We start from the raw sequence: 72,089 nt of genomic DNA, 5'->3' as shown, positions 1-72,089 counted from the left end.
AAATTGAATTCGGTTCATCTTCCTTGGCCAGATCGTAGCCCAGATTTGAACCATATCGAGCATATTTGGGACACTATTGGGCGGAAAGTGCACAAAAAGACACACCAGTTCAAACACATCATGAAATAAACAATGCCCTTCATCAGAAATAGTTGCTGCTACCTTAACAACGTATTAGCCGATTTATGGCAGGAATCAGAATACGGTGAAATGCGGTAATCCGTTTGATTGGAGGCTGCGCACAAAGTACTAATTCTTTGGCGTATAACGACCAACCATGATGCGAACAGTCATCTGAAGATTAATTTTGAAATACCTGACATTGTAAAGTTCGACTACAGTACAAGTTGAAAAATGATTTTTTTTTTACAAAAAACCCTACATTTTGTTATTAAAATTGTGGTTGCCAATGTTATCATAAACTATATTTCAATAATATCATACACATATGTTATTATATTTCATCCAAAAAAAGAGGCTGATTTTTCAAGTTTTAAAAAATCAAGGTGTTGCAATACTTTTTTCTATGTGTATATATAATACAGCCGTGCGTAAGATGGGATACTTAGGGTTGTTAACTAAGCGTCTTTTTGAAATAAGTCACTCGCCTATTGCAAATAAGCAGTCGATGCTCAACATAAGAATACAACGACTCGCAACTATGTGAGTTAAAGAACGTGGGTTGTTAACTATGCACTATATAACCGACTTCATCTAGTCAGCCGTTTAACAAACCTCATCTTCACAAAAGTACAAATCGGTCTAGGTGTCTCTATATAAAAGTTTGTTAAACGGATAAAATATTTCGACTTAAATTCGAGAAACGATGCTTGATCGTTGTTCGTTTGAGTGAAACTTGGATTACAGTTCTGTTTCAACAGAATAAAGAATTCACGTCTATTCTTCGCATTATTTATGTTTTACTTGCCAATATGACTAAGCGCCGCCCAAGACCAAGAAGTTGTGATGATCCAGGTTGCTTTTCATACCATATTCAAGTCAAGTATTTTCATAAAACTATGGACGGAAAAGATTACCGAATTCAACAACAAAGAGATCAAAGTACTATGTATAAAACACTGCGTTGATGTTTACTCTATCGATCCCGCAAGATTTGAGGAAACTCGAATTTTTCTCGACCACTGAGATCATACCATGATGGGGAAGATGAAAAAATACTTTAAAGCCACAAATATTCGCACTTGCGTGATTGGTACTTTAGATGATCTCATTAACCAACAAAAGCACCACCAAACAGCAATCGACTTAGGACATGTGACCGCAACTTATAAGAAATATGAAAGATAATAAGTTGAAGTGTAACTTGTATGCAGACACACTAACTATACAGCAGGGTCAGTTCCGCGTGATTACCAATTCCAGAATTTTAACAATGAGGAAAAACAGGGTTCCCGAACTTCTTAATACCTCGTATTGCATCTATAATCGTATAATTGGGGTGATGTAAATGATCTCTTGGAGGAATGGAAAGGTATGCTCAGTCATTCATTTCTTGGTTCAAACAATAAGACATGGAGTCACAACCTCTATTTTCAAACACAAAGGTTCGTGGTTTTATCTCCGTTTCTGGGATACAATTTCAGGGACCAAATTGTCGGCTCTTCCTTCACACCATTTGCGAGTATTGTCTTCTGGAACAACGATAGTCTGTCAGAAGGATACGCGACTGATCACGTGTTAAAAGAGAGCCATACCACTTGCACGTAAAAGACAACAAAAAGCAGGCTAATGGCGATGCAAGGCAGCACTCGCACAATAAAAGTAGAAAGGGGTATGATTAATTTAACTCATAATACACTTAAAATAACTATGCTTAAACTAACATCTCTAGAAGGTCTATATTCTTGTTGATTCTCCAGGACTGTAAAGGTTATGAGAATGTAAAGGTTACTACTAGTAACCAATGATTCAGCGGTTTTCTCTGATAAATCAGAGTAACTACTATGAATATACAGTGGAGATCACTTCTAACCTCTCATTAGAACTGTCAGAATAATCTGTCATAGAACTGTTCTAACCTGTCCTAGAACAGTTCTAGCTAGAACTGTTCTACCCTAGAACTGTTCTAGGTAGAACTGTCAGGATCAGTTCTAGGTAGAACTGACTAAATCAGTTCTAGGTAGAACTGTCAGGATCAGTTCTAGGGTAGAACTGTCCAAATCAGTTCTAGGTAGAACTGTCCAAATCAGTTCTAACCGTAGAACTGTCAGCAGAATTGACTAAATCAGTCAGGACTGTAGAACAGTTCTAAATGACGTCACTACAGTAAGGGCACTAAATTTAGAATTTAGAAGAAATAAATCACTTCCAATTACTTTGCTATTTAATAGCAGATTTTCTATATTTTTTACTAATCAAACGTTACATGTACACATATCGAAGTGAATTGAAGGTTATCCAACTCATCGGAGAAACATTTTTATAAGATTGCATAGAAAACATCATTGTTTACGTTTCTTCGTTCCCCGTCTTTAACAGTCTCTTCATAAAACTCTGCATTTGATTCATGGAAGTTTAATCTTAATTTACCTTGTTTACCTTGGATTTACATTCATGATTCAAAGATTCTGTTTTGACAAATGTTCAAACGAAAATTGTCATGATTGTACAGTGGATGAATTATGGGATATTTTAACGAAAAAAGTGTTGTTAAACGTAAAAAAACTATGTAGGCTACATTTGCATTATCTTGTAAATAATCTGGGAGTGTGGAAGTTGGAACGTCAGAAAAATATACTCAATGTGAACATGAATGAAACATTTGCCACTGGACTTTAGGTTACAACCAAAACCAATCATTTTCTTCCTTCAAATTATTCCAAGAAGAGAACTTCTCATACATGTACTTTTCATTTTAAAATAAAGTATATGAATCAGTCATGTAGTGTTGGATGATGCCGTTATATAGTTTTGTTTAAAAAAAAAACATCATAAACTACACTGACTTAAAAAGTCACTTTTGTGACGATTCATTATTTAATAATTTAATTTTGGATGTAACGGGTCACTGATTGGCTGACGTTATTTTGTTATCAGCCCATAGATAAAAGTTAGTCATGTGACCGTATCGCCATCAACGTTTTTTCATTGTTTGCCAAGGTTTTAATTGGAAGTTAAAATTAAATTATAAGAAATGACTAATATTTTTTTCTGTCTATTTGAAATAACATAAAAAATGTGGTGCATGCACACTGTTAAAAAAACCTGCTACCCGCGTTATTCAGTGTGCACCAAATTTTTTATGTTATTTCTTCATAGACAGAAAAAATATTACAGTCATTTCTTAATAAATAATAATATTATCGATACAGACATGACAGAGAGGAAATAAGGGCTCGCTAAATCGATTTTGAAATTTGGTATTGTCTTTATCATGCAGTATCTATCCTGACATAGAAATATTATTGGTTTACAATGAGGCCATACATGTATTTATTTACATGATGAAGTATATATGTTCAGTTTTGTTTGATGTGGTCAAATAATGTTGTTATTAAAACAAGTCAGTCTGATATATCGAAACTACTGAAATTTGTTAGCAATTTAATATTTTGAATATAAAGAGGACATGCTGTCATTTGAATTATACTATCCATCGTGATCGGTTGTTGTCTGCTCTTTGGTCGGGTTGTTGTCGCTTTGACACCTTTCGCCATTTCCTTTCTCAATTTTATAAGTGATTTACTATGCAGCTATATAATTATCTAATAAAGTGTAAATATGGTCAGTTTTGGTTGCTGCAGACACACAATTTTGTTATACCAGTCTGTCTTCGGTATGAAAACTACTGAAATTTGTTTATGATGCAATATTTTGATTAAAAAGAGGACACGCTGACACTGTTAATTGATGCAAAAGAAATTAGGTGTTCCAATATTTCTATCATTTGTATTATACAATCAATTCTTACATAACAATATACATGTAACAGATTTACTATACAACTAAAAGAGTTAACGGTACATAAAAAAGAGCAAATATCATGAATATGGTCAGTTTTGGCTGATGTAGTCATATATGGTGAGTTTTGGTTGATGCTGTCAAATATGGTCAGGTTTGATTGATGCAGACAAATAATTTCAGATATGAAATCTAACGATGTGTGTTTCTGATGCGATATTTTGAATAAAAGTAGGAAATGCACTCTCAATCAATGAATTTTTTTTTTTGGGGTCTTTAATATCCAATATTGCAGTTGTTTATATACTACAGTCCCTCTTGACCTAAAATTATAACTGAAGTACTGTCATGACTGTGCAGCTATATAGACTTGCATAAAAAAAGCAGATATGGTCAGTTTTAGTTGATGCGGTCAGTAGATTTTATTACACAACTCAGTCTAAAGTATGAAAACTACTGATATTTGTTTACGATTAAATACTTTGAATAAAAAGAGGACATGCTGGCACTATAAATTCATGCGAACAAAGTTTTGAGGTCATCATTGGTCATTGTTTTCCAATATTGCTGTAACTTGTATATTCTAGTCCCTCTTGACCTAAAATTATATCTGAATTACTGTGCAGCTATATAGATTTGCAGAAAAAAAGAGCAAATAAGGTCAGTTTAGATTGATGTGGTCAAAACATTTTATTACATGACTCAGTCTGAAGTATGAAAACTACTGATATTTGTTTACGATTCAACATGTTCAATACTTTGAATAAAAAGAGGACATGCTGGCACTTTAAATTCATGCGAACAAAATTTTTAGGTCATTGTTTTCCAATATTGCTGTAACTTGTATATTACAGTCCCTCTTGACCTAAAATTATAACTGAATTACTGTGCAGCTATATAGCTTTGCAGAAAGAAAGAGCAAATAAGGTCAGTTTATATATAAAAAAGAAGATGTGGTATGATTGCCAATGAGACAACTATCCACAAAAGACCAAAATGACACAAACATTAACAACTATAGGTCACTGTACGGCCTTAAACAATGAGCAGAGCCCATACCGCATAGTCAGCTTAGATTGATGCGGTCAAAAGATTTTATAACCCGACTCAGTCTGAAGTATGAAAACTACTGATATTTGTTAACGATTCAATACTTAGAATAAAAAGAGGACATGCTGGCACTTTAAATTCATGCGAACAAAATTTTGAGGTCATTGTTTTCCAATATTGCTGTAACTTGTACATGTATATTACAGTCCCTCTTGACCTAAAATTATAACTGAATTATATACAATTACTGTGCAGCTATATACAATGATATAGATTTGCAGGAAGAAAAACAAATAAGGTCAGTTTAGATTGATGCGGTCAAAAGATTTTATTTCACGACTCAGTCTGAATTATGAAAACTACTGATAATTGTTTAAGATTCAACACTTTGAATAAAAAGAGGACATGCTGGCACTTTAAATTTATGCGAACAAAAATTTGAAGTCATTATTTTTCTGATATTGCTGTAACTTGTATATTACAGTCCCTCTTGACCTAAAATTATAACTGAATTACTGTGCAGCTTATAGAGCAAATAAGGTCAGTTCAGATTGATGCGGTCAAAAGATTTTTGTATAACAGGTCCATCCGAGGTAAGAAAACTGCTCGTAAACAGATATCACATTTGTTTAAGATTCAATATTTTAAATAAAAAGAGGACATGCTAGTATTATAAATTGATTGCAAATAAAATTTTGAAATCATTAATGTTTGCCAATATAATTGGTATCCTTACCTTAAAATAAACTGGATTCCTGTAATGTGCAGCTAAAAGTATTATAGATTTATATGAAGAAATCAAATATGGTCAGTTTAAGTTTATAGTGGATCGATGGCAGATCCAGAGGGGGTGACCCCTTTTTTGGACGATGAATGCATTTGAATGGGGACATATAGTTGGACCCCCCCTTTTTTTCCTGGGTTGGGACCCCCCCCCAACCCCCACCCCCTTTTAAAACTGCTGGATCCGCCGGAACAACGTATTACATTATAGATGGTAAGATAATTTTGTTATTTAAAACAAGGCATCCTGACTCCCGGAATGACAAATGTAAAACAATTGACTGAATAATAATGCCCCCTCCCCAATATTAACGGCCTAATTTATGTTCAAAAAATGAAAGAAAAACAAATAATTTATGCATACATCAACAAAAGAAAATCACTGAATAACAGGCTCCTGACTTGGAACAGTCACATACATGCAGAATATGGCGGGGTTAAACATGTTCTCTTGCCGACGAAAAATTTGAAATAAAACCGGCAAAATAGCAAAACTCTTTATAATATTAATCGCTATTTTGTCGAAGCCTTTATATTTAGTCAAAGATTTCTTAAAATTAAAAATCAATTCTAGCCGTAGAATTTATAAATCAATTTTAGCAGTAGGATTTATAAATCAATTCTAGCCGTAGAATTTATAAATCAATTCTAGCCGTAGAATTTATAAATCAATTCTAGCCGTAGAATTTGTAATCAATTCTAACGGCAGAACTGTTCTAGAAGTAGAACTGACCAAATATTTGGTCAGTTCTAGGTAGAACTGTCAGGATCAGTTCTAGGGTAGAACTGTCAGGATCAGTTCTAGGTAGAACTGTCCAAATCAGTTCTAGCTAGAACTGACCAAGTCAGTTCTAGCTAGAACAGTTCTAACCTAGAACTGACTAAAAGGTGTCAGGCTGACAGTTCTACGTACTGTTCTAGAACAGTTCTCCTGACAGATTCTGACAGATTTAATGAGAGGTTAGAACTGATCTCCACTGTATGCTGCATTCTATTAAACAAGAGATGTCGACGTGCATCAATTTAATTGGCGTGCCGGTGCTATTGAGAGGAGTGACTTGCGGGTAGACATTGTTTGTAGTTGAAATTATGATATGTATTTGTGTATTAGAGGTAGTAACATGGCTACCTCAAAAAAACGATAGTATTGACGGGTAAGTTATAACTAGATGATTGTGAGGATTGAATAAAAAAAATCTAATTTAACGGATTTCTTAATCTGAACGAACATTTACTGATTTGTTTGCAAAATCTCTTCCACCACCTTTTTATACCAGCAATCTTCTGCAATTTTATCATGATGACCTATATAAATATCACTTTTTTGTGAGTATGAATCTAAAATTCCTCAATTTTTATATCGAAACTATCTAGTTATGTATCCAAAATTCTTCTAAAGTCTTGTAAGTGCTCGTTCATTTCCGGAACAAATGGCTTTAAGCTTTGTATTACTTTTCCTTTCTTAAAATAGAAATAAAGGACTTCTTAACTATGTGAGAGACGTATTATTCATAGAAAGATGTCAAAGAGGGACGTGACATTATATTGAGTGCGGCACATAGTAAACGCCATGTGTGTGGTATTTACGAGAGGTATGAGTATGATGCAACGTATTACCCTAAATTTTTAAGGTTTCGATATCTACTCTAGTTTGTCTCAACACATCTCACTCCGTGAATCTATTCAATTTCTCTTTCTTGTTCTTCTTGTTTTGCTTACCAAACATTCATCACCTGGATCTCAGCTGCCGTTTTATTTTCGTGAAGTTAACAAATCAATGGTTCTGCATGTTTGAATTTGTGGTCAAACTTGTCCAGCTTGTTCATTATTTTTTCTCATGTTCTTTTATTGCTGCATCATATTCTATTGGCATCCATTTTATATCCGTTTCATACGTGCTTTTGAATTAACCAACATTTCATTACAGCATCCGAAATGGCCCTCAGAGCTTTCATGATGGTGATATTGTGGTCATTCATGTTCCAGTATCTGAAGAAACTACATTTGATCGTCCCTTTTTATCAATGACCCTTTCTGTTGTTATTTTCCCTGAAAAGTGTTATTTCAATTTGGATGACCGTTTCCGATGGATTTGGGCTCTTTTTGGTGAGTCGTCCAAGTTCGTCCCAAAAGATGTCCCATTGGCGATAATCTGAAGACATTACTGGCCACGGCAACACTCGAATGCGATTATTCTCCAAAACTCATTAAAATGTGTTTACAACGGGCGTTTTCTGTTAAAAATGTAGTTTAACGATGCCTTCGGAGAAACGGGAGAACTAGTGGAGCCAGAATTTCGTTCCTATACCTTTTTGCATTTAGGTTTCATTCACTAATTGTCAGATCGGGGCGTTCCTGGTAGGTTATCCATTTCATACCATTAATTCGCCACCCTAAAGCCAATTTGTTTCCTGTACGCACGCATCAAAAAGCATGCCTTGCACCTGCGGCAGACCATGTCTCTGCCGTCGATAAATGTCAAGTTGAATTTCGATTCAGCGGTAAAAAGGATTTGTCTCCATGTTAGTCTATGTCATCGAATCCGAACCCCCCTTATTTAACTCGCGACATCCTTCGATTCTGCATAAGGATAGGTCACTTCAACGAACGACGAGCTCTTAGACTGCCTAAAATAAAGTCGGTTACAAACTGTTTGCGCATATAGCCTATTTTTGTTTCTTCCATGAGTTTCTCCAAATCGATTATGGAGATGAATAATGCGGATTTGCCAATCTTCACACAACCTCGTTTCACGTGAGTTGCAACCTCGGGGACGTTAAAATGTTGTACCAGTATCTCTAAGACGAGTCTTTAGCGCCTTTCAAAGTCATTCTAGAGACATTGAATAGTGCTCGATACATTTAATGATCAAAAGGAAAACTCAGTTCCATCTCTATAAAGGTAAATGGTTGAAAAAAATGCGTATTTGTTTGAAATCGGAAAATGGCGTTAAGTTATCTTCGAATTTAAAAGAAAAACTAAATGATCATGAATAAATTATTCAGGTCATTAGTTTTAATCGTGAAAATATTACAAACTAATATATTAAATATATTTTACTTAAAAAGTAATGTTTCTTTTTTTATATATACACATGGAAAAAAGTATTGCAAAATATTGATTTTTTAAAACTTGAATAATCAGCCTTTTTTTTTTGATGGAATAAGATAAAATATTTGTAAAATAATATTGAAACATAGTTTATGAAAATATTGGCATTTTAACGAACAAAAAATGATTGAAAAAAAATATTTATCTAACCACAATTCTAAAAACAAAATGAGGTGTTTTTTTTGTACAAAAAACTGCATTTTACCACTTTTACTGTAGTCGAACTTTACAATGTCAGACATTTCAAAATTAATCTTACTTTGTAAAATATTACTTTGATTCGAACAAAAAAAAATTCTCTGAAACTGACATTATCAAGATGCTTTATTTCTTGATTGCCAATCTATTTGATTCGTTTGGCGGACGTGTTTTCCAACAAACAATCGGCATTCCCATGAAGACCAACTTGTTCTTTTATTCTTATGAGGCTGGTTACATACAAGAACTTCTTAGCTTGAGAGAAGAGAAGTTAGCAGTATCCTTTGCTTTACGTTCTGCTATATAGATGATGTTCTCTCACTTGATAATTCAAAATGTGTCGACTATGTTGAATTCATCTATTCGAATATACCGAACTTGAGATAATGGATACAACAGATACAATGAAGTCTGCCTCATATCTAGACTTACATCTAGAAATTGACAATAAGGGTCGGTTGAAAACAATACTTCAGCTTTACAATTGTGAACTTATGAATACTGTATATGTATATCCCATTTGATACGATATTACCGGGTTTGTGTTTCTAATCATAAATTTCCTTGATAGAGGATGCTGCTCACAAGAAAGCTGTATTAAACTTAGTGTACCAAACGGTAAAATTTAAATCATCCCTCCGTAATTTATTACGGGCGCCATTACGAGTTGGTTGACCGTTATGGAATATCCGTTTCACAGATGATAGCGAATATGTTCCTACTATCGTTACTACAATTCTGTTCATTTTTCACGAATGTCTATGCTGATTAACCGGGTTAGTACTAACACAGCGGGTACCACATGTTGAGCAGGATCTTCTTACCCTCCAAGATTATCCCCAGTTTTTGGTGGGTTTCGTGTTGCTTAGTATTTAGTTTTCTATGTTGTGTTTTGAGAACTTATTGGTTGTCTTTTTCTTTTATAGCCATTGCATTGTCAGTTAAGTTTGATTTATGACTTTGAATGTTCCCTTGGTGTCTTCTAATCTTCTAGTAGTAAAGTACATATTTTCACATGTTTTAAACAGAATGTCATTTTACCTTTTGTGATTATCAGTGATGCATTTTTGAAATAATAACTACACTGATAATACTTAAAACAAATGGAAATCATAACCAATGTGTGCATTTCATAGAAGATTCACGAGGGCTTATGTATCCGCAATAAATTCTCTACATAGTAGATCATAGTTCACTTGAATACATTGAAACATGATGGACAGTCAGTCTGTACGACAATGTATTTTAAAGTATTTAAAGGTAAAGAGGTTTTGGTAGGATGTAGTTTAAAGGCCCCGAAATGACAAGTCTCAAACAACTCGGAAGACAAAACTAACCTTTATGTACTATACAATAAAAGAAAAACAAATATAACATCCAGAAACAATCGAAAGATCCCTGACTTTGGACAGGTATATACAGAAAGTTGCAGATTAAAAAGTTTTTTCTTGGCAACAAACATTTATTCTTACGTATGACATTAGTGTAACAATAGAGATTTCCAATAAAATGACATACGTACCTAACTCGACGTACGCACGTAACGGGACCGGTTGTTGCTAACCAATTAGAGATTTCCAATAAAATGACTTTACTCGACATAACCGACCTAACTCAACGTTTTTCGTCCTACTGCATTGAAGCATGACGGAGGGGAGCATACACTGCATGCATGTTTTGCTCTTTGAACACGCATTGTTGCTGGAATATGCCTTCAGTAAAAAACAACCACAACTATTTTTTTTACTCTTTAAATATTTTGTCATTAAACTTTGAATGATTTTATTAACATAAATACTATAATGGAACAAGTACATTACCAACTTGTAATCAAACACACCCATCATTTCTTGTCATTTCACTTGACCCATATCTTAGTTCTTCTCACATTATGAATTTTAAAAACTACCAAGACGACATTTAGCATACAAATATTAAAATAACGAATTCCGAAGCGAGAAGGTTGCTTTTTGTTGTTTTAAAAAGATTTAACGTTTAAAGTAAATTCCAACACACCCGAATGTAAAAGGTGTACTCGACTTGTAAAACAAAATTGTATTTTTCTATAATTTAATTGAAGATAATTTGATGTGGGCAGAAATTCATATCAATGATATATTTTTCAAAAATACTTTTTCGTCTTTAACTATACCAAATTATGGGGCGAGGTTTTTGTTTAAGTATACCTAAACTTGCATCCGAGGATACAGGGGTAGAGGGCGTACTCTCCCTTTTCGATCGATAAATAAGAAATTAAATATTATAAAACATTAAAAATCGAAAAGAAGAATCTATCTGATAACGATACACAAAATCAATACAAATATCAAATAATAAGTTCATTAAATTTTGCAATTATATCTGAAAATCAAAGTCATTGTCAAAACCACGAAAGACAACTCCAATGAATCGTATGATAGGTAAAGATACATATATATACGTGGTCTCATGACAGTGAAATTTAGGCGGGAATCTCAATAATCACGTGATATATAAAAGTCATGATTTCTTTTGTTTTTCATCATCTTAGAAATATTTGATATTGATAAAAAAAAATTATGAATGGGTTTCATAGTTTAGGAATACTTAGTTAAAACTTGAGTAACGCATTTAACAAAATTAATTGGTTAGCAATAACCGGTCCCGTTACGTGCGTACGTCGAGTTAGGTACGTATGTCATTTTATTGGAAATCTCTATTACAACATAAGAACACATTATGAATATTTATTGAAAGGGGTTTACCCATTTAATCATATCGATACAAAGCTCTATATAAATGCATGCTACTAAAACGGTAACAAACAAGGAAGAGAAACGATTTTGTGAAAATGACATGTAAATGAAAGAAGTCAAATCACAAAAATACTGAATTCCGAGGAAAATTCAAAAAGGAAAAGTCCCTAATCAAATGGCAAAATCTAAAGCTTAAACACATAAAACGAATGGATAACAACTGTCATATTTCTGACTTGGTAAAGACATTTTCTTAAGTAAAAATGGGGGACTGAACCTGGTTTTATAGCTGCCGCTCATTGAGTAATTCAATTATCGAATATTTTTTATCTTGTATAGTTACAGAAAAATAGGACTGGTTTTTTTATATATTTATTGAAAAAAGAACTCCATACATTCACTTTGAACAAAATCGTGTAATTTGGTTTTTTTTCAAAACTAAGAAAAAAAATACTTTGAATGATTCATCTGTCCATTCAGACTAAGAATTATAACTCGGTACTCACTACGACATAATTGTGTTTCAAATATGACTTATTTATAATATTAGTAGTCTACGAATGACTGTTATACCTTCATTTCGGTTGATCATCCAAAACGCCTACAGTTGAACGTTACTAAAATACAAGTATACAAGGCGTGGTGGATATATCGAAAAACTTTACTCATTACTACTTACATATAAAGAATTGCAAGAGATATAAACATTATCAAATACAATATTCATATATACAGATATCAACTTGTTAGTTTTCGCTGTAAATAAAATGATGTTATCAGGTTCCAAAAATCTTATAAATCTCATAGAGCTGCAAAATACACTGAAATCTAAAAAATAAAACAAACGGGAAAACAATATGTCCCATAACACTTAAAACTGAATTCCCGTACGAAGTACCAGTAGTTGATATAAGGTCATGCGATGCAATGAAAGTATCAATAACCCAGTATACCAGTAAAAATCCCACAAGAAAAATACAGTTTATTTCTATTGATGACCAAGTCAGAGGACGTCTTCGTTTTTCGTAATGCTTCATTTGTAGTAAAAAGATTGTCAACTGCAGAGCAGTTAATGACGCTAATATGTTCTGAAATAAAAATACAAGTTTAACATTGGTCCAGCCTTCGCTATAAACGCTGATAAAATTTAGATTTTCGAAAAAAACCATTCCCCATAATCCAAAAATTAGAAGACAGTTTGGAAGAGTGATAATTTTGACGCGGCTAAGCAAAACTTTGCAATCTTTTGAAATTAAGTAGTATCCTTTCGAAATAGCCACAAACAGAATGATTTTGGAAGTAAGTGCGATTACATAAAACGCTAATGTTACTTGGTCACTTGAATGTTCGTCATAAAGACATGTAAAAATCAACAACGGAATATTGATGACAATTCCACACAGAAATGCAAAACTAGATTTTTTAGAAACCGACCGGTATCCTGTTGGCATATTTTCGGGTGATCTTTCTGCTATAAGTTCGGTTTCTTCGGTGATGTCTACCGATAATTGGCTAATCGGGAACGCCTGTAGAATAGTAGTTTCAGGCCACGTTGAAGCCAGTAATAAAACCACCATCAACGTAAATGCTATAACAATAGGTGCAAGAAATGGCTCTGTTGAATCAAACAATTCAATGAGATCGGTGTTGTTCCCACAAACTTCATGGTTGATTACTCCTTCCTTTGAAGGTCCTCGAAGACCCTGGAGCAAGTAATAACTCCAAAAAGAAATATATGTTCCTATTTGGAAAATAAGCAAGTAATGAACAAGAACTGACGGTTTAAGTTTATATTGAACCAACACTACTACAACCACTGTCTGTACGGGATAACATAAAATACAAAGAATGTTACAAATAATTTCTGACTTGAAAAATTGGTTGTAACTTATCATAAATCCTGAAATGTTGCATGCTAGATGTGTCGATATGTGAAATAATCCACCAAAAGCAAAGATACACAGAAAAAAGAGTCTTATTTTAATTGCTGGTTTAACTTCCTGGTTTTCTGAAATGATGATATTGGTTTTGAGTAAGATTGGTAGACAAATACAAGAAAGAAGGCCAAAACTTTGTAATGACACCAACAGTATATAAGTCATATCGAATGATCCTTTTGGTTCTGTTGGTTCATAGATTGTCACCACTATATTGGCTGAGGTAAGAGCGAAAATGACTGTTAGTATAACAACAGCTGATAGGCTTCCATCATGTTGAGATTTTGTACCACGTCGACCAATGACTCTTCCCGCTGTACATGGTAGTAGAACTATGCTCCTGAATGCAGACATGTTGATCTAAAAATGAATATCCAATAAATAAAACATTAGACCATGATTGTTTAAAAATAAATACAGGAATAAAGGAAAAAAGTTTACATGTACAATTAAATGAATGCGTGGCTTAAAATCGACTTGAATTAAGTAGTTTACTTTTAGTATTTATACATTGAGAATGTAAATGGGGAGTATGTCAAAGAGACAACAACCCGACCAAATAGCAGACAACAGCCGAAGGCCAACAATGTCCAAAGTTAGCAGCCTGTAATTCAGTGGTTGTCGCAGTTACATGTAATTGAAGCCGATTGAAAGCTAAATTTCAATTTTTAATGTTAATTTTATCGAACAAGTAGTGACCTGTTAAAATGCAACCATCTTACACTTCAGTTTTTATTACGACAAAATTGTAAAGATATCAATTTTCTATATGCAATTAGATCTATGTGGAAATCCACGAACATGTTATAAATATTTAACAAAAATTGACCAAAATCTGCTAATTTAACACAATAAAACTTATGTATTTCGGTTCAAGATCATAGACACTATGGTTAACAGAGCTCGAGGGATGGAAAAAGTGTAATTTTATCCAAATTCTAATGTAATCCTATATATATGTAACAAAATTAAAGTATGCTGTTATCATGTATCTTAAGATAAGATATGCATTATAAACTTAAATTTGTATATCTGGAATATAAATCATCGGAAACAATCATATTAAATTAGCACTTACTTTTTATTTCGCTGGTTCTTTAAACAGGAAGGAAGGAGAGTATCTGAACCTTGACAAACCTGATGACATTTAATATACTGTACTATTTTTATACTTGAAGTTGATATGAATGCAACCATGCCTTATATTTACCCATTAAACGTGTCAATAAAACCTAAGTGGATATGCCATTTTACCCTGTGTATGTTATACTCATATATTCATTATTGAAGTATGCAGTCTGAATAAACAGTTTAAAAGATTCGTATTTGAATAAAATTGAATCAGTCTTCGTGTTTGTGATAGACTATAATTGATGGAATCAGAGTTATCTCATTGGCAATCTTATCACATCTTAATTTTATACATCATGATTACGTATGGTCAGCATTGAAATGTTCCGACATGACAACTTTTGTTTACGAAAAGGCAGTTCTATTTTAATACGATATCACAACGTAGCCATTAAATCAAGAGTTCCAAGCTGTGAATTTGAAATCAACCGTTTGTATGTTTAACGAACGCAAACGCGATTTGGTAGACGGGTATGGAACATCTGTTTCACCGATGATAGCGGACATGTTTTTAATGTTACTACAATCAATACCCCTTTCCCCCGAATACGACCCATCGAGTTAGACTTATTACAGGGTTAGTACTTACATGAACAACACAGCGGCTGTTATACATGTGGAACTGGCTATTCTCATCGTGCCTTCCAGAGAAACTGATATGACATCCAGTTTTTGGCGGGATTCGTATTGCTCAACCTTTAGTTTTCTATGTTATGTTGTGTGTACTATTGTTTATCTGTTTGTTTGTTTTTGTATTTTTTTTAGTCATGTCAGTTTATTTTCGAGTAATGAGTTTGACTGTCCCTCTGGCACCTCGCTTCTCTATTACAAAAGACGTAAACCATGCGATTCCATGAAACGGTTCCTTGCACGGTCTATTAATTTTGCAAATGTTTCGTCTTCACTTTGAACTCCTTAAGTGCTGCAATCTTTTAATATGTGAAATTTACAAAACGGCTAATGTGGTTTAAACAGATTTCTATCAGTAATGAAATAGAAAAATTGCGTTTAGTGTACCCCAACCAAATGATTTTGTGACTGTCCCAATTAATAACACTTTATAAATTCTGTGGCGTTTGAAGCGGTCTTCTGTTCACCAAGAACGCTCAAACAAATGATTTAATAGATAAGAACAATATATATATATTAGACGTACTCTAACAAAAACAAAATAAGACATAAACAAAAATGCAAAACCAATAGACAATTACACGAACAAAACTATTATATTGTGAATTATAGTAACATTATCATGGTGTGCTTACAAAACTATCATATTATGAATTATAGTAACATTCTCATTGTGTGCTTACAAAATGATCCGAATATCGATTTTTATTTATACAAACACTATACTATCATGACTCTATTGCGAAACCTAAAAAGATTAAACGCAATGTCCGGAAATGTCCACAAAAAGCGAAGCCAGTAAAATTAAGTCACGTATTTTTAAATGCAGGACCAATTTAATTGCATTTGCTTGTAGATTCATACGGCTTACATAACCTCAAGGGCGTACATAACTTTCATTGCGGATGGTTTAAGTCAAAGCCACTCGAGCAAAGCCCTAAAAGTGAAATGTGTGACGGTATGTTATCAAATTATCAATTAAATGGATTTTCCAAAGTGATGTCACTTCAACCTAATTCAAAGACATGTTCCACTGTATTAAACATTCATTTGTTACAATACTGTTAAAACTGAAAAAAGTAAACAATGTCACATTAAAAATCGTCGTTTTTTAGACACACTGTTCAATATTTAAAGGGTATACAGTCTACACGTATGCTTGTTATATGATGCAACATGTAGAAAATACTATAGAATCATTTACAACGATAAAGTTGTCTTTCTTAGAACTTAATACTAAGTATTAAATCTTCTCATTGGAGTCTCTATGTCGAAGGACGTGACTTTTTTCCGCTTTGTATGGGATGTTACATTAACTTTTAATAAGTTTATAATTGCAATGTTACTAGTATTGTACAATTATATGGTCTCTAATTATGGCTCTCCAGTAATTCATTAGTTTACATGTACAGCTGGAGCAAAAATTAAATCTGCATTGGAATTCTTAACTCGACTTATTCTAGGAATTCCACAAGTTCGTATCTTCCTTTTTGCATTTTTGTTTTAAGTAACTGCATGAAATCTGCTTAGAAATGAGGGAACAATACGAATCCCGCCAAAAACCTTCATATTAAAAAGAAGATGCGGTTTGGTTGCCGATGAGACAACATTTCACAAGAGGCATAGTTTACTCAGAAATTAACAACTATAGGTCACCGTATGGCCTTCAACAATAAGTATGACAGTATGTACTTTTTGTTATTTCACAAATTGACATTAAAAGGTAGTGGGTTGAAATCTAGTTTAATCCCATCACTTGATCATGTATCTGGCACATGCACCTTGCTTCCATTGAAAGACATTTCCTATTAATGACAAATCTCGGATAGTGGAATTTATTCAAAATTTTTATAGACTAGGGAATATTTAGAACTTTACTAACCAATTATATAGGCCTGTATTTATGGTAAAGAATGTATCTAAAACACGAAATCAGGCTCATTGGCATAAACCCTCCATCTCAATTTTTGAGAAGCCTCATAATTTCAAAATTACAAAATGAATTAACTTTCATGAAGCAGATGCGGATTTAAGCCCCCCCCCCCCCCCCCCCCCCCCCCCCCCCCCCCCCCCCATTTTGGAAAAATGGTGATCCGCCACTGTGAAGTGCAACATTTAGTTGGAATCGACAATATGACCTCGACACTGAGCAAAAGCCGCTCGTACCAATATAACCTCTTGGCTCGTACTACGTGAATCTCTTGGAACAAAGAAGCTTGTCTACGATTAATGTCAATTATGAATATAATGGTACCCTAGGGAAAAGAGATATGTGCCTTTTTTTAGTTGATTTTACAAGATTTGTCAATCAAATAAGCGATTAATTCTATTGCATTGTATTGTTTATAAAGTAAACATGAAATAATCTATATTTAATTACTTCCTTGTCTATTTATAAATCGCTAAGGGTATATATGACCTTGATTTTTGTTATATAAAGTGTGTCTCTTTTATCTTATACTCGAAAGTGACAATGACACTGAAGTATTATATACATGTAAGAGCGGATGTCATACTTGATTGTTTTGCAGTTTTAACCAGAATTTTAAAAAAAGTATCACAATATATTTTAAAACGTTTTTTTTAATAAAATTGAGAATGGAAATGGGGAATGTGTCAAAGAGACAACAACCCGACCAAATAAAAAAACAACAGCAGAAGGTCACCAACAGGTCTTCAATGTAGCGAGAAATTCCCGCACCCGGAGGCGTCCTTCAGCTGGCCCTTAAACAAATATATACTAGTTCAGTGATAATGAACGCCATACTAATTTCCAAATTGTACACAAGAAACTAAAATTAAAATAATACAAGAATAACAAAGGCCAGAGGCTCCTGACTTGGGACAGGCGCAAAAATGCGGCGGGGTTAAACATGTTTGTGAGATCTCAACCCTGCCCCTATACCTCTAACCAATGTAGAAAAGTAAAAGCATAACAATACGCACATTAAAATTCATTTCAAGAGAAGTTCGAGTCTGATGTCAGAAGATGTAACCAAAGAAAATAAACAAAATGACAATAATACATAAATAACAACAGACTACTAGCAGTTAACTGACATGCCAGCTCCAGACTTCAATTAAACTGACTGAAAGATTATGATTTCATCATATGAACACCAGGCACAATCCTTCCCGTTAGGGGTTTAGTATCATACCATCATAACATATATGAGAAGAACATAACCCGTGTCATGCCAACAACTGTTTTTAGAATAAATGTGTTTAGTTCCGACGCAAAGACCTTATCAGTGACTCAATATTAACGCCAAATTATGCAATCTTTAATGACTTGACAACAGTATCGTAATTATATCCCTTCTTAATAAGTCTATCCAAAGGTTTTGTAAGTTTATGAGGTGAATACTGACACCTTTGTGCTTTATAAAGAATATTTCCATAAAAAATTGGATGTGAAATACCTGAACGTATAAGAAGTCTGCATGTTGAGCTATATTTAAGACCGCAATGAAAGGTATACCAAGGAAAACCATTCTATGAAAGATTTTGGGTTCTTTCAATGAGACAGAAAACAATCATAATAATAGTTTCCATCTCGTTTTCAGTAACCTCTTTCCTTTAACTTTATGGTAACCAGAACACACCCGCGAAATCGCGGGCATTTGAGAGCTCGGTTGAAACTATGTTAATTTATTGTTGTAAGATGAATAAAAGATTTTATGTCTTGAGTATTTTAGAAAAGGTAAATAAAGTCATATGTACTTGGAGACAGGACAATTAATATTCTTAGCCCTCTCCCTTTTTTCCGAAGTCCGTTATTTTTTATTTTTTTCTGTTAAATTCCGTGTAAATTCCATGATTTTTTGCGTTTCTGTATAATACTATAAACATACGTATATTATAAATCAAGTGTATTAATTTTGCTATTAACTATCAATTCCAAGTTTCTTCTCCACGGCGATCACTGCTTTATTAGATATAGAGTCTATATTAAAGTATAGTTATAGTATAAATGCAGAATAACGCGAAAATAATTGTCCTCTCCCCGAGTAATTGTGCAAATTATGTTTAAAACCGGAAGTCTCAGTAGTCTTTGATTTAAAAGTCGGTCTGACGACGGAAACAATATCCGCAATCTTTTTTTCGTTTCTCTCCCAAAATAGCCCAAACTGAATAATTATAAGATTGTATGACAAATGCGACTACATGTATGCATGGTACCTATAGAACACAGAGGCATGATGATTAATTTATAGCGTGTATGTGCCACTTGATATTCCAGGGCTTGTATTTCCTATCACTATTTCCCTGAAAAAAAAGTTGCTGCTCGGCACAAGGCAGCTATTAAACCAAGTGGTGCAGTTAGAATAGCCCCTTTGACGCCATAACGAGTTGGATCACCGTTATGAAACACCCGTCTCGAAGATGAAAACTGCATATCTGCCAACCCTACCGTTTTGAGCGATTCAAATCCAAAACATAACCTTTCGTCAAAATGAAAGGAGTCTACATATATGGACAAAAACGAAAATATTAGTATGATGATTTTAAATGAAAATACAACTCATCTTATAAATTTTTACCAACAAAAATTAAACAGATGAATCGTGATTAATATTCATCATGAATTGGCTTATTCAAAAACTGGTAAGGTTCGAACTATACAAACATGCACTGGTTTTGGTGGACTGGTATATGGCCTTTCTTTTTATTACATATCGATCGATATCACGTTTGAACAGTCTAGAATATTTATGGTAAAAGGGAGATAATTCTAAATCATTAGAAACCGTTAAAATTAAAAGAATTATTTGATGCAACGGTGGCACCTATTTTGTTATATGGTGCAGAAGTATGGGGTTATGAAAATAATGACATTATTGAGTCTTTGCATCTAGAATTTTGCAAGTATATATTAAAGGTTAAAAAATGTACGCCAAATCATATTGTATATGGCGAACTTGGTAGAACACCCATGTCTATATGTATTAAAGCTAGAATGGTTGGTTTTTGGCAGCGAATTTTAAATGGCAAGAAAGAGAAAATATCTCGAACATTGTATGATATGTTGCATAAACTGAATGAAGGTGATGTGTGCCATTCTAAATGGTTATTATATATAAAAGATATTTTAATTGAATGTGGTTATGGAAATTATTGGTATGACCAATCTGTATTAAGAAATATAAACCTGTCTAAAAATGTAAAGCAAGTTCTTCATGAAAAATTTGTGGGAGGTTGGAAATTACAAGTATATGACTCACCGAAGTGTATAAATTACCGTATTTATAAATCTGATTTTAAATTTGAGAATTATAATACTGTACTTCCACCTGATTTAATGTATAATTTTACTAAGTTTAGATGCGGTAGCCATAAATTGCCAATTGAAGCTGGTAGATTTTTTAGTATCAATAGAGCTGAAAGAATTTGTGATCTTTGTAATAAGCAAGAATTGGGTGATGAATTTCATTATATATTTGATTGTAACTTTTTTGCTCAAGAAACTCGGACTCAAGTTTATACCTGATCAAATATATAAAAACAAAATTACTGTAAGCTTGTCAAATTCTATGAGTAGTCAAGATAAATATGTACTTGTTGGGTTGGCAAAATTTTGCAAAATTGTTATGTCTGTATTTAAATGATAATATATGGATATTACTCTTTCATCTGCATACACCTAATTCATGTGTATATATGTTAGTTCATGCATTACTATTGTTTGTTAAATTTATTGTACTATTATGCCTCATGTGAGGCCTTTAGTGAAATAAAAAGTTTCAAAGTTTCAAAAGTTTCAAAGTTTCAAAGAAAGTTTATTATAAGTAAAGGGTAATTAACATATTTCAAAACGATTTGATTGATTGCTGTTTGCATACTACCAAATTGGGTTTGTATTTGCATCTGAGTCCTAAGAATAAATTTTTGTGACATGGCAAAATTCCATACCAAACTGCCAGTTCTATTATCTTTTTCATGTAATTTATTACATTTATTATTTTGTTGATTGTTGCTGTTGTTCCCCCCCCTCTTCCTACCTAGATCAAACAAAGCCAAATAGAACTGTTCATTGTTTTCCTCTTGTCTATCAATATGTAGAGATGGCCAAATATAGTTATATAGTATCATGATCTTTACTTTGAAAGCAGAGTTTTAAGCTTATACAGGACATGACCGATATCAATATGTCCTGACCTATCAAATATAAGACATTAAATTAAATGTAAGAAATGGAACAGAACAGAAACTTTGTGTTGCAAGCCTGTAGGTGAAAGTATATAAGCAACAACCCATTGCATAGTTTCGAATGTTGTTGACATTTTTGTTCGGGAAAATTTATAAACAGATCAATTATTCTAAGGGCAGTCTTACAATTAAAAAACATTTCCAAGTTTCTCTTAATTTCCTGATCTTAATCTTTTGGTATATTGTTTATTCGTTTTTTATCTGAAGATACACAAAATGTTCGGCACTAATCTAAACTAATGTTTGAACAAACTAACCTGGAAACATTGCGATTTGTTAGTTAATTATGCATTGTTGCAGATCGATTGTGTTATCTATCTTGGCAGCTAAATCTAGATTAATCTGGTCGACGATCAACTTGTTTGTCTTATTAATAAAGACTTTTTGTATGTGTCACTCTATATAAAGTGGTTTCTGTGTTCCTTGATTCCACAAGTCATCAAATCATCGACAGGTAATGTCAATTGAATATACAAATGATAACTATAGGAAGATCTTTGAATAAAATTCTGTTTTCTTTCACAATGATCTAGGAAAATGGATACCGCTGACCTCACAATGTTTTCTACCTAACAGATAGAATTGTATTGTTTCACTGTTAGGTGTTCGAGGAACAGTAAATGTAAATTAAATGTCCATGATACATCCGGTCAGATACGACAACTTATTTTAAAGCTACTTTAATTTTGTAAAATTTGCTTTTCTCTATATCCCTATTTATGTTCTTTTTACACACATGACGTGGCTCTGTACTTATACATCCCGTCATTGTGTTATTGTTCTACTTTTATTTTTGTATTCTTGTCTTTCGTTTTTGCTAATGTGCTATGTGCTTCTTTGTAACATATTTGTTTGTTTTTATAATTTTATATCACAATGTTTACTACTGTACTCCATTTTTTGACATTTTTACCTTTTATGTCTGTTTGTTTTGTTCACATATCGTTATCAATATATGGTGAAATGTGATTCAACTGTCATACAAGTTAGAGGTTTAGCTAGCTATAAAACAAGGTTTAATCCACCATTTTCTACTTTAATAATGCCTGTACCAAGTCGTGATTGACAGTTATCCATTCGTAAGATGTGTTTGAGCTTTTGATTTTGCCATTTGATTATGGACTTTCCGTTTTGAATCATGTTTCATCGGAGTTAAGTATTTTGGTGATGTAACGTTTGTCTCACTCATTCCTGCATGCGAACTATTCTCAAATTGTGTAGTTTTATCCCTTAAAAAAATATACACTTAGTACACGAATTTCAGAACATTTATACATTTATGTTTCGTTGCACATATATACATGTAATCATTGATTCGCTAGGCTCAATGTTAAGTTTTTTGGACTGTTGTTTATTATAACATTGTGTTTATTGGTAATGGTGCATGTTAAGTATGTTTAAAATAAGACTAATGTTTTGTCATTGTTATCATTTATAGCTTCTTCTTTTGTTATATATAAGATTATATTCGACTGTTTTCTACTTTTTAGTCGGGTTGTTGTCTTTTTGACACATTCGCCGTTTCCATTCTCAATTTTGAACATGATAATGCATCATTTACAAAATAACCAAATAGTTTGAAAGACAAATTAAAAGATAATAGCAAAAAATAAGCACATGCATATTAAAACAATACAATCATGTATGTGAACAGTTGCTGATATTCATTTGAAACATTGACACCTTAAGAGTTAAATGGGATGGCGCACATGAACTTGTCCAATTCAGCAGTAAAACCAAGGGTAAAGAAATGCGTCGGTTTGGCTGTGCGGGTATATAAATACGCAGCTACGGTGAGGACAGAAAAGTTGAAAACATATGTTCGTTGCCGGATTGGTACCTTGTTCTCTGCACTTTCAACAGCGATTGAGGGGTTACTAGTATATAAGTCATCTTGTTGCAAGGTCAATTTTTTCACTTATAAAAGGGAATATGACACATACTGATACATGTATTTGAGAACCCGAATGTATGTCTCTCATAAATACAGACACTGACACGATGTGTCCGTCTTGAAAGCTTTCAAACAAAATAAACTGTGATCGTGACTACAGTTTTTGTAGTGTCAATTTCAGTCTTTTTCCCTCATAACCCAGTAAGTACAGTTTTTTTTCGGTCACGAAGTCTAGCACATTAAAGCTGTTTTTTGTAATATCATTTGTTTTCTATTATGAAACAGATCTTAAACCCAATTATCTCAGACTAAACCGTAGTTATCTTTCCGTCGGAATACAGTGTCCATTTGTTCACATTGATGATGGTCTCTTTAAGTTTAGTTTCCCCATTGATATTGGAATAAAGTAATTGTTTTATTACACGTATCAAATTAAGATTGTCTCATCTTCAGCCAATTTGTACTTTGTCACTCTTAAATCGTGTCATGTTTTTAATACCGAATTACTTCCAACTGTTGGACCAATAGGAATAAAACAGAGAAATGACGTCATTGGTAGATTTATCATCTATTGGTCTAAAAACTGCGTCCCAAGGTTCCCTGTATAAATACAAAAACACAATACTTATGGTCTACAAAATGTTCTTAAAGATGACAGGTGAATAAATTCGTGTTTGCTTTAATTTTTTGTAGCAATATAAATGCATGTTCCCAGCTTTTTATGTTTAATATATCCCAGCTGTTCCAGATGCTGCAATTGACAGGTGTTTAAACCACGTGACAAGCTGTAAACATAAGGACCAGTCAAGAACTTATCATACAATGATAAAGTAATCTCACAGAATAATTAAAATTTGTTTACTCTAGAGAAAGGGATCGGATAACATCTGGTGGTAGTATTTTAGCACTAGAATTGACTTCTGTGTTTACATTATAATTCGCTGTAAACAAACCTTGTAAAATCATGAAATCAAATATCCACGAAAATACCAAATTTTCTCATTTCACGAATATTCATACCCACGATAATTAATGAATCCATAGTAAAAAAATCGGTCAGTCCAGTAAGTCACAGCTAAAAAAATCATTCTCATTGTCAGAAAAGAAGGAACGCATTCAATATGGGTGCAACGGATAAAAAGTAATTTTGTATCATCTCCTTTGTTTTAAATATTCTGTTTGTTTTAATCTTTAGTCAGTGCATTTGTAAGTTATTATAATAATGAAAAGTAAAATCACAAAAATACTGAACTCAGAGGAAAATCAATTTGGAAAGTCCATAATCACATGGCAAAATCAAAAAACAAAACACATCAAAAACGAATGGACAAGAACTGTCATATTCCTGACTTGGTACAGGCATTTTCAAATGTAGAAAATGGTGGATTAAACCTGGTTCTATAGCGCTAACCCTCTCACTTTAATAACAGTCTCATCAAATTCCGTTACATTTACATGATGCGTTAAATAAACAGTCACAATCAATAAAATAGTCAAAATATGGGAACATCAGTCATCATCGTATAACAATTTAACAGGACACAACAACATCTACTATTACGAACACATGGATTGATTTGAGTGTCTGACGTCAGAAAAATTATATACGTCACATAAATTTGTCGTTCAATGTGCATACAATAGTTATCAAAAGTACCTGGATTATAAACAATTTTAAATTTTACATAGGCAATGAGCGCAGACAGGGTTAAAAAATCAAAAGTATGTAAGAATAAATTACACCATTATGATTCTAAAAGGCAACAAACGTGCTATAGTCTTTCTTGTCTACATTGAAAACATTTTGAAGACTTCGATTTTCTATAACTCTTCTGTGAATTTCAACCACTTTGCTAATTATGTTTTGAATCTCTTCAGAGTTATGGAAGAAAGCTTTTTTGACGTACATTTTCAGGAAGCTCAGACACAAGTTTAAAAAAAAACTATGTTGAAAACCAGTGTTCCTGCATGGCTTTTAAGGAGAAATCACCTTATTTTTTTGTAATTGGTAATATGATTTCTCCTTATTTCTATCTTCATTATTTTTTTTTGTGTTATGAATGAGAATTTATTGTTTATTGTTGTCATTATGTCCCGTCAGGGGTCCTTAATTGGAAAATAAAGAACCTTGAACTTTATATATTCTACGTCACCAAACTTCCGTTTGTCTAAAGAATGAGTTCCAATATCGTACAAAATGTATCTCCGTCAATACGACATCAACCAATTAACACCTGAAAAACAAAGGACATGAATTTTATTTCGTCTTCTTATAATTATTTCTCTCTCAACGGTTGTGGACGAAGTTCTTGACATATCCTGCATGCTTGCTAATATAATTGGTTCTCAAATCTTTACAGTATATCTGCGTCTATTACTTAAAGTGTTACTCTGAAGCTTTTTAAACAACTGTCAAAACGGATTATAAAAGTTGAAATATTTATTCTACATATTTGTCATTTTTAATTTTATGACATTTTTAAATGATAAATTATAAACATCCGATTTTTTTAAGGCGGGAGATTCCTTACTCTGTTGGCATTTTCGTTTCAATGTGATCAAAGATAGATTTGCTTGAATAAGCTTTATTGTGAGTACAAATAGGATGTGATAAAACAAAATGGTCAGAAAAAGACAGACGAAAGATAACAAAGTGATATTCAACCATACATCAAAAACACACTGACAATGCCTTTTGAAGAATGAAAAAAACAGCGAAAAGACGAACAGTATTAAACAAAACACACATTAAATACTAAATACTGAACGAACACGTACCCACCAAAATCAGGGTCGATTGTAGCAGCTTCATTACTATAGTAAGCAAATTGTATTCTACATTATGCACCCACCGTGTTGCTTATGAAAGAACAAACCCTATAGAAACTCGGTATTTCAAATTCGAGGAAACGATGACAATTGGACAGCAGATCAATTGCGTTTCAATGGAATATACAAAATAATGATGTTTTAACTGGAATCATTTAAGGTTACATACAAGTAGCACATGCCATTGGCTGTAAATATACTACACGAGGATTGCATTATGTTATAGTTTACTTCCTTTTCAAAACGTCAATAGTCTAATAAATATTTCATCTATTTACATTGAAATCAAGAAATTTCATCTAAAAGTATAAGACAAACGTCTGACGTCATCATGTTCAAGAAATTAATATCAGGTTGTTGACATATTGGGACATGAAGAGCTTGTAAACTACTTTTACTCTCTATATGGAAACACAAAGCTGATACACAACCAATCAAATCTTCAAATCAGATGAGTTGCTAAGCAACTTGAGATTGAAATCAATCAAGTCTTCGCTGTATTCTAGTGTAATGGCAAGAAAAAGTTGACGACAATTTCATGACAAAAAAATCCATAATAAAATAATCCGTTGGAAGGTTCAGGCTGTTCTCTTGTTCATGGTAAGTAAAAATATTTTTAAAATTGTCTTTTATAACTAAACCAACGAACATTGTCAGTAATATTATTATCAATTTTCTATATAGCTATCTCACATTAAATATTTCATTGCAGTAAACGAAAATACAATTTTAATCACTTATACACTACAGTTACTTATAATTAGTATTACAAATTGCTATGTTCTGTGTTGTTTGTATTATTTAATACAATAATAATCAGAGAAACAAGTAATATATCGATTTGTATCTTATCTTCTTTTTTTTTTTTGTGGAATCGTTCAAATATATAAGTATTGTCAATTCCATTGTTTCGCATCAATCTAATTATAATATGAATCTATTTTAAAGACAGATTGTTTGTTGTTTCGGGGGTCTTTAATGGTTTACATGCTATACGGTATGTGTGTTGCACATTGTTGAACTGTACATTTTTTTCCCTTAAATTGGCTTGTTGACATTCATACTCCATCCGATTCTTATTTCTATATCATTTGTTAAAATTGAATTGTCCCAGGGTTAAGGAGAGGCTTGGGCGTCTGTAAACATGTTGAAAATTTACCCGCCACATTATTTACGTGCCTCTTCAAAGTCGGTAGTCCTTGATTCAGTTGTTGTCATTTGTAGTTAAAATATTTGTTTTTTTCATTTATTGTTTTGTACTTAAATCAGGCCGTAAGTTTATTCGTCTGAATAGTTTTACATTCGTCACACCGAGACCTTTTGCAGCTGTCTATGAGTTTTTTCACTATTGAAGGCCATGCAGTTTCTAACTTCTGATTCATATCACTTTTTATCTAATAAACCTACGAAAGTATATAAATTGCTAAACCATATTACATTTCCACGAAAAGTCCAACTTCAACATGTTATGGAAAATGTCTAATCAAATCAAGGATAAACATGACTATTAGACTTCCCGGTTGATCGGAAGGCTTAACTTAATACATGGCCATGATTTCTGAAAATGCCGACGTTCTTCCCTTTTTAATCAAATTTCATCCGACATATTGAGTACGGAAATGAAAATTACTCATTCAAACCTTCAAAAACATGTCTCCTTGTGTTAATTTGTCTTTTGATTATTGAGTTAAGCCTTTTCCACTGATATTTTATAGTGTGTCTTTCTATGTTGTGATGTTACACTATTGTTTCAGATGAAGGTTTTGTACCATTGAAACCTTTAAACCCTCTGCAATTGTTTACACCTATCCCAAGTCATGAATCTGATGTTCAGCAGTTGTCGTTTGTTGATGTGGTTTATTTTGTTTTGCGTTTCTTGTTTGTATATAGATTGGACCGTTGGTTTTTCCGTTTGAATGGTTTTACACTAGTATTTTTGGGGCCCTTTACAGCTTGTTGTTCGGTTTGAGCTAGACCGTACTTTGACCTATAATGGTTTACTTTTATAAATTGTGAGTTGGATGGATAGTTGTCTAAATACGGCACTCATACTATATCTTCTTACATCTATTGGAGTTCAAATAGTATTCAAATACTTAATCTTTCTCTTTTTTATAATTTACGGAATAACAAACAAAATACTTCTAGACTATAAAAAAGAACAACGATAATAAATTTAATAAAAATAGTACAGTCAACAGTGACAAAATTATAAACATGGGGTCTCCGATAAATGTATTTTGATCATTGTATACCAGTTTATAAATGAACAACACATACAAAAGTATAAGTAGTACACTATAAAATTGAGAATGGAAATGGGGAATGTGTCAAAGAGACAACAAACCGACCAAATAAAAAAACAACAGCAGAAGGTCACCAACAGGTCTTCAATGTAGCGAGAAATTCCCGCACCCGGAGGCGTCCTTCAGCTGGCCCCTAAACAAATATATACTAGTTCAGTGATAATGAACGCCATACTAATTATTACCGTACCAATAAACACTAGTAGTTACTAAAAAGTAAAATTCAAAAGAAAGAAAATCAATTTGGTAAAAGAGAACTTTAAAAGCTTATCACGTCCCACACTCTAATATCAGCAGCTGTACTTCAGATAGATTGTTTGTAATCACGTCATATACACTTACACTCAGGTATACATAATCGTGGGCAATGCATACATTTATACTTGACAGTTTAATGGCACAGAAAAACGACAGTGTAATTTCAAACTTTATTTATAAGAATATTCAATCAGTGGAAATGTTTGACCTTTTAAATCACGAATCATATTACCATATAACCTAGCTATATATAGATTGGTAGATAATCTGTGAGACATCCTACGTATTGTTTTGATTTAATCTCCATATAAGGAAGAGAGTTATATGTTTTTGCTCTTCTCCCTCATAATCATGGTCCAAACACATGGCACACTTTTTGGTAATAAAAACAATCGCAGCTGGTTATCGATTATTATTTCTATTAGTCTTTTATCGTAGGTGATTATCACTAGTATTTAATCTTTATCTATCCATGGGCGTGTTTAATATTTCAGCTTATTAGGATCATGTTTTGTATCTTACGTGCGAACAGAAAAAGCACAATATCAATAGATAAACAAAATACATAGCAATACAACATAACATTTACGAAATCTATGAAAACTGGGTAGTGCTTATACTTTATCTGTAAACAGTGTTTTTGGACCAAGCGTTTGAACAAGTAAGTGGAAATCACAAACGGATATAAACACATTTATTATCAATGTGGGTTCGCACAAACCCAGAATTTATCTGAAAAAGTGATATCATATTCTAAGAATACAATTAGTGACAATAACTAAATGTTATCATTACTACAAGGACCTATTTCGAAAACGTAAATCAACGTGCAGACATCTTCGACGTTCCGGCATTTCAAATACTCTTTTTATGGATATATTCTATACAAAGCACATAAATGTCACCATTGATTCAAACCTTTAAACATTCTTATTCACAAGGGGTATAGTTATATATGTAGTCGGGAGCTGGTATGTCAGGTACTGCTACAAGTAATTTGGTAATTTATGTTTAGCATTGTCATTTATTTAGTTTCTTTTGTTACCTATTTTTACAGTAGAATCTGGGTTCATTTTAGCTAGGTCTTTTACTGCACGAATTTGTTGTTCCACATTGGCTAGACGTAAAGAAGTAGGGTTAAGATCTCACAAAACCTGTTTTAACAAATCAAACCGTCCAGACAGACATAATTGGTTAACGTGCCAATAAATTTGATCCAACATTCATTGTGTAAACAAACATACATAAAATCCGAATAAATATACAATTAAATATAGCATAGACGCCAAGATAAAATCATTTGTTGTCACTGATTGTATTCTTAGAATATTGTACGCTTTAAAAAGGCTGTATTTTTATAAACGTGGTGCGATTGCTTGTATGCGTTTACGCGTATTGGTTTGAGCACGGTCCATTGCAGTTATAAGCTTTTCTTGCAATTTAAAAAAAAAATACAATCTAAGCAGCTGCGTGCAATGCATGTAAAAACCAATTAACTCTTTAAAAACAATCATTTTGCTAAATATTGGAAATCAATTGATTACTTTTAACTAAAACATTATGCTAAAAAGTAAACGTTCTATCCTCTCACCGAACACATTTATGTTCTTCAATTAAATTTCAACAACATAAAAGTATCGTGCTAGCTTTAGCCTATTTTAGCACCACGTGGTCTTTTATGATGAGACACGGCACATTGGTACCACTTTTAAAACAATGACCACAACGTAGGTCAGCTTTATTGATATTTGACATTTCCATCCTGAACCCATAACTGAAAAGGACAATAACATTGTCAGCATTGGGAAACCACGACTTATATTTATACAAATTGTCGTGAAATCTATTTTTTGAAATGTTATTGAAAGGATTATTAGAAACCTAGTACCAGAAATCGGCCTGCAAATCTTATTATAAACAACGGAAAGCGGGTAACCGGTTGTGGCGATATTCGCGTGAAATGTATTGGGTACGAGTTCCAGTTATCGTCCGTTATGAGTATAACCACTGAATAATTGATATTTGTCACTAAATTTGATTATTAATATTGAAAGTATCTGAGTAATCACGGTTAGGATAGAAGGAGCATTTTCCTGTTAACCTTCAGTCCATGTATCCTGGGGTTCATAAATGCCCCTTTTTCAAAATCTGACCTGATCACGAACTCGTCGGTTTGAATATTTTTTTAGTAAGGCCTTGGTTTATTTTTAAATATTCATGACCACATCACATTAGGAGATAATTTGCATAGTTTGTTATTTGGCATTACGATCAACAAGTGTGAAGCACTAAAAAGCAAAGACATAATTCAAAAACATAAAAACTAACATCTGACATACTAATGACTGAGCATCTGAACTTATACATAAGGATGGTATTTGAATGGTATAGGTATATCATACTTCCGCATTTTCTGATATAAGGGGACAACAAATTGCCTCAACACACCTGATACTTGTCCTAATATTATGTGTAATTGATATTCGAATTATGACTGCGAAAATGTTAATCTTAAGTTTGATTGTCCGTGAATTGTGGTGGATTGTTTATACTATAATATTTGTTAGTCTTGAATTATTTAAACTTTTAGTTTCTTGTGAACAAATTTGGACTTTAGTATGGCGTTCATTATCACTGAACAAGTATTTATTTGTTTAGGGGCCAGCTGAAGGACACCTCCGGGTGCGGGAATTTCTCGTTGCATTGCAGCCCTGTTGGTGACCTTCTGCTGTTGACTGCTCTATTGTCGGGTTGTTGACTCTCTTGCACATTCCCCATATCAATTCTCAATTTTATATTAGCGCTCACAATGTGTTTTACCCCGCCATATTATGTATGTGACTTTCCGAAGTCAGGAGCCTGAATATGCAGTGGTTGCCGTTGGTTGCTGTCTGTTATGTCTGTTTTCGTTTATTGTTTTGTCAATAAATAGATCGTTTATGGTGGTGTTAGTTTTTTGTCGTTTGAATTATTTGACATTTTGTCATGTCGGGTCTTTTATATTTGACAATAAGGAATAGCCTTTGTCGTATTGTGGCATATGCTTGCTTAAATCCCCGTTAGTTCTAGACTATTGGTAGGTTGTACAATTGTTCATAGGTTGGTTCCCTCCGTAAAATTTGCAGTATGCCTTCGAAATATACTGACAAATAAATTCCGAAGGCATACCGAATATTCAAGTATTGTCAAGCTTGTCAATAACGGTCGGGTACTAGTCTACATTGCTCATTGAAACTGGCAATCATGTATCATCTTCCTTATTATGGTACGAAGTTAATAATAATCATAAAGATAGCGGTCAATTTCTTACATGATGGCGTGAGTATTTTATTTTGATAATAAATACGGTATATTGCTATAAACAATTACCAAACAACATCTATTAGGCAAACGACAGCAGTCTTTGAAATAAGACAAGGTCTCAATACATGATCTTCCACTTGATTCTTTTACTCAGAAAAAGTGTCGACAAAAGTTAATATATTCACGCCACAATGTCTCATGTCGCTTTTTCCCCTCGAATGGCCCAAGGTTCACATGGGCAGTTCATTCATAAAATCGAATATGTCCATCTTTCCTTTTTTAATGTATTGAATAAAATAAATGCTTTTGTTATATTATGTTATGACAACCCTGTAATCAGACAATTAGCATACATTTTCAGGTTTACAAAACAAACACCAACGTTAATATCAATATAAAGAAGATTTTTATAAAAAAATATAAATCAGTAGGAGGATTTTGTTTAGATTGTCCTCACTCCATTCATATATATCAACATTATATGGGACATCTGTCAACCAAATCAATATGTCATTTTAATGTAACTGCATAAATTCAAAAATATCAATAGTAGATACTAAAGAATAAAAAATACTCCTTTTTGTACCTATGTGATACAGATTTAGGACTTTCACGCAACACATTTCGTACGTATAGTTACAATACCGGTATTAATTCTATGATATGATTAACTTTCTGTTTATAGTGTCACTGAGGTTTCTTTCTTTAACATTATCTTTCCGGTGTTTTTGATATGCACATGCATTGCTTTGTTCGTTTAAACATGGTCTAAAATGTAAGATAAAAAAAACTGTAACACCTCTTCCGATAAATAATATATATTCTATCAGCTGTCATACAAATATATTTTACCCACTGTCTTACAAATGTATTTCTTCTGAACTCCTGTTGTCTCATATTTATCATATACATGTATATCTGTCGTGTAATAGAAATTCATAATTATTCATGGACGTATTTTTTTAAAATCCCAACAGGTGGTAAATATTTTCAATTAAAAATAGTTGTAACATATGTGCTTTAATCATTTATTTGGGTAAAAAATAAATCTTATTCAATATTTCAGTGATCGAGGATGGCGAGGGAAATAATGGCCGCTGAAACGAAGCATTAATCGATAGACACGGGAAGGAAACCAACATCATGTCCTTCATATTTTCCGTGGTAAGACAAATTTTCAATTCTCTAATTAACTTTTATAGAAATATGTTTCTCCTTATTCTGATTTATTGTTAATTAGTGGATTTGATGTCTCTACCTCGATCAATAATTCAGACTGTGGTAATGTCGTCGTTGTGTTTTTATTATCAGCCGTGACATTTGAAAATTTCAGCCTGTGTTTTTAGGGAAAACCATGATATTGTACTTGGGAAGGAATCAATAAAGAGATGTCTAGTTAAATGAGGCGCTAACTATCTAAGGTTACATGTAAGGATTCTGATCAATATTGGCATCATAGTTTAATCAACAAGATATTGTCCATAGGGTTTAATGTCCGTGTAAAAATAACTTCTATACATCCTAATAAAGAGCATGCAAAATTTTATATTACTTGAAGCAGAATGCTTTGTATAGGTTTAAACAAGCATCAGCAATCCTTGTAAAATATTTATGAGAATTTAGTTTACTGAATTCACCAACGTTACATGCAAGTCAATTATGGTTTTGTCTGCTAATAAAAAGAAGCACCATTTTCATGCTGAGACTCGCTATCACAGAAAAATGAAAAAAAATGTTTACATGTATCTGTAGATTTTTTCTAAAAATTAAGTTCTAAGGGCAACAAAATGGAAATATACAGATATATGAGGATTTATATTAAACGACATCAAAATCGAGGAATCATTATTCCTAAAAAAAAATGTCATGTATGTGTAAAATTAATTTTTGATTTATAACCTTAAAAAAAATTATATGATGAGTGTTCTAATGTTTATTGGTTACAATATTGAGAAGGAAACGAGGAATATGTCAAAGAGACAAATACCCCACCAAAGAGCAGAAAGCAACCAAAGGCAAACAATGGGTCTTCAACAAAGGGAAAAAATCCGCACCTGAAGGCGGGTTTCAGCTGGCCCCTAAATAAAAATTGTATTAGTTTTGTGAAAATAAACATGTACATGTTTCGTCCATACTGAAAGGTGGGTGAGTGAATTTAGGGAGTTAATTGTTCTAAGAACAATGGGCACTGTAGGGATCGTACATCTTCCGTTTAAATCTTGCCATATTTTCTTCTGTGACACCACCAATTATGACTTGTTCACATGATTTTACAGAATTTACAACAACTCGACTGGTGCCAGAACAATTCGCATGGTCGGCACTTCCGATTTCATACATATCCTTAAACTATAGTGTTCGTATCAATATACTAGGAATCATTATGTAGACTATTGTTTCAACGTTTCACACGACATTTGATACCGAAGGATACACAACATTCAATACCGAAAGTTACCTGACATGTCTTACCGACAGATACACAACATTCAATACCGAAAGTGACATGACATGTCTTACCGAAAGAGACACAACATTCAATACCGAAAGGAACATGACATGTCTTACCGACAGATACACAACATTCAATACCGAAAGTGACATGACATGTCTTATCGACAGAGACACAACATTCAATACCGAAAGTGACATGACATGTCTTACCGACAGAGACACAACATTCAAACCGAAAGTGACATGACATGTCTTATCGACAGAGACACAACATGCAATACCGAAAGTGAATTGACATGTCATACCGAAAGTGACATGACATATCATACCGACAGAGACACAACATTCAATACCGAAAGTGGCATGACATGTCTTACCGACAGAAACACGACATGCAATACCGAAAGTGAATAGACATGTCATACCAAAAGAGACACAACATTCAATACCGAAAGAGACACAACATTCAATACCTAAAGTGACATGACATATCATACCGACAGAGACAACATTCAATTACGAAGTGACATGACATATCATACCGACAGAAACACAAAATTCAATCCCGAAAGTGACACGATATATCATACCGAAAGAGACACAACATTCAATACCGAAAGTTACATGACATACCAACAGAGATACAACATTCAATACCGAAAGTGTTTATAATACGACGTATCATGATAACAACAGAGACACAACATTCAAACAGAAAGAGACATGACATATCATACCGAAAGAGACATGACATATCATACCGAAAGTGACATGACGTATCATACCAAAAGAGACAACATTCAATACCGAAAGTGTTACGAATCGATGTATCAACCGAAAGAGACACCACTTTTAAACCGAAAGTGACACGACATATCATACAGAAAGAGACATGACAGATCATACCGAAAGTGACATGACATATCATACCGAAAGTGATGTGACAGATCATACAGAAAGAGATACAACATTAAACACCGAAAGTGACACGACGTTTTATATCGAAAGTGATACGACACGAAATTTTATTCCGAAAGTGATACGTCACGACATTGTATACCGAAAGTCACACGACATTTTATACCCCAAGTGACACGACATTTTATTCTTGTTTTGTCATTTCGATTAGTTAAAGTTAATTGTGTTATATTTTCCCCTGTAGACAATGAATTGTTAGTATGATGGGCTTTAATTACCAGCTGTCGTGTACTTCATAATTATGTAATTACCGCCAGTAATGATGGTTGTCAAACATCAAGCAGCCGATAATTTGATATTTTTCTCTTTATTTATTTTGCTCGCATGTCGAAATTATCAAACACTTCAATTTGCAATGTCGATTATGTGATGTTATACAATGTTTGATTCGCCATTTTATAACGTGGAAATAAAAACAGACTGCCATTTATAGAAAAAGTAATTTCTTAATATATTTTCATCAAACAGATTGTCCCAGTAGATTTTACTTTATGCTTTAAAAACACGGGTCAAATTTGGAAAGGGTGATGCTGAAATGCACACAAGACAGCAAAATAACTACACAATACTAGTAAACAATCTTTACATATCAAGGAAGCAGCCCCTATCGCTGTATTTTTTTTTTACCCAGGGAATAACAATTAAATGCGGACACGTTCTCACACCATACCCAAAATGTCACCTTTTTTTAAACAACACAAATTACTGAAGTCATTAATCCAACAGATCCATTCTTCTTACAAAAATCGTTGTAGCTTTATGCATTTAATTCTTTTTTTTTCTCACTTTTGCAGTCAAAGAAGTGTTGTGAAAAACTATACGAAATTTTCTGCTGTAAAGAAGTATGTTGTGAATGTTGTCAAGAGGAACGAAAGAAACTGAGAAAAAGTGACATTCAACATTCTTTCCGTGAATCGTCTACTCGACTCGATTCTACAAGTTCTTGTGCAGAAAGTCACAAAAGTTTCCGTGAACGGATAGAGTCTGACAGTACGTCAAGGACTGATTCGGTGTCGTCAGCATCTCAGATAAGTTGTGACTATAAGAAGGGTACTACCACTCCTATAATTGATATGAAGCCAATTGAGTTTTGGACGGCTAACAAAGAAAACGTCCAGCCACGACCAGGTCGACGGAGATTACCGAGTGAAACCGAAATTACAGTGGAGAATTTCCAAAGAGATTTGTATGATGATGTCATAAATGAACCATGTTTAACCGATGAAGAAAAGCTGGCCAAATTTCAGCTTGGACAAATTCACATTGGCTTACAATATGATGTTGTAAATCGTTTCCTTGTTGTTAAAATAATTGAGGCTAAAGACTTGCCGTTACCTTTTATTCTTGATGACACAAAACAAGATCTGGCACATTCGAATCCTTACTGTAAAGTAAGCTTGTTGCCAGATCAGAAAAATTCACAACAGACATCGGTTCAAAGAAAGACACAAAATCCAACATGGAATGAATACTTCATGTTTGAAATACCGTTCGGTGAAGTTCAAATGAGGACGCTTGAAATTTTGATTAAAGATTTTGATAAATTTTCCCGGCATTGTATCATTGGCCAAGTATATTTACCTCTGGGTGGCATGAACTTGATTAAAGGAGGACATATGTGGAAGCCAGTATTGCCGAGTACAAAGGTAAGTTTCTAAGATATAATGTCGTCTTGTGTTTTTTGCTGGTCGTAGTTACACATGTATATTATATATAATGACAAAAATTCAAATCGGAATAATCACACCTAACCCTTTACCGCTCTTGCTTTCATTTAATTAAAACAAATCACAACAAACAATTGCCACAGTACCGAACGTGAACCCAACTTTTAAGACTCATTGCCATTTAGTGCTTGAGCCATTTAGTGCTTGAGCCATTTAGAGCTTGACATATTTTAACGACTGCTGTTGATGAGAAGTGGATATTGACCTTAAATTATATCTTATATCGCATATCTTATTTTATCCATGTAGGCCATGACGTACATGTATAATACAACATCCAATACACTAATCCGATCCATACAAAAGGTTAAATCCGAAAATCATTAAGATATTTCTAACTTTTGTCTTGTGAACATGAAATCACTCCAATGACGCTGTAAATATGAAAATTAAGATAACAAAAAAATTATCCACTCTGACTTAGAGGGTAATGCTGTATAATTTGATTATATCTATAATACTAAAATTACGAGGTCCAATTTGTCAGCCGTCATCACGTAAAAACGACAAATCACAAAATTCAACTTTATATATAACTAATATAGTACAAAGGTGCAGATTAAGAATTACACTACTCCAGGCTCTTTTGTTTTCCACGTAATTAATATTGCCAATAATTAAGAAGTTCCGGATCGAGTCCGATACCGATGCCAATAGTATATTCACCTGTTACCTATTACCTTATCTGTACGTTCCGCATCTGACAGGCGCACCAACAAACGGTGTATTCAGGATTAATATAATTATGCTATAGTATATACACGGGTCATAATCACAGAGTTGACACCACTAAATTGTCAAAGTGTTACCTATTGTAGTATTTTAATCAGTAAGACTTTCTTAGATAACAATGCGAATACTAAAAATCTGGAATAAAAATAAGGCGTATAAGGACAGTTTTCAATTTGTTAGTGGGCATGACGAAAACAGCGAATCAAAGAATTCAACTTTATTTATAACTTATATATGACAATGCTGTTTATTAAAAAATACTCCATTCCAAGACCTTTTGTTTTCCGAATAATTAATATTACCAATAATTGATAAGTTCCAGTTCCACGGGTTAAAACAAAAAGATTTGAAAGCAGAGAAAACTGTGTATCTTATAATCGGCATGACTTTATCAGATGACAATACTAATACTAACATAAGGCTTGCGCATAGTAATATACTTTAATTCAGTCACTGGCCCGTGATATCACGGGTGTGATCTAGTATTGTTTAAATTAAGTCTGTCATTTGTTAAAACGATTTGTTCGTGTTTTTGTGACAGCAGATGTCGTAAAGTATCGGTAGATTATCATGCATAAGTTTTTATTAGGTACAATTATATATTAACTATATATAAAATAGATTTAGAATGGGATAATGACAAAACGTGTGTGATGTAGTACTAATTGATCTAGGCTTAGAGGGTTAATAACAGATTTAATTTCTCATTAGATTTTAGCACAGCTGATCGTGCACAAAATAAGTATACGACATTGAAGTACCACACTTTTAAATAGAAAATATTGCCCAGAAATATTGTAAAACCTTTGTTAACGAAAGAGCTGATGAGACCTTTATTTTTTTTTTAAATAAATAATCATATTCTCAAAAACATCTAGTTCTATTCACGTCTCTGTTACGGAGAACTTTTCATGTTCGCCGCTAATAATCTTAGGTATCTGCTCAACTAGTTTTATCGCAAAAAATGAGTTATTACAAGGTTTCTAAAATATGCATGGAACACCAATCGTCTTCGTTCGCGCGTTCGTGGGTCCCGAATTTTATTTCTGTACTGTAACTTTAGTTTCCCTCAATCATATGTTATAAAACTTATACACAATGCTTATTTCATTCAATCATAGATCAAATTCAAATTTGGATGACGTTACTTTCACTGTTCTCGAGATACCCCATTACAGAACAATGAAACCACTCAAACACGGCCAAAATATCTAATGACTGCATACAAAAACAAATGCCATCAAGTTTCAAAAAATAAAAAGTCAATAAGTATGAATTCGGGTACATTGACCTTACCACAAACAAGTGATGGTATCTGTGTCCATTAGATACATTCTTTATTTATTACAATTTTTTATGAGGTTTCGACGAAATTATTGTTGGCTTGATACACCATCATGTTTTTTTAGAAACATTCATATTGTTAATTTTCTTTGTCATTTGGTCTCTTGTGTAGAGTTGTCTCATTGGCAATCATACCGCATTTTCTTTTTTATATAATAAATGACTAATACGTTGGTTCTATTTAATCCTTACTTGTGTTCTTCAAAATACACGTGATATCGACCAGGAAGTGGTCAAAAGTTCATTCCATGTTTGTAAATGTAATAAACTATTATAATAATCCATTAAACACGAAAATATTAGGTGACTTGTAATTTTAAACATGACCGATTTCTACATAAACTATTAGCTTTCATCAGATTAGATGATAAATGACACTGAACACACAAGACTCGCGAGTCGAAAGCACAGCAAGTCGGATATACATGATTCACTTGTTGTCGAGTATCGAGTTGCGAGTTAAGAAAGTCGAGTTGCGAGTTAAAAAAGTCGAGTTGCGAGTTACGAAAGTCGAGTTGCGAGTTACAAAAGTCGAGTTGCGAGTTACAAAAGTCGAGTTGCGAGTTACGAAAGTCGAGTTGCGAGTTACAAAAGTCGAGTTGCGAGTTACAAAAGTCGAGTTGCGAGTTATAAAAGTCGAGTTGCGAGTTACAAAAGTCGAGTTGCGAGTTGAGAAAGTCGAGTTGCGAGTTACGATAGTCGAGTTGCGAGTTACGATAGTTGAGTTATGATTTTGTGTGTTTACAACTAAAAGCACTAGATGAATCAAAAGCAACAAACCTTTATACCATAAGTGCAAAATTTTTAAAGATGTCTTCTCATGCTATTTCACTACCACTTTGTCATATTTTTAATTTGAGTATCTAAAAATGTATTTTTCCATCCTCATTTAAACTGGCAAAAGTCATACCAGTTTATAAGAACAAAGGCTCAAAACAGGATGTTTTTAATTATAGACCAATTGCAATTTTACCACTCATTTCTAAAATCCTTGAAAAACATGTGAAAACACACTTAGTAAAATATCTTAATAAATACAAGTTATTGTATAGAATGCAGTCAGGCTTTCGTGCAAACCATTCTTGTCAAACTGCTTTAACAGCTTTAATAGATAAATGGCTTAAAGCCATTGATGATGGCGATCTTGTTGGAGCAGTATTTCTAGATCTAGCAAAAGCCTTTGATCTTCTCAATCATGAACTGCTTATTCAAAAATTAAACAAATACAAATAAGCTTATACTTCATTACGTTGGTTTACATCATATTTGGCTGACAGATATCAGAAAGTATCTATTTCAAATACATTATCAGACGTACAAAAACAAAAAACGGGTGTACCTCAAGGATCCGTATTAGGACCGGTGTTGTTTTTAATTTCTATTAATGATCTTCCTTTGTCTAATCGTAATCATAACACCGATTTATTTGCTGATGATAGCACCATATCAGTCATTGGACAAAACAAAAGTTGCATCAGTCAAAAACTTAATACAGTTTTACAAGATATTGATCGCTGGTGTGATGACAATAAAATGGCTATAAATGTATCTAAAACGAAAGCTATATGCATTGGATCTAAACAAAAGCTGTCCGTTACATCAAATGAAAACATTAATCTTGCTTTAAATGGACAACAAATTATAGAAAGTACATGTGAAAAAGTTCTAGGTGTTTTTATTGATGCATCTCTATCTTGGTCTTCTCATATCGATTATATAATCAAAAAAGTTAACTCTTCTTTAGCTTTACTAAAAAGGATAAAGAAATATTTAAATCATAAAGCTAGACAAATGTACTATAACTCTTACGTTTTACCTCACTTAGATTATTGTTGTTCAATATGGGGAAACTGTAATAACTTTTTATTAGATAGTTTACTAAAACTGCAAAAAAGGGCAGCAAGAATAATTTTAGACGAACATGATTACACCAAACCTTCAAGAGAATTATTTCACGAATGTAACATTGTGCCAATCACACAAAGAATACTTTATCACAAATCATTACTAATGTATAAGGCAAAACATGGCTTAGCTCCAGAATATATGTCAAGTCTTATTGTATCAGCTTCTGCAAACCAAAAATATAATACGAGATTTTCATCCTCAGATAATTTTATTATTCCAAAACCAAATACAGAGTTGTATAAGTCTAGTTTCTCGTACAATGGACCAAGAGTGTGGAATGCTCTTCCTAATTCAATAAAAAAATCAAATACAGTATCCGAATTTAAACATAAATACAAATCTATGTACTTTTAACATTACCATCATATTTTTACTGTAATGCCATATCATAATTGTTTATTGTATTTTAAATTGTACATAATCTTTATTTACCATTATTATTGATGCATTGTTTATTTGTAATGTAATTATTATTGTATTCGGAGAGCCTTATTGAAAATTGGTGTAATCCAAATGAGTTACTCTCTCTCTAAAAAAAAAAAAGATATTAGTTAAAAAAGTCGAGTTGCGAGTTACAAAAGTCGAGTTGCGAGTTACAAAAGTCGAGTTGCGAGTTACAAAAGTCGAGTTGCGAGTTAAGAAAGTCGAGTTGCGAGTTGCAAAAGTCTAATTGCGTAAAAATGTGGAAACTAAAATATTCTAATTTTTTGGTGTAACTGTATAACATTTTGGAATGATGATTGCTTATAGAATTGTACATAGTGTTGTTGATTATTTTTGTGGTTTGGACTTTATCGGAGTCTCTTGTAAAAATAAAATGGACTAGATAATTACTAAGTATAGTATTTTCTGAAGAAGCAAGATTTTCAAGATTTTATTCATAACCTCAGACACATACTTGTGTACAAGAGGACAATATATACAAACATATTAAGATAATACATAGCGAGACAGGACGAACGAAACACAAATACATAGTATATTTTAAAAGACGATTGGTATAATTAGATATTTTATGATTTTCTTCACAAAAATTGATAAATTCCTTTGAACTTGTACGTTACAAATAGAACAACAAGCCAGTGAACTTGTTCTTGCTTGGATTCATTACATAGTAATTTGGTATAAACTTAGATCTAAGAGCAGAAACATCAGCATTTTTACAGGTAAACAATATATGAAACTCATCCCCTATTCCCTCATTACATAATGTACATATTCTATTTTCCCTCCCGATCCCCGCCCATCTACCCGTCTCAATAGATAACTTCAAATTCGAGCATCGAAGTTGAGATATGTAATATCTGTCCTTGGGTAATAATCGCAATAGATACGGTTCCAAACCAAACTCGAGTTTGAATAAAGAATAGAATTCACCCCTAGATGCATTATGTATCTGCGAGAACCTTTTGTAACTCGCAACTCGACTTTCGTAACTCGCAACTCGACTTTTGTAACTCGCAATTCGACTTTTGTAGCTCGCAACTCGACTTTCGTAACTCGCAACTCGACTTTCGTAACTCGCAACTCGACTTTTGTAACTCGCAACTCGACTTTTTTAACTCGCAACTCGACTTTCTTAACTTGCAACTCGACTTTCTTAACTCGAAACTCGACTTTTATAACTCGCAACTCGACTTTTTTTAACTCGCAACTTGCAACTCGACGATAAGAAATCCTCGGATATACAGGCCAATAAAAGCGCTGATCAATTCTTCATTTTAACCAAAATACGCAATAACCCATTGATTCCGTGTAAGAAACAGTTACCTCTTTTTTCAAAGTATACATGGTAAAGCTAACAAAGCAAGAAGTTGTGTTTACTCTATAGACATCTTTTTTGGTGACAGTCTTGAATGCACAACAATGAGTTACGACTCCTTGATATCATCAACTCTGTTTGTACGTGATATCATCAACTCTGTTTGTACGTGATATCATCAACTCTGTTTGTACGTGATATCCTCAACTCTGTTTGTACGTGATATCCTCAACTCTGTTTGTACGTGATATCCTCAACTCTGTTTGTACGTGATATCCTCAACTCTGTTTGTACGTATTCGCCTAATGATTAAAAATAATAAAATCCCAGATTAACCCATTTACAGTTAAACATGTGGAAGGTTAACAGTTTAATTCATTTAGACTTTGCAACCTTTTCCGTTTATCAATACATGCTTTCAAGGAATAATGTATATTCAGTTTCAGCTATAATAAAAAAGATACTGGAATTATATTTTGAATAAAATGGCACTAAGGGGCAATCAAAAATCATAAGCAGAAGAAAAACAGAACCCTAAAAAAACGAAGACATTAAATTACAAAATAATACAATCGATTGGGATTTTGTAACAGATATAACATCAAATACCAAGAAAAGACAAAATGTGTAACTATCTTTTTTACCCATAGAAATGATTCATGTTAGAAAAGTTCCCGTGGAAAAGTTATTTTACAAATACATAATAGACAGCAATGCAACAAACAGGTCCTCTTATTTAGATATTATACTACAAACTTAGCCGGCAAAAAAGGAAAATCACAGAAAATTCAACTGTAATGTTGTTGTTTTTTGTTATAGGAAAGAATGGATTTAGGTGAGATTTTGTTATCTCTGAACTATTTACCTAGTGCTGGACGTTTGAATGTTGACATCATCAAAGCCAAACAACTTATACAAACAGATATGATAGGAGGTTCAGGTGGGTAAAAACATTGTAAATACTGTATATATGGCAACTGCAGATACAAAGAGTTTATAAATAAATAGTAAACAATAGTAATGTTAAATACAACCATGATTTAAACATACCAGTAAATGAACGAAACTAAGTCAAAAAATAATGTTGCATGTCCAAAGCGCTTTTTTTTTTTACCTTAAGCGTATGCGCTGACATAGTCTGATATATCCAGCATACAGTCTAGCTGTTATTTAATTAGTGACAATTAGGGACATACCCTTAATGTCGTGTTGTTATGGTTTTTGTGCAATGTGGATGTTATACAATATGTCACATATCATTGAAGATATACAATATGGCATATCCTGGATGTTATACACTCCGACATATCCTGGTATAATACAGTATGACATGCCTTCAATGGTATTCACTCGGGCATAAACTTGTGTTTATACAGTCTGACATACTATTGATGGTATATATGTATGCTTTGAAACACTAGGTGTTATCATCGTGACAGTCTGAACCCCGCCGCCTTTTTTCGCCTGTCCCAAGTCAGGAGCCTCTGGCCTTTGTTAGTCTTGTATTATTTTAATTTTTAGTTTCTTGTATACAATTTGGAGTTTAGTATGGCGTTCATTATCACTGAACTAGTATATATATTTGTTTAGGGGCCAGTTGAAGGACGCCTCCGGGTGCGAGAGAAGTCATTTTGTTTTTTGCAAAATTTCTTCTTGCAGCAGTTTACCTTAAAAACCCTGTGTTACAATGTTATAAAACTTACAATGACGATGGCAATCTGCCAACGTTTTAGATCATATTTTATTCAATTATTTTCAACAAATACTCATATAATTTTTCCTTTTGTGATGAAAAATATATATTAATTTTCTGTACTCTTACATGGATTTGTTTTATAAATCATTTGGAAGCACTTTTTCATAGGTTAAGTACAAGTGCAAAAGTATGGCTGATCATCAATTTGAAAAACTTTAGTTGAATCTCTGATTTAAAGCTGTTTTCCCCAAGATCGATTATGTGTTTTCTTTTTGCGTTGCAAGAAAGGCAGTGCGAACGATTTCTAAAGATTTTGACCACCACAATATCATTAAACATCAACCATAAACAAACTTGTTTGTTGAATAAAAATTCAGACAAACAAAAGAGAAAAAGATGAAAGATAACAGCCTTATTGGACAAAATGCTTAATAAAAGAATAGTTTTAGCATTTCATTACTGTGACGCCATCATTTTCCAAATGTGCATATAACTCTTTGACGTCAACATAAAACCGAAAATAAATTTAATTCATTTGTGTGTATTTTTTCAGATCCAATTGTCAAAATTACCTTGGTGCACTTTGAAAAGCCAATCAAGACGAAGAAGACATCCTGTAAAAAGAATACCATTGATCCGATATTCAATGAATCTGTCAGTTTTAACGTGACACAACAACAGCTAGAAAACACAACTGTTGTTATAACTGTCTGGGATCACAACTCTAAAACAAAGGACGATTTTGTAGGTCGTATTTCTTTAGGAAAATACGGGACAGGACCTCATGAATACACTCACTGGAAACGTATGTTAAACTCACAGAGGTCTCCAGTTGCGCAGTGGCATTCGCTGCGCACGCGTATTGAGTGTGATCAAGTGTCACCTGCTTCAATTGCAGTTCAATGACATGTTCGACAATCATTTAATTTTAAAAAGTGCGAAATAACTCATCATATCATTTTATAATATGTTGATTGATTGAATTGATCAGATGATGTCAAAAGAAGACACGTGACTTGTCTAATAAATGAAAGACAAAAAGGGCATCTGTAAAGTGATATTCAATGGCATGAAACTGTTGAGAAATTTGACATTTATTTCAGATATTTTATTGTTGACAAATGTATGATATAACCTTGTTATAATTGTTAATAAAGATGAGAATTGTTTTTCTGAGAGTTTATCGAATAATCATAACGAGTTAAGTTGAATGAAATTATAACTATACTATCTGGAAAGTTATAAATGCAGAGATTAAAAGAAACAACAATAAAATAAATATTTGTGTATGCCATCTTATTAATGCTGTTCTGATCTTATTGAGGATGAAAGGTTGTTGTATTGACAAGATTCAAAATGATTGGTTGATGTTCTTGACTGATATAGGATGATAAGCTATTCTGGTCTGATGTAGGATAGTTGGTGCTTGTTCTGATCAGATACAAGATGATTCGTTGTTGTTCTGATCAGATATAACATGATTGGTTGTTGTACTGATCAGATATAATATGATTGTTTGTTGTTCTGTTCAGATATAAGATGATTGGTTGTTCTGACCTAACTGAAGATGGTAGGTTGTTGTTCTGTTCAGATATAAGATGATTGGTTGTTCTGATCAGATACAAGATGATTGGTTGTTGTTCTGTTCAAATATAAAATGATTGGTTGTTGTTCTGTTCAGATATAAGATGATTGTTTGTTCTGATCTAATTTAAGATGGTAGGTTTTTGTTCTGTTCAGATACAAGATGATTGGTTTTTGTTCTGATCAATTACAAGATGATTGGATGTTGTTCTGATCAGATTTTTAGATGATTGGTTGTTGTTCTGATCAGATATACGATGATTAGTTGTTCTGATCTAATTAAAGATGGTAGGTTTTTGTTCTGTTCAGATACAAGATGATTGGTTGTTGTTCTGATCAGATACAAGATGATTGGTTGTTATTCTGATCAGATTTTTAGATGATTGGTTGTTGTTCTGATCAGATATAAGATGATTGGTTGTTCTTCTGTCAGACATAAGATGATTGGTTGTTGTTCTGTTTAGATATAAGATGATTGGTTGTTCTGATCTAATTTAAGATGGTAGGTTTTTGTTCTGTTCAGATACAAGATGATTGGATTTTGTTCTGATCAGATACAAGATGATTGGTTGTTGTTCTGTTCAGATATAAAATGATTTGTTGTTCTGATCTAATTGAAGATGGTAGGTTTTTGTTCAGTTCAGATACAAGATGATTGGTTGTTGTTCTGATCAGATACAAGATGATTGGTTGTTGTTCTGATCATATACAAGATGATTGGTTGTTATTCTGATCAGATTTTTAGATGATTGGTTGTTGTTCTGATCAGATATAAGATGATTGGTTGTTCTTCTGTCAGATATAAGATGATTGGTTGTTGTTCTGTTTAGATATAAGATGATTGGTTGTTCTGATCTTATTTTAGATGGTAGGTTTTTGTTCTGTTCAGATACAAGATGATTGGATTTTGTTCTGATCAGATACAAGATGATTGGTTGTTGTTCTGTTCATATATAAAATGATTGGTTGTTGTTCTGTTCAGATATGAGATGATTTGTTGTTCTGTTCAGATACAAGATGATTGGTTGTTCTGATCTAATTTAAGATGGTAGGTTTTTGTTCTGTTCAGATACAAGATGATTTGTTGGTGTTCTGATCAGATACAAGATGATTGGTTGTTGTTCTGTTCAGATATAAGATGATTGGTTGTTGTTCTGTTCAGATATAAAATGATTAGTTGTTCTGATCTAATTTAAGATGGTAGGTTTTTGTTCTGTTCAGATACAAGATAATTGGTTGTTGTTCTGATCAGATACAAGATGATTGTTTGTTGTTCTGATCAGATATAAGATGATTGGTTGTTGTTTTGATCAGATACAAGATGACTGGTTGTTGTTCTGATCAGATATAAGATTATTGGTTGTTGTTCTGTTCAGATATAAGATGATTGGTTGTTCTGATCTAATTGAAGATGGTAGGTTTTTGTTCTGTTCAGATAAAAGATGATTGGATTTTGTTCTGATCAGATACAAGATGATTGCTTATTGTTCTGATTAGATACAAGATGATTGATTGTTGTTCTGATCAGATACAAGATGATTGGTTGTTGTTCAGATATAAGATGATTGGTTGTTGTTCTGATCAGATACAAGATGATTGGTTGTTGTTCAGATATAAGATGATTGGTGCTTGTTCTGATCAGATACAAGATGATTGGTTGTTGTTCTGATCATATACAAGATGATTGGTTGTTATTCTGATCAGATTTTTAGATGATTGGTTGTTGTTCTGATCAGATATAAGATGATTGGTTGTTCTTCTGTCAGATATAAGATGATTGGTTGTTGTTCTGTTTAGATATAAGATGATTGGTTGTTCTGATCTTATTTTAGATGGTAGGTTTTTGTTCTGTTCAGATACAAGATGATTGGATTTTGTTCTGATCAGATACAAGATGATTGGTTGTTGTTCTGTTCATATATAAAATGATTGGTTGTTGTTCTGTTCAGATATGAGATGATTTGTTGTTCTGTTCAGATACAAGATGATTGGTTGTTCTGATCTAATTTAAGATGGTAGGTTTTTGTTCTGTTCAGATACAAGATGATTTGTTGGTGTTCTGATCAGATACAAGATGATTGGTTGTTGTTCTGTTCAGATATAAGATGATTGGTTGTTGTTCTGTTCAGATATAAAATGATTAGTTGTTCTGATCTAATTTAAGATGGTAGGTTTTTGTTCTGTTCAGATACAAGATAATTGGTTGTTGTTCTGATCAGATACAAGATGATTGTTTGTTGTTCTGATCAGATATAAGATGATTGGTTGTTGTTTTGATCAGATACAAGATGACTGGTTGTTGTTCTGATCAGATATAAGATTATTGGTTGTTGTTCTGTTCAGATATAAGATGATTGGTTGTTCTGATCTAATTTAAGATGGTAGGTTTTTGTTCTGTTCAGATAAAAGATGATTGGATTTTGTTCTGATCAGATACAAGATGATTGCTTATTGTTCTGATTAGATACAAGATGATTGATTGTTGTTCTGATCAGATACAAGATGATTGGTTGTTGTTCAGATATAAGATGATTGGTTGTTGTTCTGATCAGATACAAGATGATTGGTTGTTGTTCAGATATAAGATGATTGGTGCTTGTTCTGATCAGATATAATATGATTGGATGTTGTTCTGTTCAGATATAAGATGATTGGTTGTTCTGATCTAATTTAAGATGGTAGGTTTTTTGTTCTGTTCAGATACACGATGATTCGATGTTGTTCTGATCAGATACAAATTGATTGGTTATTGTTCTGATTAGATATAAGATGATTGGTTGTTGTTCTGATCAGATATTAGATGAATGGTTGTTGTTCTGATCAGATACAAGATGATTGGCTGTTGTTCTGTTCAGATATACTATGATTGGTTGTTGTTCTGATCAGATACAAGATGATTGGTTGTTGTTCTGTTCAGATATAAGATGATTAGTTGTTTATCTGATGTAATTTAAGATGGTAGGTTTTTGTTCTGTTTAGATATAAGAAGATTGGTTGTTGCTCTAATCTTATTTCAGATGGGTTTTTTTTGTTCCATCTAGATGCAGGATGATTTGTTGTTGCTCTGAACTAATTTAGGATGAATGGTTGTTGTTTTGATCTGCTTTACGATGATTGATTGTTGTTCTGATCAGATTCATGATGATTGGTTTTGCTCTGTTCAGCTTCAGGATAGTTGGTTGTTGTTCTGATCAGAACCATGATGATTGGTTGATGTGCTGGTCTTATTTGGAATGATTGGTTGTTGTTCTTATCAGATTCAGGATGATTGGTTGTTGTTCTTATCAGATTCAGGATGATTGGTTGTTGATATGGTCTGAACATGGATGATCGATTGTTTGTTCTGGTCTAATGTTGGATGATTGGTTGGGATTCTGATCTTATTTATAATTGATTGTTGTTGTTTTGTCATAGTTTATGGAGACTGGTTGTTATTCTGGCTTGATTTTTAGGTGATCGATGTTGTTTTGGTCTGCATTAGGATGATTAGTGCTTATTTAATATAAGCTAAATGACTGCAGATCTGGTCTCACTTTTGGGTTATTTGTATAATCAGGATTATTTAAGAAAAAAGTTTGATTGATACGTCAGAAGTTGCATAAACGTCAATTTCTTAAAATGCATCTAAATTTATTTGGTGCAATAAAAGTGATTTTTTTTTCAATGGATACTAACTGTACACCTCTACTGATCGAATTGTTTTCAAATTACATGAACAGTATTTATACAAAGTGTTCTTAAAGACATATAATTATGTATTGTTCAAGTCTTTTAATCCCTTCGGATAGATCCATGTTGCCAGGTCAACCTACATATTATGGTGATCTTGTATCTAATATATAAAAGGGAACCCGAAATTGAAGACGCTTCTCATACTTGAATCTCTGCTTTCTATTGGTCTTATCCTTGATTTGGACACAAATGGACGACAACACGTTAAAATCTAACGTGATAATTTCTGTTATCCTATTTCTCTGCAGTAACATTTCTTTTTGACCGATATAGTATAATGTTTGCATATCTCAATTGATACGCCACGCTTTTGTATTTTCAAAGTACACAAATTCCAGATGCCGGTTGTGATCTTGACAACAAAAAATTTCCAGTAACAATAATTGTTTCGTCATGAATAAAACACAAAGATTATAAAAATGGAGAAGGATGCATAGAATACATACGAAAAAGAGATCTATACCGTAGTGAAAAGACCAACAGTTATGTTCACAACACTTTGTAAATCATAAATATTGACTAGATTATAGTATTGTTACATGTTTTAACTGGACTTCTCTTATCAGGCAGTAAAACCTATGCAAGAGAAGGCGACTGTTTTGTTTTGTAGGATGTATGAATACGCGTCCACGTGTGGTCATAATGAGTACGTTTAATTAAATGTCTAACGTTCGCATACTTCTTTAATGATAACAGTCACTCTTTTTTGTTCTTAACAAGTTAAAAGCCGAAGTTGATTCATATCTATGAATATATGTAATTGTTTTAAAACCTTTAATGATCTTTAATGACCAAACGTGATACATGATGACACCACAGGATTTTGTTAAAATATTTTTTTTGTTTGACATTTCGCTTATTCCCCTTAACCCAAGATTTGAATGTTTACACTACATTGTTTGTCTATTCATTGGATATTAAGCCTTGTTTTAGTTATCATCTAAAGGACAGATTTAGCAAGGATCTTAAAGTCAATTTTTTGTTGTAGAAAAGAAACAATCCCGTTTCCTTTTTACGAACGTGACCTATCGATTTAAGACTATTTACCGGCGTTGTAATAAAAAGAGCAACACGACTGTCGCGGGATCTGCTTACTCTTCCTGAGATCACCAAGAGTTTGTGTTGCTTTTTTTCCCCTATTTATGACATTTTTACCTATTGTGTCGGTTTGCTATGTTCACACGTCGTTGTCAATACATGGAATTTGATTCGACTGTCATACACGTTAGAGGTTTTACTAGCTTTAAAACCAGGTTTAGTCCACCATTTTTTACATAGGAAAATGTCTGTTCCAAGTCAGGAATATGATAGTTGTTATCCATTCATTTTTGCCATTTGGTTAGGGACTATTCGTTTTGAAGTTAGTTCAGTATTTTTGTGATTTTACTTTTTCCACGTTTTTACAAAATCATAATAAATCAAAGTTGGTTTGGTTTATTTTTGGCCCCAAAGCAGGATTTAGATACAATTTTTTAACGCAATATGGAACAATATTTTTTGGAAAAGCGCCGAACTTATTTATCAAAATATTACAGGCAGTCTACTCTGCTGACCTCAATCACAGTTTCCATCCGTTGAAAGTAGCCTACATAATTAAAGGCAATTAGTATATCGCTGTTCCAAAGTCATAAATCAAATGAGAGAAGAAAAATCCGGGTTACAGACTAAAACTGAGGGAAACATATCAAATTCAAGAGGAAACAACGAAACAACAGAAACACTAAAGTGCAACAAAAGCCACACGACAATACAACAAACACACAGAAACGAACTACAAGATAACAATTGCCATTTTCCTGACTTGGAACAGGACATTTTAAGAAAACAATTGTGGTTGAACCTGGTTTTGTGGCTAGCCAAACCTCCCAATTTTATTGCAATGTTAAAATAAGACTCAAATGTCAACATTACATGACAGAACTACATTACATAACGACCATACAGGTGTGTTAGCAAAGATCACTTTACAATTACACATGAAGTGTTTAGCATTATTAGACATCAAAATAGCAAAGTCTTTTATAAAACGTTTTCTGTCCAGTTTTGTGTTTTGACGGTATGCATATTCTTTCTATTAGTTTAAACTTTTATTATTAGATCACAAGTCAAGTATGTGAACGATTACATGTCACCGCATGGCCTCAAACAGTTATAAAAATCCTATATGTATAGAAAGCTTCAAAACGCCCCCATTGATAACTAATTAAAAAGGGGAAACTTTAATTCACGGCTTGATTTGTGGTTAATAAGTATTTATAACAAAATTTATCACGAACAGCCACCAACAACAACAACCACATGATTTTAATTAAACCGTAATCGTTACTTAAGATATGCACAAACAGAATGTGACCGAATCTAAGTTTACCATCTCTATCAATACTAACAACAGAAAAAAAGGATTGGTACCTTTTGATAGCTTTTATCTGTGTGTTTCTTTGTTCTATTTGTTCTCCCATTTATTTGTATTGCAGTCCTGTCATGTAATGTTGCCATTTTAATGTTATATTTTACATAGCCATAAAGCGGGAGGTTTGGCTAGCCAGAAAACCGGGTTCAACTCACCATATTTTTTTTCTAATAAGGTCCTCTACCAAGTTAAGAAAATGGCCATTGTTATATTATAGTTCGTTTCTGTGTGTGCTACATTTTAGAGTTGTGCTTCTGTTGTGTCGTAGTTCTCCTCTTATATTTGATGATTTCCTCAGTTTTAGTTTGTTACCCGGATTTAGGTTTTTTTTCTCAATCGATTTATGAATTTCAAACAGCGGTATACTAATGTTGCCTTTATGTAGATGTCCCCTTGCAATAAGGTTCCAAAACATTAAAATCTAAAACGTTACTACAGACACAGAAAATACGAACGAGCGTACGAACAGGCTTGAGGAAAATTCACAATTGGGAACGAAAATGTCTCTTTTCTTAATGTTAAGGAAATAAAATGGAACGTATTGCTGTAAATATCATATTATTTAAAGTATTCTTCTTGATAAATATCAACAGTAATGTTATAGAATTCTGGATTGTTTTGTTAAAAGTAAAATTATCGTCAAGATAACTGTTGTATGTGTTCTATTAGGTTGTTAGAATGTGTTGGCCTATTGACGAAATTTACCTACTGATAACTTCAATATGTCAAATATTGCTTCATTCACCTTTTAAAATAGCTTGCTACTAAAACTTCCATCATTATTATGGTTATATAAGGTCGACAGCAACAATACCATTGATCGATTTAAAATTGTATTAAGATAATAAGATTAAAAAAAAACATGAAAAACTAGTACTCTTCCCCTGAAAAAATAAATAGCTTCCTTGTCGAAAGATAATGTTTGAATCATAAAAATAAAGGAAAAACAAAGATCTAAATACTTTTCTTTCATGTTATACAGTCCAATTGCATAACCCACCCCATACTTCGATTAAGTTTGATGTCGTTCTAACTTAAAAGATTTTAAAAAGTATCCACTAAATATTGTAAATTGCCCCTTGCGAAAGTGGCACTAGAAAAAGTATTGAACAAAGAACATGCATAAAAGTAAACACGTAGAAGAAAAGAATGTCTAATGCTATTCCTGTTGTTCGCCAGTCTATTCTCTCCATAGGTGCTAGAGTGATTGTTTCTACTGGACTGGTGTGTTCCTTGTCCGTTTCGATTGGCTGGATAGCATCCGGATCCGGTTTGACTTTTTTGGGACAGCACCATCGCCAAGTTAGTGTTGCAATGAAACATCGAACGGCCACGGGAACAGTTGAATCGGGGTCCTTGTTGTAAATCCTCATAAGGAAGATGTTGATTATGATAGCAAACGAATTGAGGTAAACCATACCTGTTAGATAGAATGAAATAAAAGGCATTGGATTTGATGTTCGCGGTATTGTTCTTTGCACCATGTCCATATAAAAAGCAAGTCCAAGAAATATGGTCAGAAGAAATGTCAGTCTTTCGCCACAATCAACAGGAATCATGTTGACAAAAGCTGTCAACATACTTAGTAGAATGATTGGTGCTACCATATTTATAAAGAACCATAAATATTTCCTTTTAAGTTTAAACTCATATTTAAGGTACGAAATTCCATCAACAGAATAGTTAGATGCAGCTCCAGCTTGCATAGTCCATTCTTCGTTTACTTCGTATTGAGCGGTATTCAACACGTCATCTGCTGTGTAAAGATATACTTCCGAAACGTTATAACCCCATGGTGTGAAAACTATTTCGCATGTCTGTTCATCAAACGGATAATATTTAGCATTTATAACGCATGGTATATCTGTTATAAGGGTTGTCACCCATTCAATTGGGGACTGAGTTCCGGTACCTGCTATAGGCAAAATTCGTACTTTATGACTTGGATCACTTATCATTTTGAATTCCTTCACCGTATTGTAAACAGTTATTGTAGGAAGCCATAGATAATCTTCCGGTAAAATCATTTCCGTAATGCTGCTATGCTCGGAACCAATCATCCATTCTCCGATGTTTTGATCAACCCATGATAAAGATATTTTACCAGTCAGCGATAGAATCCCAGTCTCCATAACAAATCCTGTGATCGACTTCGGTTGGAAACTTAGTTCTACTCCAACAAGACAGTACTCAAAGTGGCATGGAAATATCCTTGAGTCGTACGGATTGTCAGGACCATAATGTGACAAGTATAACAAGTCCTTCAGTTCACCCAAGTCTTTTGATCCCGCTAATCCAAAATATGTGAAGATTTGGAGGAAAACAATTAATTTTGCAACCATGTTTATATAAACTTCAACTTAACTTTTTTAAACAGTTTCTAACATAGCTTTAAACTTTTGTTTTTAATTTTTAATGTTATAATGTGGCAAGTACAATGACGGTATTAAATTCCAAGTCAATTTATAATTATCAGAGTGAAAACACTTTCATGCAAATACTATGACTGGTGTCTTTATTTATTTTTTTGGGTCAAGTTACCTTGACATGTTAGCATTATTCTAAAATAACAACTCAAATTATAGAAAGATTAAAGTATGGATTCACCTGAAATATGTTTAGGATTTGGCTGCTTTAAGTGTCAATCAAATTGTGTTCACTTCTACCCGTAACCCCTTGCCCTAAAAAGCTTATTGAAAAAAAAGAAAAAAATCTTTAATATATATATTAAGTGTCCTCGATCATCAGGTAGTTACCGTTGACAATTATAATATCTACACTTTCATTTGATGTAATAAATAGGTTTTATGTAACATTAGTGAATAAGTTTGTGATATTTTTTAATAGTAAAACTGACAGAAAATAAACTATTCAAACAAACACAAACAAAATAAAATTAAAAAAAAATTAAATTAAGATTTTCTGTCTGTGTTTATTTCACATTGTATCATAGGAGAGGATCTATTATCACAAAACATGTTTTACCCTGTCGTATGTCCATGGTCATCAACCTCTAGCCTTTGTCCGTCTTGAGTGTTTCTTTAGTAATAACGTTTGTATGTTTCGGGTTTAAGTGTAGCGCGCATTTCGCTGCACTAATATAAAAAAAATACCGTTTTGATTCAAATAGTTCTATAATGAATCGAAACTGAGTACTTATCTATCGGCAAGAAATAATAATCGAGCTATATGATCGCGACAATGAGTAAATTAAGGCATCATTAATCTTAAATCTTAGGCAACAACCTAACGCCTAGGGAAGTAGGCCAACTGTCTATACAATGTTAGGCATTATTCTTAAATCCTAGATTGAAGATGAATTCACGAAAAAGGTGTTCAGGCCTAAGATTAATACATAAAATGTAAATGCGAGTTAAAAAAACAGACTTTTATTATTTAATATGAAGTTTATCAATAAGTTTAATAATCGTGATTTGATTTTAAACAATTACTTAATGCCGAGGCGGTAGTTTTTTTATACTTAGGATTAAGTTTGTATATCTAGTTTTACTTAATATATTCAGGCCGCTATCATATACACCACGCAATCTATATTTTAAATATTAGCTGCAGTTTTGTTTTGGGTTTTTTTTGTCATTCTTTTTTGCACTTTTGGGTATTCAACTTATAGCTGAGCGTCACTGATGAGTCTTATTTAGACGAAACGCGCGTCTGACGTATTAAATTATAATCCTGGTACATTTGATAACTATTATGGAGATTTTCTTTAGTCCTACCATATCCTAAGTAATGTGGAGGTGGTTGAGAACTCACAGATGTACAAACGAAACCAACGTTCTTTATACAATACAAAAGATACCAAATGTGCTAATACGAATTTACCAAGGTTCTTTATACAAAGGATACCAAAGATCCTTAAACGAAGTAGCCAATGGTATTTATAAAAAGACACAAAAGGTCCAAATACGTAGGATACCAACGGTTATAATACAAAAGATAACAAGTTTCCTAATACAAAGTAATCAAAAGATCCTAAAGCTAAGAATACCAAGGGTTCTACTACAAAGGATACCAATGAGCTGCAGAACAGTGTTCATATAGTGTCCGTCCTTCATCAATTGATAAGTTATGCTCGTGTATGTTCACACTAAATGACTTCATATGCAGAAGTGTGGTTCATCATCTATGTCGTCTATCTGTTAAGTACCGAATGTGACCTATTCCCGAATATGACTGTTTTGTCAAGTGTAAATTTGAATGCTATAAGACTTGTGTCGGTATTTTAGATATTTCTTTTTTGGTTTGGATAATGAGTTATGTTTTGTCATTTGTAGTCCAAATAATTGTAAAATAGCCTTTCAATGCCATAATTGTCATATTTGTTTGGACTTGTATTGGGAAAATCATTGTATGACTGTTGTCATTTTAGCGATAATTTAAAATTGCCATGTAAGCGGGAGGTTTGGCAACCCATAAAACCAGGTTCAATACACCATTTTTTCTTAAAATGTCCTATACCAAGTCAGGAATATTTAAGTTGTTATCAAATGGTTTGTTTCTATGTAAGTTGGCGTTTGCTTTTTTTAGTAAGTCAGTGTTCTTGTTGTTTCTATGTTTTCCTCTTAAAGTTGATGTGTTTCCCTCGGTTTAAGTTTGTAACCCGAATTTGTTTTCCCTTATTCGATTGATGACTTTTGTACAGCGATTTACAACTGTTGCTTATTTTAAAAGATGGAACAGAATATTTAATAATGTCTTTATTAGAAAAATACAAAGAAAACTACAAATGTTTTACATTCTTCATTGCCCGTTTCCCTGTTCCCTCAAATTGCAGATGATAATATTGACTATCATTATTAGTTATTTTCTATGAATTCGCAGTTACTAAAGGAACAAGAAAGTAACCACAAAGTCCTAAAGTACAAAGCAGGGTTAATACAAAACATATATAATCAAATGTAACAGATACGACTTTCCAATCAACTTCATCTGATTTTCTCTTCCTAGGTTCATTTTCAATGTTTTCTTTTCTTTTTAAATCATCTCTTGGCATTTCAAAGTCTCTCAGTCTTAATTCTACTTTGTTATTACTTTTCGTGCCAAGCGCTACAGTCGTTGGTGCCTTTCCGTTTAGCATCTGCGTTTCGCCGTTCTGATCATATGATTCAACGTCTTCGAAAGGAATAATTCGATTACGATTACTACCACCACACCGACAGCGTAAACATCGAACAAAACCTTCGATACACCAAGGCACTTGTTTTTTGTCATCGCGATTGTACAACATTACACTAATAACATCCAAAAATATCGTTAAAATACTTAACCCAACCATCGAAATAACAAATAAAGATAAATTTGACATATTTTCAGACGATATAGGCAAGTTCGTGGAAATGATATCAAGATAGACCGCGAACCATAAAAATAATAAAATGGCATAAGTTAACCGCTCTCCTGATTCTGCAGGAACTAAAAATACTAATGCATTTAGTAAGGATACTACTATTACGGGAAGAATCATATTCACTAAAACAAACCCAGCTTCACGTTTAAAGTAAATCGTATAGTTAAGATATGAAACCTCGTTTTGAATTGTAAGATTTGAAGTAGTATTAACTATCGTCCATTCACTATTTTCGTTGTATAATGACATATCAACACTATCATTGAGAGCAGATAATAGAACTTCAGCAGCTTTGTATTTCCATGTAGTGAAAACGATGTTACAAATTGGTTTGTCGAACGGAAATAAAGTCACATCAAACGTGCAAGAAGTGGAATCCACAACTCCCAATAACCATTCACATCTACCGTCCATGTCTATTTGAATACGGAATGACGAATCTCCAAGTCGCTTCCGCTCGCCCATTGAGTTATACACAGTGATGTCGGGTGTCCAGATACTATCTTGGTCTACAAGTCTGGCATCAAAGTCCAACCAGTTTCTCTGTTCATCAGGCCGCACTATTTCTTCTTCGCTTGTCCATTTCATTTTTAATCTACCAGCGAAATCCATGGAACCGGAAAATGTATCAAGCTTACTTATGGATATGATCTGAAATTCCACAGAAATGTCTACGGCGTTTGCTTGATCTGTCATCGGGCGTATCCTTGCATCGTGCACAACGGCGTCTTCTATGACGTCAGATAAGTAGGTTCTGAATTTATCATGGTACTCCGTCTGTGTCTTGAATAATGAAAACTTGGTCATTATTAGAATCACAGTAAAAACGAACGAAGACTTCATTTCCTATAAAGTTTACAATGTTATAATAAAATCAAAACTATCCAATTTAATTGTAAATCATAAAGTTGCTATAATTTGTGACTTGGTATGTCGTTATTGTTTTATTTTATTTAGTACATTAATTTTATTGTAATCAATTGAAAGTTATTGTGTTTGGGCAAACTTGTTCTTTAGGTAATTGTTAACATGGAACTGTGATTTTCTAAGGCGATCATGCCATTACTATTTTTAAAATTGTATTTGTTTTTAAATGTCGTTTTTATATCAAAACAGAATAAATTTACAAGTAGGAACTCAATTCCACCGCACAGACAGATTTCACAATGGAATATAAACTTATCTTCTTGATAGCATTTGAAATTGCATCGGTAATTTATGGAGACACTGCAACGAACGTTGGGACTTTTTTGGATGATATTGTCCAGCCACCAGCAGATAAAACCAAGTACGATACAGCAGTACGTCCCAAAACAATCCAGGACGACCCACTGCAGGTGACAATAAACCTCGGTTTAACAGCAATCAAGGAATACTACGAAGAAGCTGCGGTGTTGGAATTAATGGGATTCATTGAAATGGAATGGACGGATGAATTAATACGAACACCTCTGACAAATGCCGGAATAACAGGTGTAAATATCACTTTATCACAGGATGATGTTTATATGCCTATTATTATCATGACAAATTCGGTAGAGGACCTAGTTCGTGTTGGTCATACGTCAACGCCTGTGGTATTAAAACCTGACGGGAGTATTTACTATAAAACTAACTTTGATTTCGAAGTATATTGTTCAGTTGATGCGACATACTATCCTTTCGATACACATGAATGTGTTATATCATTTTTACCTTGGCAAATAACAAGCGAAATGATCACACTTTATCCGTCTGTCGAGAACGCTACAATAGATCTTACTCAGTATGCCATTAACCCTTCTTGGAACATTATGTCAACCAGTTCATCATATGTTCTAGGATTGTACTCAAAAGTGGAATATACTATAAAGATTCAGCGTCGAGGGGCGTTCTTTGCTATGTATTTTATTGTTCCGGTTCTTCTGACGGGTGTTATGAGTATTCTTGCTTTCATGATTCCCTACGATCAAGCAAGAGTAAGATACATCGTTACGGGAACACTTGTCGTTACCATAGTTTTAAACCTTGTCACAGATGAAATACCTAAAACTACATCGCCGATCCCGGTTGTCGTTTATTTTCTTGATTGGCAGTTTTTAACGAACATTATGCTTCTATCGTATATATCGTCTACGTTACATATCTATCACCGACATGGTAAATCTAAAGTATCGGGCTGCTTGTCATGTTTTGTTTCGTTGTTGTGGTGTTTCCCATGTCGAGGAAAAACACTCGGCGACTGGAAACCACCGTCGGGATATGGCATTCTAAATAAACGATTCAAACTTCAAGCAGCATCGGCATTTGTTAAAGAAGTGAAAGTCAAACGCAGGAGAGACGATGATGGGGAAGATGATATTGAAAAGGAGAAGAAAGTTCCTAGAATAAAGTGGAAAACCGTTGGATCGACTATGGACATTTTTTACTTATTTTTATTTTTGTTTCTTAATTTCTGTGTGTATCTCATGTTTATGTATCCTTGGATCAATCTTGCGAAGGAAAACTTTGTTTCAACTTGAAAATATTCATTTTATCTTTTGCATTTAAACTTGTTCAAGTATGAATTGTCGTTATCTTAAATTACTTATTATATTGCATTATTGTCTTATTAGAAAAAATTATAACAATACAGAAAACCAACAATTGTTGTTTTTTTAGTCGTAAGGTTGATTTTTCATGTTGTATTTTTTTTTGGGGGGGAGGGGTCTCCATTCACATTCATTTTTTTTTCTAATTTCCTCTTTGTTCGATTATATTGACAGTGCCTTTGAATTTTGCTGGTTGCTTTTTCGTTCTTATTAATCATTTTTTTTTAATCTATTTGTTAATTACAATGTATATTAAAATCAAATAATGCACGTGCCCGGTGTAACATTTACACTGCAAGTTCTACAGTTTGAACTACAAAAAAAATGTATTTGTTTTGATATTATGACACCAATTTGTATAAAACCATGGTGTGTTTCTTAAACAATGATATTTTAATTTTAGGACCAGTTCGATAACCTCATTGTTTCGTACAACACGATTATAGAATATCAAATATACGTCACTACTGTGACTACACCATTAAAGTACTATTGTTTTATTAAGTTTTTGACACAGAGATTTGCAATGATATCCCCTACACCGTCGATAACATTGATACTTCTGGTTCAGTGGAGAAAGACTTTAAACAAGTACCTAACAATTGAATTGCTTATCTCATTTCGTGCCATATTTAAAAAAGCAGAAGGTCGAATACGTGCGAGAAATATATGTTTCAAACGAATGAACATTCTTTTGTCTTGATTTGATACCAAATTAGCGATTAGTTATGCTATACATATTGAGCAAATTTTCGTGTGATTTTCATTATCTTTTAGCCATGATTTCAAAACAAACAATAAAACAAAACTGTTATTTTCCGTCTTGTATTACAGTTTATTCTGTATTTCCGTGTCAAATAAAATGATATTTTTAATTGATTGATGCTTACTGCCAGGAGAAAATAAGGGAGCTTGATTTTATAAAAGCATTTTATAAAATTCGTAATATTCGTTTAAAGCAGCTTTCAATAAAAAGGCCAAAGCATTAAACAGACAATTCATAGAAAGTGAAATAAATCTAATGTTCTTCGTTGATGAAAGCAGTATGTAAGAATTTTCAAACGAATATGAATACTTAGCAACTTAAGTTATCTGGGCACGTGTTCTGATTGACAGTCAGACAGTTTACAATATACCATAAAACGTCAAGACAATACAATATTCTAAAATAACATATGGTTAGCAATCAATTTATTTAATTTAATAAGATCATTTTACTATTAGCGCCATCGGTATCCACAAAATGATAATAATGAAATACAGGCACTGAAAACTCTCTGAAGTGCACCCATCATTTGCCAAGAAAGATTTTAGAATGAGGTATACGTTGCATCTGTTCTAGATAATGGAGACGCGTTCTCCAAAATAGACGCAGTCTATAAATCATTATAAAACCTTTCTTGGCAAATGAATTAGCTAAAAACACAAACGGTACCAGATTTTCTACATCAGATTAGCATTTTGACAATCAATGTCTTTTCAGTGATGCCCGAGGCCAATTTTTTAAAAATCCAAAGCTTATTAAAATTATGAAGAGATATGCACAAAAAAGGACCAATCGAAAAGGACAAAATGGCACAAACATTCATAAGGTATAAAATAGTATTTAAAAGTTGTATCACAGTTTTCTCTCATTAACAAAAGCAAAATCGTTATAAGTGAAAATAATAAGGGTTAAATTGAAAAATACTTTTTAGTTCAAACAGCTGCCAAAATGCAGATAAATGGAACTCCGTTAACAAATAGCAAAAAAAAAACAGAAAAACATCCGTAAAAGGATCAGATGGTAGCTGATACAAGGGAAGTATAACATTTCTGATATCTAAAAATAATAATGGTTTGTAATCCAATGGCACTGTCAACAAGCATGCCAGTCACTCATAGGGAAATATACAGCTAGACATTCTTGAAATCGCAGGCAAGTAAATAGTTTTATCGAGTTTATTTTAAAATTTGCGTAATTATAAACTGATAAATTGCAAGCAGTTTTGATGTTGAAAAAGTACGTCGAAAATTTGCGTATGCTTAATTCTGGTTTATTGTTGTCTTCATTTTGCTATGACTGTTGTTGTTGTGGTGCGTTGTTGTTTTGATTTCCTTAAAGTTTTTTTTATCAATCTTGTTTCACTTATTGACGTTTTAGTAAGTCCAGTTGAAAGTTTAATTTATTTATTATAATTATTTTCTTAATTCATCAACGGATACTTTAGGGAAAACATGTTATACATTATGTCAGTATAAATTGATAAAATAGAAGTAATAAAATAATATTCAAATTTCGGTCTAGTCAAAAGATTGAAGCACTGGATGTACCTACACTTGTTTTTATTATGGATAAAAAAAAAGGTGAAATGGCAAGCACCCACTAATGTCTTTCGTTTAATCATTAAACCTTCTATTCTGCTAACGAAATTATATCACCTCTATGTTTAACATACATGCACAGCTTTAAAAAGATGCACAACTTTAAAATGCTGAATAAAAACTAATACATTAGTTGTATTGTTATATAAAAACATCATTTAAATAATTCTTTTGTTTTCGAGTTAATTACAAATAATTATACCTGATCAGATATGGAGTTTAACTATAACACGAGATGTTTTGCCAAATGATTTAATTATACACCAACATGGCGGACAAGAAATTATCACCGTTTAACTTCGGAGGAATTTTCATCTTTTTGTTATGTTTCCAAACTGTAAATGGAGGAACTTTAGCATCAGACTGGCAGTTCTTTTACAATAAGATATTTGCTGATTATAATAAACTGAGTTTCCCTATGAACAACCAGTCCGACCAACTTAATGTGAGTATTTCAATGAAACTTGACAACATACAAGAGTTTTCTGATAGGGATGGAACAATAACTTTAGTTGGTAATTTCATAATTTCCTGGAAAAGTGAAATTCTAACATGGACCGAAAAACCAGTCGGAGTAACAGATGTCATCACTACAGCAAAAATACCCCGCTCTGATCTTTGGTATCCACCGATATTCACATACAATGGCGTTGATCAACTTTCCGTCGTAGGGACCAACAATGATCTAATTGACGTGAGATTTGACGGCACTCATACCTGGAAGCCTGCTTTTATCATTAAGGCTGGTTGTGATGTGAATATCGAACTATTTCCGTTTGATTCACAGACGTGTTCATTTGATATGTCGCACCTTGATTATTCACCGGAAGAATTATCACTTTCCACTAATTCTACAAGTCTCGACACGACAGACTTCGCTCAAAACATTATCTGGGATATGAATACTACGACAGTAAGCACGAGCTCAACAAGCAAAGCTACCTATGTGTCGTTTTCTATTCACTTAAAGCGTCGTTCTACGTACTTTGTAATTGTTTTAGCTGCACCTATTTTATTATTAGGAATCATAAATGGATTTGCATTCCTCATGCCAATAGATCATGGTAGAGTAGGATTTTCTATGACTGTTTATTTAACATTCTCCGTTTTCCTGACAATTATTGGTGATAATCTTCCCAGAACATCTAATCCGCTGTCTACCTTGTCATTGTATATCGTGATTTTAATGGCCTTTAGTGGTGTAATAACAATAGTTTCTATTTTTACTGTCAGACAACATCTTAAGACTGTTGATCTTAAAGTACCGTCTGTTGTAGCGTTCGTAGTTGGTACAATGTGTTGCATGGTATGCAGATGTAAGCGGGAAAAGAAAGCAACGATTCACCCAGATGGTATTTCTATTTCGTCATATGACTTTGAAGATAAAAAACGAAAATTTGATGTCTACTACCTACCACAAGAACACAAGTTTGGGGTCTCAAATGTAAAATGGGATAAATGGAAGAAACGTGAAGAAATTGAAGAACCACCACCGTATACAAAGAAGTTAACATGCTCAGAACGTTGCTGGTTTTGTAGGGTTCCCGAAGAAATGACATGGGTAACAGTTTCGCGGGCTTTTGATTATTTACTTTTTCTTGCCACGATAGCTGTCCACTCATACCTTGCATACGTATTTTTGAATCCAATGTTGAAGGAAGGGGGTTATGTCTAAATGACTATTTGATTGTGTGTTTTCAATATGTTCTGGTATGTTACTCGGAAAGATATCAAGATTGTATTTGCATTTTATTTTCACTTTGCATTCAATTCTCTGACAATTTCCGAAGAAGCAATTAATTAAACCTCTTTCATGCAATTAACAATTAGAGAATAAAAAAAGACTTTTAATGAGACTTTGTTTTACTTTGTGACATACTTTTTATTCAACTACAATGTATCCTTTATGAAAGGAACTTAAATAAAAAATTGATTTTTTTTATTAAAAGAGCTTAAACATGTGTTTTGTATTTTGTTTGTATTTCTGCTTTTTAAGAAAATTAACAAGCATCCTTGAATCTTAATAGTAATTTCACGATCTTACAATTAAGATATCAACTAAAACAATACCACGATTTAATACATGAACTTTCAGATAATTTCTTTTTTACAAAATCCAACATTTAATATAAAATTTCTCTGACTTCCATACGTCGGAAGTCACTGAGGATTGATGAAACATCTAACTTGTATGAAATATCTCTAGTTTCTTCTCCTGTTTCAAAACTATCCTACCATTTGACACAAGTGCATCAAATTTAAGGTTTTCAAACGAGAATATGTTATATACACAACACAAAGGGTATACATGTTTTTTTGTATAATGAGCTTGTTATGGTGAAATTTCGTCTTTAATGGCAAATCAGTAAAATAAGTATCCAAAATATGATATAATACACAAAACCAATGTCATTGCAGTTTATGCAATTAGAGCATAAGAAAATTATTTGAATGGAAATAATACGGTTGAAATGTACGCAAATAAAAATATCATGAGTTAGAGACAATAGAAACAATATTTTATTGTTGTTCTCCATCTTTACAGTATCTTAAAAAGGGGAGACCATTCCAGGGATATAAAGAAATCATACATCAAAGATAAACAACAGACAACACTTTGAAAAAAACAACAGTACACTGAACACAACATGTAAAACTAAAAAAATAGCAACCTAATCACCACAAAAACCGGATATTCACCGGAGGTGAACAGTTCCTGTTCCGTACGTGACAGCAGCCGTCATGTTACTCCTTCACCGGAGGGTCAACATTTCATGTGCCATTAGTAAAAGCAGCCGTCATGTTACTCCTTCACCGGAGGGTCAACAGTTCCTGTTCCATAAGTGACACCAGCCGTCAGGTAAGTCCTTCACCGGAGGGTCAACAGTTCCTGTTCCATAAGTGACAGCAGCCGTTATGTTACTCCTTCACCGGAGGTGAACAGTTCCTGTTCCATAAGTGACAGCAGCCGTCATGTTACTCCTTCACCGGAGGTTCAACAGTTCCTGTTCCATAAGTGACACCAGCCGTCATGTAACTCCTTCACCGGAGGGTCAACAGTTCATGTTCCATTAGTGACAGCAGCCGTCATGTTACTCCTTCACCGGAGGGTCAACAGTTCATGTTCCATAAGTGACACCAGCCGTCATGTAACTCCTTCACCGGAGGGTCAACAGTTCATGTTCCATTAGTGACAGCAGCCGTCATGTTACTCCTTCACCGGAGGTGAACAGTTCCTGTTCCATAAGTGACAGCAGCCGCCATGTTACTCGTTCACCGGAGGTGAACAGTTCCTGTTCCATAAGTGACAGCAGCCGTCATGTTACTCCTTCACCGGAGGGTGAACAGTTCCTGTTCCATAAGTGACACCAGCCGTCATGTAACTCCTTCACCGGAGGGTCAACAGTTCATGTTCCATTAGTGACACCAGCCGTTATGTTACTCCTTCACCGGAGGGTCAACAGTTCCTGTTCCATAAGTGACACCAGCCGTCATGTAACTCCTTCACCGGAGGGTCAACAGTTCATGTTCCATTTGTGACACCTGCCGTCATGTAACTCCTTCACCGGAGGGTCAACAGTTCCTGTTCCATAAGTGACAGCAGCCGTCATGTTACTCCTTCACCGGAGGGTCAACAGTTCCTGTTCCATAAGTGACAGCAGCCGTCATGTTACTCCTTCACAAGAGGGTCAATAGTTCCTGTTCCATTAGTGACATCAGCCGTCATGTTACTCCTTCACCGGAGGGTCAACAGTTCCTGTTCCATAAGTGACACCAGCCTTCATGTTACTCCTTCACCGGAGGGTCAACAGTTCCTGTTCCATTAGTGACGCCAGCCGTCATGTTACTCCTTCACCGGAGGTTCAACAGTTCCTGTTCCATAAGTGACAGCAGCCGTCATGTTACTCCTTCACCGGAGGTTCAACAGTTCCTGTTCCATAAGTGACACCAGCCGTCATGTAACTCCTTCACCGGAGGGTCAACAGTTCATGTTCCATTAGTGACAGCAGCCGTCATGTTACTCCTTCACCGGAGGGTCAACAGTTCATGTTCCATAAGTGACACCAGCCGTCATGTAACTCCTTCACCGGAGGGTCAACAGTTCATGTTCCATTAGTGACAGCAGCCGTCATGTTACTCCTTCACCGGAGGTGAACAGTTCCTGTTCCATAAGTGACAGCAGCCGCCATGTTACTCGTTCACCGGAGGTGAACAGTTCCTGTTCCATAAGTGACAGCAGCCGTCATGTTACTCCTTCACCGGAGGGTGAACAGTTCCTGTTCCATAAGTGACACCAGCCGTCATGTAACTCCTTCACCGGAGGGTCAACAGTTCATGTTCCATTAGTGACACCAGCCGTTATGTTACTCCTTCACCGGAGGGTCAACAGTTCCTGTTCCATAAGTGACACCAGCCGTCATGTAACTCCTTCACCGGAGGGTCAACAGTTCATGTTCCATTTGTGACACCTGCCGTCATGTAACTCCTTCACCGGAGGGTCAACAGTTCCTGTTCCATAAGTGACAGCAGCCGTCATGTTACTCCTTCACCGGAGGGTCAACAGTTCCTGTTCCATAAGTGACAGCAGCCGTCATGTTACTCCTTCACAAGAGGGTCAATAGTTCCTGTTCCATTAGTGACATCAGCCGTCATGTTACTCCTTCACCGGAGGGTCAACAGTTCCTGTTCCATAAGTGACACCAGCCTTCATGTTACTCCTTCACCGGAGGGTCAACAGTTCCTGTTCCATTAGTGACGCCAGCCGTCATGTTACTCCTTCACCGGAGGTTCAACAGTTCCTGTTCCATAAGTGACAGCAGCCGTCATGTTACTCCTTCACCGGAGGGTCAACAGTTCCTTTTCCATTAGTGACGCCAGCCGTCATGTTACTCCTTCACCGGAGGTTCGACAGTTCCTGTTCCATTAGTGACGACAGCCGTCATGTTACTCCTTCACCGGAGGTTCAACAGTTCCTGTTCCATAAGTGACACCAGCCGTCATGTTACTCCTTCACCGGAGGTTCAACAGTTCCTGTTCTATTAGTGACACCAGCCGTCATGTTACTCCTTCACCGGAGGGTCAACAGTTCCTGTTCCATAAGTGACACCGGTCGTCATGTTACTCCTTCACCGGAGGGTCAACAGTTCCTGGTCTTTAAGTGACGCCAGCCGTCATGTTACTCCTTCACCGGAGGGCCAACAGTTCCTGGTCTTTAAGTGACGCCAGCCGTCATGTAACTCCTTTACCGGAGGTTCAACAGTTCCTGTTCCATTAGTGAAACCAGTCGTCATGTTACTCCTTCACCGGAGGGTCAACAATTCCTGGTCTTTAAGTGACACCAGCCGTCATGTTACTCCTTTACCGGAGGGTGAACAGTTCCTGTTCTATAAGTGACACCAGCCGTCATATTACTCCTTCACCGGAGGGTCAACAGTTCCTATTCCATGAGTGACACTAGCCGTCATGTTACTCCTTCACTGGAGGGTCAATAGTTCCTGTTCCATTAGTGACATCAGCCGTCATGTTACTCCTTCACCGGAGGGTCAACAGTTCCTGTTCTATAAGTGACACCAGCCGTCATGTTACTCCTTTAAAACTCATTGATGGAACATTTATAGATGTCTTCAATTGCAAACTAAAGAGACTATATTTCAATTTAGGCGATCCCTGTGTCGTCTCGAAATAAGTAGTGATATTTGACATTAATTGGAATCTACAACAATTATATACCTATTTCTGTCGGAACTCTTCGTTTCTATGTATGTTACATTGTCGTTAGTTTAATGTTGCACCTCTATATGTATTGTTGTGTTGTTTTGTTGTTTTCCTCTCAAAGTTTCTGTGTTTCACTCGGTTTTAGTTTGCAACCCGGATTTGTTTTCTCACAATCTGTATCAGGTATACTGTTGTTGCCTTTATATGGGTATTCAATGAAATAGTCGTGTATATAAATCTTTAAACGTCATATATTGTTTTGCATTCGTTACCTTACAACTGTTTACAAAATAATCACAGGACCTTAGTTGGAAAACATGAAAAAGTAAAGTAAAACAGTCGCCTAAATTGTAACTAATAGACTACACAGTTGAAATTCTAACAATAACTTTACCTCCTCGGTTGTATAATGAAGACATGTTTTCTCATGAATAAACCAGTTACATAGGGTATATGATAGAAAAACTTAAGGATGATTTGTGTAATCCAATTTCCGTGGACCATTATGAATAAATAAATCAGTAGTACTTACGTCGATAAGACAAACGACGTACCTTAAAACAAACACAAACAATCATATCTTTTCAAATACAAAACATAACGATTTTGTAGCATTATTAAGTAACTCATTTTTACATTTTTCGAGGACAAATGATTGACGTCTTTCAGCTTTATAGTATTATTCAAATTTCCATAACACAGTCAATCTATATATAATAGTTTGATTTTTCTGAAAGTAAGTTACCACAATGCTTTAGTTTGACGGGCATAGCCAACACATCATTATGTTTTCAATAAAGCTGTACGATGCCATATCATCAATAATCTTTTTACAAATTGTTTTGCTCATATTGCTCACATGTGCTGATGATTAATAGACTTATCCAACGTGAAGTGAAGAAACAATCATGACTGGAATAACTGAAAAATAATGTATCACACACACTAGTACATTGAATCAACCGTTTTGTTTGTAATCGTTCACATAAACATGAGATAAATCATGTAGTGTCTAGACGTTCGATGTAGAACAAGGACTTGATTGAAGTTATGACCAAATAAAATCTGAAACCCCTTTTCTGATAATTAATAATGTAACAAATCCACCAAAAGGGGTGATCTTATAGCAACTGGTTACCAAAAATCAGGACGTTAATTTTCATCGATATCGTTTGAATCTTTAGCCCGGAATAATTCACAATCTTTAGCCCGGAATATTTCACAATCCACAATTTTTTTGTCTGTCCATCAAAGTGCGTTTTCCAATTTGAATATTTACTAATTAGTGATACACTTTTAAAAGAACAGATTTAAAAAAACGTATGACAGTAAACTTACATTTAATATCACTCTTATGTATACATTTACTTGTGATCATTCTCACTTTTATCACTGCAGGATACCTATAGAGGGACACATTTCTGACTTGTGTATGTCCGTCAAAACGAACTACCATTCATTGATTCTTAATCTCGATTAACTTATGCGGTATCTTGATGTATTAAGTGTCTATCAAAATCTAATTTTCCATGACTATTCGATTTTTTTTCATATCCAACTATAGCAGTCATCACGTGACTGTTGTGACGTCACGCATCACCCGTACCAAGCCAAAGTGAAATGTATAGAAATGCATAGGGGCTTTCTGAAATCGATGAAATACATTACTTTAAGTTCATGATACTAAAATTATGGGTCTATATAGTAATTCCTCATATATTTAGAAATATAAATATTCCTTTTGGAAAAGTTTAAATTTTGATCTTCTCCCTTCCAAATGCTTTTGAAAATTTGTCTTACGTTGCCTCGATAGTTCACACTGTTAAATCATACAACTACGATAAATATTGGATTTTCTGTCGTGTTTAAACTTAAATTGCGATTCAAACAAAACAGATGGAATAATTGTGGGTCTATATGCTTATTCTTATATTCATAAATATTTGAAATATCGTATATGGAATAGTTTAATTTTCTATTATGTCCCTTCCAAATTGATTTGAAAATAGACTATTTTCAGAAAATCTGGTATTATTTTTCAAGATGGCGACCACATTGACAGCGTGGGGCGACATGGTAAAAATATAATTAGTAAGATTTTTCAATAAAAAAAATCAAATAACTGATGGATGCTCACGTTTTCAGTCATCTTTGTCTTACCTTAAAGCAGCATCTAACAGAATATTGGTTCCATTTGTTAAGCTTAAACATGCTGTTGTTATTTTCATAAAATTTTGAAAAATGGCGACCAAATAATTTTAAAACGTGGAGGATGTTCAACACTTGTTTTGTCCATGCACATAATTCAATTTGATGTCACTGTTTATATTACAATTAGATATGACACGTTATTATCACTATAATAATAGCCTTGGACATAGCTAGATTAAGTGTTATTAATTAAGTCATAACATCAACGTGATTAAAGAAAACAAACATGGCACCTAATCACGATATAAGTTTTGACAATATCTATGTAGATGTAAGTTTTGACAATACCTATGCAGGTTAGTGTTGTCTGATTATCAATGCCTTTCATTGCGATATTATTTTCATATTTATAAAAGAAGACCTCGTATGGATATAAACCGAGGTGAAATAAATATATTTTTCAATATTCTTTAAATCATTCATCAGGTAACCAGTAAATTTTACATAATCCTAATTGAACCAGTAACATGCAGAGTTATCGAACGTTATTATGACTGTAATAGTTGCATATGTTATTGTTTTGTCTATAGGTGCTTGAGGACAAGATACTGTTTTGAACCTCCATAGTCCATAAGTATCATAAATCCTCGAGTTGTCAATTTATCGCTATTCTGTGCATTTTTCCTTTGATCTTTTCTTGTGATTATTTTTCATATCATGCTACTCGCTTGAGATGGAAAATTATCGCTAAAAACTAAGGAGGCACGTAGCGTTGTCATTAAAATTGACACGAAATTGACACGTCATCATAGGTAAAATAGCGATATCAACGATAATCTTTAAATATCACTTATTTGTATACCATATTTATGATAATGAGGTTGAGGAACTATGGAGTCTCATAACAGGATCCTTTCCTTAAGCGCCTATGTTCTGTCGATTTATTTTCCGTTATCTTGATTTAACCCTGTTATGTATCGCGATAACATTTCTCCTTTAAAAACAACTGATATCGAACGAACGAGTTATCAAATCGTGACAAACATTTTTGTAAACTTAGTTGTGTCTTGTTTGAGTTCTTTATCATATGTACCACATTAGAATTTGTCTAATTAATTAAATATAAAGTATCAGTCTGTAACGGTGTCGATCTTTTGTCTTTTGAACTATTTAAACTTTGATTTAATCGCATATTCTTAATTTGATGCCAAATCTTGTCACATAGAACGATTTGTTCTTAAATCATATCAAATAGACGGAACTGTTCAAACATCATGGAGATTTTAATGAAAATATTT

The 72,089-nt window shown here is 33.6% G+C and overlaps 7 protein-coding genes across 8 annotated transcripts in view; 4 read left to right on the top strand and 3 right to left on the bottom strand.

The window, feature by feature from the left end:
• Positions 1-11,914: 11,914 nt before the first annotated feature.
• LOC134727200 (uncharacterized) lies at positions 11,915-14,858 on the bottom strand. The gene is made up of 2 exons (XM_063591580.1): positions 14,814-14,858; positions 11,915-14,095 (listed from the first exon to the last, which is right to left on the bottom strand). The coding sequence occupies exon 2, from the start codon at positions 14,087-14,089 to the stop codon at positions 12,575-12,577; it is 1,515 nt and encodes a 504-aa protein (XP_063447650.1). The 5' UTR covers positions 14,090-14,095; positions 14,814-14,858; the 3' UTR covers positions 11,915-12,574.
• Positions 14,859-26,884: 12,026 nt separating this feature from the next.
• LOC134725499 (synaptotagmin-17-like) lies at positions 26,885-46,066 on the top strand. Of its 2 annotated transcripts, none has more exons than XM_063589368.1 (5): positions 26,885-27,029; positions 33,363-33,460; positions 36,523-37,374; positions 44,021-44,141; positions 45,451-46,066. In XM_063589368.1, exons 2-5 carry the CDS (start codon positions 33,440-33,442, stop codon positions 45,801-45,803), a joined length of 1,347 nt encoding a protein of 448 aa, XP_063445438.1. In that variant the 5' UTR covers positions 26,885-27,029; positions 33,363-33,439; the 3' UTR covers positions 45,804-46,066. The 2 variants fall into 2 exon arrangements, with proteins under 2 accessions (XP_063445438.1, XP_063445439.1); XM_063589369.1 differs by lacking the exon at positions 26,885-27,029 and adding an exon at positions 32,848-32,922.
• Positions 46,067-53,681: 7,615 nt separating this feature from the next.
• LOC134726585 (neuronal acetylcholine receptor subunit beta-4-like) lies at positions 53,682-54,965 on the bottom strand. The gene has a single exon (XM_063590994.1). It carries the CDS (start codon positions 54,963-54,965, stop codon positions 53,682-53,684), a length of 1,284 nt encoding a protein of 427 aa, XP_063447064.1.
• Positions 54,966-57,451: 2,486 nt separating this feature from the next.
• LOC134726584 (neuronal acetylcholine receptor subunit alpha-6-like) lies at positions 57,452-58,798 on the bottom strand. Its single transcript, XM_063590992.1, has one exon. The coding sequence runs from the start codon at positions 58,796-58,798 to the stop codon at positions 57,452-57,454; it is 1,347 nt and encodes a 448-aa protein (XP_063447062.1).
• A 359-nt stretch (positions 58,799-59,157) lies between these two features.
• On the top strand, positions 59,158-60,492 carry LOC134726583 (neuronal acetylcholine receptor subunit alpha-5-like). Its single transcript, XM_063590991.1, has one exon. The coding sequence runs from the start codon at positions 59,158-59,160 to the stop codon at positions 60,490-60,492; it is 1,335 nt and encodes a 444-aa protein (XP_063447061.1).
• A 2,701-nt stretch (positions 60,493-63,193) lies between these two features.
• LOC134726582 (neuronal acetylcholine receptor subunit alpha-9-like) lies at positions 63,194-64,600 on the top strand. The gene has a single exon (XM_063590990.1). It carries the CDS (start codon positions 63,194-63,196, stop codon positions 64,598-64,600), a length of 1,407 nt encoding a protein of 468 aa, XP_063447060.1.
• Positions 64,601-72,065: 7,465 nt separating this feature from the next.
• LOC134726581 (neuronal acetylcholine receptor subunit alpha-5-like) overlaps positions 72,066-72,089 on the top strand; it is a 1,404-nt gene continuing 1,380 nt past the window's right edge. The window contains exon 1 of the mRNA XM_063590989.1: positions 72,066-72,089. This exon is cut by the window's right edge and continues 1,380 nt beyond it. Within this exon, the coding sequence (XP_063447059.1) occupies positions 72,066-72,089 (24 nt within the window).

This window comes from Mytilus trossulus, chromosome 7 (assembly GCF_036588685.1).
Source record: "Mytilus trossulus isolate FHL-02 chromosome 7, PNRI_Mtr1.1.1.hap1, whole genome shotgun sequence".
Classification (NCBI taxonomy): Eukaryota; Metazoa; Mollusca; class Bivalvia; order Mytilida; family Mytilidae; genus Mytilus; species Mytilus trossulus.
Note: the sequence above shows the minus strand (reverse complement) of the source record. Positions and strands in the feature narration are given on the sequence as shown.

Excerpts from the sequence above, each read along its gene's own strand:
- LOC134727200 (XM_063591580.1), bottom strand. The coding sequence starts at position 14,089 with ATGTCTGCATTCAGGAGCATAGTTCTACTACCATGTACAGCGGGAAGA.
- LOC134725499 (XM_063589368.1), top strand. The coding sequence starts at position 33,440 with ATGTCCTTCATATTTTCCGTG. Across the intron at positions 33,461-36,522 it reads TGTCCTTCATATTTTCCGTG|TCAAAGAAGTGTTGTGAAAA; the intron begins GTAAGACAAATT and ends TCACTTTTGCAG. Across the intron at positions 37,375-44,020 it reads CAGTATTGCCGAGTACAAAG|GAAAGAATGGATTTAGGTGA; the intron begins GTAAGTTTCTAA and ends TTTTTGTTATAG.
- LOC134726585 (XM_063590994.1), bottom strand. The coding sequence starts at position 54,965 with ATGGTTGCAAAATTAATTGTTTTCCTCCAAATCTTCACATATTTTGGA.
- LOC134726584 (XM_063590992.1), bottom strand. The coding sequence starts at position 58,798 with ATGACCAAGTTTTCATTATTCAAGACACAGACGGAGTACCATGATAAA.
- LOC134726583 (XM_063590991.1), top strand. The coding sequence starts at position 59,158 with ATGGAATATAAACTTATCTTCTTGATAGCATTTGAAATTGCATCGGTA.
- LOC134726582 (XM_063590990.1), top strand. The coding sequence starts at position 63,194 with ATGGCGGACAAGAAATTATCACCGTTTAACTTCGGAGGAATTTTCATC.